Source organism: Macaca nemestrina, chromosome 4 (genome assembly GCF_043159975.1).
Source record: "Macaca nemestrina isolate mMacNem1 chromosome 4, mMacNem.hap1, whole genome shotgun sequence".
Lineage (NCBI taxonomy): Eukaryota > Metazoa > Chordata > Mammalia > Primates > Cercopithecidae > Macaca > Macaca nemestrina.
The window spans coordinates 113,138,202-113,210,290 of NC_092128.1; positions in this window are offsets into that span (position 1 = coordinate 113,138,202).

Here is a 72,089-nt window from a genome sequence, read left to right on the forward strand (position 1 = left end):
GTCAGAAGTCTCCAAGAAAATGAAAACGATACAACACCTAATGTGCTTGAAGTGTTTACAGGTGGCTTTGTTAAATAGCAGAGAGTTTGGATACGTCATATTGTATGAAACTAAACAAATGAAAAAAAAGACAATTGTTGACTATATAGAAAATAGGCATTTATACAATATGAAGATATCATGTGTATTACATGACTAAATGCAAAAGGATAGAGATAATGTACTAAAGAAATTACCAAAGAAAGTAGGTATAGTTCTGTGAATTTCAGACATAATAGATTTCTCACATAAGTTTATATATTGGAGGGTAAAATAGTTGCTACACAATGAAAAAATTTCATATTACTAGGAATCATGTAACTTAATATCTCAAGTATACAAATAAAATTATTTTTAAAATTAAAAAGAGAGGCCAGGCACGGTAGCTCACACCTGTAATCCCAGCACTTTGGGAGGCTGAGGAGGATGAATCACCTGAGGTCAGAAGTTTGAGACCAGCCTGACCAAAATGGAGAAACCCCGTCTCTACTAAAAATACAAAATTAGCCAGATGTGGTGGTGCATGCCTGTAATCCAAGCTACTCTGGAGGCTGAGGCAAGAGAATTGCTTGAACCTGGGAGGCAGAGGTTGCAATGAGCCGAGGTCATGCCATTGCACTCCAGGCTGTGCAACAAGAGCGAAACTCCATCTCAAAAAATAAATAAATAAATAGATAGATAGATAGATAAATAGATAAATAAAATTACAAAGAGAAACTGACAAAGTCACTATCATAGTGGAAAACACTTAACGTCTGTTATTGATAAGTCAAATTAACACCCCCAATAGTAAAGATACAGAAAATTTGAACAATACAATTTGCAAACTTAAGAGAGATAAATACATAGATAAGTAGGTAGAAAACTAAGTATTCAATAATTAAAAAATATACATTTTCTATCTGCTTTATATACACTGTAATATTTATTAAAATATTACATACTAAGCTCTTAAAAAATCTCAACAAATTTGGTATCATCCAGATTGTGTTTTCTGATGGCAATGGAACTAATTTACAAATCTAAAAACGAAAAGATGGCTAAGAAAAAGGCACAGGACTGTATTCCCAGCTACTACTTGGGAGGTTGAGACAGAAGAAATCGCTTGAACCCAGTAGGTGGGGGCTGCAGTGAGCTGAGATCACTCACTGCACTCCAGCCTGGGTTATAGAGCTAGACTCTGTCTCAAAGAAAAAAAAAAAGACTGTATTTATATGGAAATTTTAAAATGTGATTCTAAATAATGCACAATTAAAAGTCAAAATCATATTTTAAAGTATGAACTACTGGAATGGAATGGTACATAAAAACTACATTTTAAAACTTAAAATTGGTTAAATCTAAAGTGTTTATTAGAGGAAAAGGTTTAGTCTTAAATGTTTAATTAGAAAGAAAGGAGAAAGAAAATTAATGAGCTAAGTATTCAGCTAAAGAAGCTGCAGAAAGAATCACAAAATAAAATAAAAGAGCAGATAGAAGAGGGCCAGATGTGGTGGCTCACATGTGTAATCCTAGCACAAGATTTGGGAGGCTGACGCGGGCATGGTGGTGCATGCCTATAATCCCAGCTACTTGGGAGGCTGAGGCAGGAGAATCACTCGAGCAAGGAGGCAGAGGTTGGCATGAGCTGAGATCATGCCACTGCACTCCAGCCTGGGCAAGAGAGTGAGACTCCATCTCAAAAAAAAAAAAAAAAAAGTAGATAGAGTAGACAGAAGCTGTAAGTATGATATCAGATATTAATGAAATAGAAAATAAAGATAAATTTAAAATGATGAACAAAGCCTAAAGTTGCTTATCAGAAAAGAATTATGAGACAAAGCTCTAAGGACATTGCTCAAGACAAAAGGAAGAAAAGGCATACATGAACAATATAAAGAAAATGCTTTTAAAAGTCAACCTTAATCAACATATTTAAATACTTAGAAAATGGCATGTTTTTACAAAATATAACTTAGCAAATAAAATGCCAGAATAATCTTGCAACATTAAGAAACTGAATCAATTGGTTAAAATCTTCCCAGAAAGAAAACACCAAGTCCAAAATATTTCATTGGAAAATTTTACCAAACTTCCAAATCACAAAATATTCCAATGTTATTTACAGTCTTCCAGAGAGCATAAACGATGGTGCACTCCTCACTCATTATATGATGAGCCTAAGATTACTATGACAAAATAAACAGAGAAGAACATTATGTACAAGAAAATTAGACCAATACCACTCATAAATATGTATGCAAAAATCCTAAACATAATTTGACAATACAAATTCACCAGCGTTAAAATAAATACGCAATGGCTACATTGAGTTTATCCCAGAAATGTAAGAATGATCTAAAGTTAAATAATCTGCAGATGTTGAAAACGGCAGGCCAGCTCTTTAGACAAAACTTCCTGCTGAAAAGAATTTAAAATGTTGCACCAAAATCTTTTTTTAAAAAAAATCACCAAACTTCTGAAATAGTGTAAGAAATTCTTAAGCAAATATCTAAGAAAAGCAGGACAGTAGGAAGAGATCCAGAACTTCAGATATGATAAATATTATATACAGAAGAAGCATGGCAGAGCAACGGGAAAAGGACTTAGTTCCTAGTGCTTGACCAATGTATTAATCTCATAGAAAAATAAATAAGAGCCTTATACCCCGACGCCAATGGAAAAATTAATTCCAGATGAATTAAAGACTTAAAAAATAAAACTTGATAACTTTGGAAGGGAATGTGGATCTTTATTATCTCCAGGTAAAAAAGGATTCAGTAAACAAGATACAAAAAGCAAAACTAAAAAGAAAATAAATTCTGCTATGTACATATTATGAATGTTTATGAAAGAATCTATTATTATTATGAAGGAACCTGTTATCAGTAAACCTAAAAAGGTCACAAATTGGGCCCAGCCTTGAGTGCGATGGCGCCATCTTGGCTCACTGCAAGCTCCACCTCCCGGGTTCATGCGATTCTGCTGCCTCAGCCTCCGGGTAGGTGGGACTACAGGATCCCGCCACCACACCCAGTTAATTTTTTGTATTTTTAGTAGAGACGGGGTTCCCCGCGTTAGCCAGGATGGTCTCGACCTGCTGACCCCGTGATCCGCCAGCCTCAGCCTCCCAAAGTGCTGGGATTACAGGCGTGAGCCACCACGCCTGGGCAAAGATATTTTCAATGCATGATCTCCAAAAGGGATGATTATCTAATATTTTGAAAGGACTTACATAAATTAATTTTTTAAAATAACATGAAAATTGGCGAGAATATAAATAGGCAACACATAAAAAAAACATGAAAACAAATTAGCAAATGACATGATGCTCAATTTTGTTAATAATGAACCAAAGGCAAATTAAAATCATGAGATACACTCTTAAACCCAAAAGACTGGTAAATTTTAAAAAATGAAAAACATTTTGTGAGCATGTAGAACAATGGGGATTCATACTCTGTTGCTGACAATGTAAATTGGTTCAACCATTTTAGAAAACGATTCAGCGTTTTCTCTTATATTTGGAGATACGCATAAGGTATGGCTCAGGAACTTTACTCTTGTTTTTGTGTCCCAGAGAAATGCTTGCAGGCATATCCAATATGACATGTACAAAGAGGTCCGTAACACCAGTATTTGTTGTAATAATAACCAGAAACAGCTGCTGTCTATAGGCATAGCCATGTAATAGAATACTATACATAGTGAAATATAATTACACTGGCACACATCTTCACGGGCGAGTTGGGCAAATGAAAAGTTGAGACATCAATACAGTTGCCGAAGAGGACAGGTAGAACTGTTCCATTTCCATAAAAGTCAAAATTACATGAAGCATCACAATATCTTTGTTTGGGAAGGCATTCTTATGAGGCAAAACTATACCAAAAGCAAGTGATTCATAAATGTAAATTTCACAATCGTGGAAACTTAGCTGCGGAAGGGTGGGAGTAGTAACAATGAGAGGCACAGGAAGGTGTTTGACACTATTAGTCATGCTCTATTGCTTAAGCTTTGTTGTTTACTTGATTAATTGGATTGTTAAAAAGTAAAAACCTCATCTCAATTAGGGAAATACATCTCACCACAACCTGCAGGGATTTGCTCGGCTTGGTCCTTTCTACCTCTGCAGTTTCACGTACCACCACTCTAACATATATTTATCATTTTCCAAACATACTGGCCTTCTTTTAGTTCCTCAAAAACGCCAAATGTTTTCCCATCTCCATGCTTTTTCTGCTATTCCTTCTGCCCAGAAAATTTAGTGATGAAGACTCAGGAAAACCTGTCCATGGGAAGCATAAAAAGGCCACTCAGAACAATGTGAAACTCAAGCAGTGACGACCGTGCCCTCAGTGTTTAACTATCATGCTCCATCCAATTCAAGGAGTGTGAGAACGAGAAGTCATGAGTATCTGGTCCAGTGCAAATTGGAGCAAAGTAGCAGCACATGCCTCATGCCATGTTTCCTAGAAGATTCCCGCAAGACTGAGAACAGCAGAACTTATACAGAAAAGCAAATTCCAATTTGTGAAATCCTACACTTCCTTCCCCTGGATATTTGTTTCCTGCTTGGCTCCAAAGCTCAGGGTGCAGGTTTGGCCCCAGAGTCAGGCGGCTGGCAGACATTCGGCGCTAGCACTAGTCTGTGCTGCACAGCAGCCCGGGTCAGGACTGGGCAGGCTCCTCCAAGAGAAGCACTGCAGGAATTAGGATGGAAAAGTTAAGCAAGCAAACAAAGAAAGAAACAAGTTTGGAGTTGTTTTATCTCAAGCTATAACTAACTGTGACCATGAGTAAGTGAAAACAGGAAGTTTAGGAAGAAACTTGAGCATATACTAAATGCCACCCCATCCTAAATGCTTTACATGTTCCTAATTACTCACCACAATCAAAACCTAAAGTAGATTTCGCTGCATTGTTTTTCAGATCGATGACTTCACCATAGACATTATGTCACTTTTCTGAGGTTAGGAAGTAGCCAATCTGGATCTACCTGATTCCAAATCCGATGCTCTGTGCACCACATCCAGCTGTTTTCTATCAGATTTCTGTGGGCTTCAGTCTCCTCATCTATCAAAACAAACAAACAAATATGGGATTGCAACAAATGATACCTTCTGCCTCTTTCATATTTTCAATCCTAGCAATGGCAGTGCTGGTATCAGCTCTGTATTCCTCAGCTCTTTCCCTATGGTAGGGAAGACTCATGAAGACATTCACCATATTGTGACTTTGCAGATTTGCTTTTGGACTTTCAAACTATTGTCCTAAAAGGAATGTGAAGAATAATGACTTCTTCAAAAGTTGGAGTAAATTTATAACATCTTAGGGCCTTCTCTTCAATTTGAAGACCCCATTCTTGGTGCTGACAAATGCTGAATGAAGGTTGGCTGCCCCATGCTGGAACAATCACTAAAATGAACAACAGGAAGATGTTGAAGTCAAATGTATTAGTTTTCTGTTGCTATGTAATATATTACCATAAAACTTAGCAGCTTAAAGTAACACACATTTATTATCTCACAGATTCTGTGGGTCAGGATTCTGGACAGTTTCTGTGGGTCAGGATTCTGGACACAGCTTAGGTAAATTTCCTGCTTAGAATTTCACAAGGCTGTAATCAAGGGACTGCCTGGGCTGTGTTCTCACCTGGAGCTCTACTGGGGAAGAATCTGCTTCCAAGTTCACTCAGGCTCTTGGCAGATTAATTTCCTTGCAGTTTTAAGACTGAGGGTCCCAGCCTCTTGCTTGTATTAGTTGAAGGTTCCCTCAGCTCCTGTAGGTTGCCCACAGATCCTGACCACATGGGCTTTCCCAAAATAACCTATTACTTCATCAAGCCCAGTGGCATTCTCTAGACTTCCACTTACCTTTACATATATAAACAACTGTTTTTGCGTAGCACTAGGTATATGATGTGTAGTCCTTACTCCCAATTCCATTTATTATAGGAGATTGGATGCATAAATACCTAAAATTAAGTACCCAGTCAATCATGAAAAGGTTCTGGAATTAGATAGTGGTGATGAGTGCACAGCTTTGTGAATACACTAAAACCACTGAATGGCACAACTTAAAACGATAAATGTTATGGTGGATGAACTATATTCAACAACAACAACAAAATCCTTCAAACTATTCATAAAGTGTACATGCAAAATAAAAATTTCATACCTGCAAGGATTTAGAGAATATGCTTTTCATGTAGCTATTCTTTAAAAGCTACTAAAGAATGTGGCTTGGGAAAACAAAAAAATCAATCAAAAAGAGGAGAACATAATACTTGAGAAACCATGAAGACAGATGACAGGTCCTAGGACAGGAGCTATACAGTAGGTTATGCTGCAGGAAGGCAGTTGCAAATGCTGCCAAAATTGCCAGAAAGGATGGCCTGAATCCACTGGAGACACTCAGCCATAAATCCCCAGCAGCAGCACACAGGACATTTCTAGAGTCCAGACCTTCCCTAGAAAAGATGACACCACTGAAAAGGACTGACATTATTTAGAAACCCCCAGAAATCTAAGCTGGGAAATAAAACACAGACATTTGGCCTTCTGCCCATAAACTTGGATCCATTGGGGATTCTACTAAAATGATTCAAAACTTTACTCAGCCATTAACATGGTAGTTTGGTAAATTGGTTTTATAGCTCATCTTTCAACTTTTGCAAACCAGGCATATTTATTTCTCACAGTTCTGGAGGTTGTAAAGTCCATAATCAAGGTGCTAGTAGATTTGGTGTCCAGTGAGGACCCGTTTCCTGGTTCAAAGGCAGCTATCTCCTCACTGTGTCCTCACATAGTGGAAGGGGCAAGGGAGCCCTCTGGGCTTCTTTTATAAGGGCACCAATCCCATGACCTAACGACTACCCCAAAGGCCCCCACCTTCTAATATCATGACCTTGGGCATTAATATTTCAACATACAAATCTATGAATTTTAGGGAGATGCAAATATTCAGACCATAGCACAAGTCAATAAGTGAGTAAAACAAGGAGAGAGAGAAGCACACATTTTCTTCTGTGGAATAGCAAAGAAGTAGATTTTTGAAGAAGTAATGATAAATAAAACTCAATTCAGTCGTGGCCAAGTCATGAGAACAAGGAATACCCATTGGATGCTCCTCACTCTGCATTCCCATACACTATATTTCAGCCTGCTTAGTGCAAACTATAAAAAGTAAGTAAGCAATACATCTGTTAAATGATAACATAAATTGTACTCTATTTGTTTTTTAAATTATTTTTATTGCTTATTATCATTCTTTTTAGAGACAGAGTTTTGCTCTGTCACTCAGGCTGGAGTCCAATGGCACAATCATAGCTCACTGTAATCCCAAACTCCTGGACAAGTAATCCTCCCTCCTGAGTAGCTGCAGATATGCATCACCACATTCAGCTAATTTTTAAATTTTATGTTGTGCAGACACAGGGTATCACCATGTTGTCCAGACTGGTCTTGAACTCCTGGCCTCAAGCAATTCTCCTGCCTTGGCCTCTCAAAGCATTGGGATTACCATTGTGAGCCACCATGCCCAGCCTATTCATATGATTTTATGACTACAAAAACATATGGATTCTTCCTCATACAAATTCCTTAAGGAAAGAAGTGTTAATTATTTCTCTCTATATCGTAAGTGCCATGCATCTTGCTAAGATATATTAGATCTGCAAAGTGTTTATTGAATTAATTTCTAAAAATACTAAAACTTTTAGCTTTGTTGCATGCTTATATATATATACAAGTAAAATGCTTATTGCACAGGCTAAACTCGCTGGAGTAAAAACAACAAACAGTTTTATTTTTTCCTCCAGCACCTTACATGTGCTATACAAACCCTCCCTTCCCTTATCAACATCTGAGTCAGATTCCATGGTCCCTCTCAGGTATTGAGAATGGGGTGGAGGAAATGCTTTTAGTTTGTATTATTTAACTGTTTCTGCTGATGTAGTTCTTTTGGTCACCATGGTATGGCCTAAAGTGGCATCTCTCATGGGGTGCATGTGCCACCTCTCTAGAAGCCCTGTGCAGACTAATGTAGCTACTGTGCTCTCCAGCTCTCCTCTGTGACCATTCGCAAACACCTGTCCCTAGGAGGACACCTGACAAAGATTCTCACAGCTGGCATGGAGTCCAAAGCTAGTCCTTTTCGTAAGGGTACCTTTAAGAAGCCTTTAGACTGGGTCTCTTCTTCCATGTCTGTGCACTTTGAAAAACTCAAGCATCCTTGCCATGCACCTGACCTTTGTCCTTACCCTACAATTGCACCTGCTCGATCCAGCTTCCTGCCATCAGGACTCTCCAGGTCAGAAGTGAGCATTATTGTCCACACTCACAAACACCACAAGTTTTCAGAGACACACAAAATTATCCTGAGAACTCTTCTCACTAGTCTTCCTTCTGCTGAATTGGAAGCCCCGGAGAAGTCCTGCAGACACCATAGCTCAGCAGAACATCTCACCGTGGGGGGAAATGCAGGCTTCTTTTCTCTCAGCAACCACAGTTTCCACACACAGTTTTCTTAGAGCCCTTCTCATCTGGTTTGAGGGATGGGAAATGCTGGGCAGTCCCCACTTAGGCAACAATGCAACATAAAACTGCTAAAACTTCCTCCACTATATTTAACTCCCCTTAGCATTTATACTCTTCTCTTTCTATAAATATTTGACAATGGGAACAGAGACTTGTAAGACCACTTTGGCCAACTCTTAATAATTCCTGGAGAAGATACGCGCCGTTGGAAGAATTTGAGGTACTTTTCAATCCTTATCCTCAGCTTGGGGCCTTCGATAGAAGTGTTAGATGACAGGAAAAGTCTAATGGATGTCTTATTACATATGAGGCATGTATGTGTCCTTGCGTGTATACCCCAGCTCATCTCAAAAAGGTTGTATGCAGCTGCAGAGATGCATAAAATACAACAGAACACAGATAAGACTCAGAAAAAAAAAAAACCTATCTGGTACTATAAAGATATGGCAGATACATCTGAAGATTTTTGACCAAAAGAGTGACATGATGAAAAAAGATGTTTTAGAAAGATGGAGAAGATGAAGAAGGCTTTGTGGAACACGTATCGGGACTAAGTAGTGGAAATGCGTACAGGTTGTAGATGGATTTTGCTCTTCTGCTGAAGCAAGGCACAATGTGTTTGAGAAGACACACTTGAAGGCTACTACTCTTTTCCAATGTCAGGTCTCAAATATTAATGCCTGGGCAATTTCCTCCAAAATGTACTCCACAGAGTCAGCAGTGTTGCACAGGTGAGAATCACTAGGCAGGCATTAGATGATAGCAGCCAAAATCTGGGTGCTTGCTCATTGTACTTTAAGATAGAGAAAGAGAAAGAGAGAGAGAGAGAAAGAGAGAGAGAGATATATCACACAAATGAATCAGCACTAACTGCACTCTCACCCAAGTTCTGCCCAAAGGCAGTCCTTGCCAGATAACCAGCACTATATTAGACTTTGGAAAACAGTGCAACAGTGTCAACTTCCATGATAAATCATCCTTTCAGGCTCTCAGAGCAGAACAAACACCTTGACTTTCCTGCCATGGATGATACTTGCTCTCTCTCAAGTCCTGAGTCACCCTGGAGCTTCTCCAAATGTGGATGCAGAGGCAGTTAGAAGATACTCAACAAAGCAGCAGCACCAGGCTGACATATTTCTGGGGAGACGAAGCTGGGCTGTCCAATTACCCTTCACCACACTCTGTGGAGCTCTCTGTGGTTCACAGCCTGACTGCCTTCAAATAGTACCAGGCAAGTCCCCTGGAACTTTTCGCAGCTATTCCTTACAGCTGTGAAGACAGCTCCTTGGGTGATATCCAGCCTGCTGAATCATTCATTTCCTGTTCTTGATCTCAGAAAGTTCTGTTTGATGTTGTTTTCTCAAGACCATCATTTTAAAGGGAGCAATATTTTATATAATGCAGCTTTGTGGGCTTAGGCACTAAAACCAGATTATTTTGAATATGACTTACCCTTATAATCATTTTCCTATGTAGAATTCTGGGTGCTGAGAATAACTCTACCATGATCCTCCCATGACATGAGGATGCTGGATGTCATAGGCAGGATTCCCAGTTCTGTTTATGCTATAAAGTTGAAGACATTGCTCAACTTGTCAGTAACAAGTCAGGAGAAGTTGCCGTTTGTAAAAGTGTCAGATGTATTTGCTAGTGCAACCCAAGAATCTTCTGTGTGGGTGTTTCCAAGACTTCCATCTTATGAGAGCACTCTTCTCTTTAATGTTAAAATAAAAATGAGTTTATTCCCCATCCCTCACTTAGTCAACTCCCTGCATTTCTCAGGAATCTCAGGGACTTTCCATTTCTCATAGTTACTCCCTCTTCTAATATCCTCCTGTTTAACTATCTTTCACTTGGATTCTCAATGCTTGCATCTGCTGTTTCTCTCCACTCTGCATCAAATGAAATGTGGAAACATGGATGCTTTTCCATGATTAAAACTGTTAATCAACTTTAATTTTAAAGGTCCTAACTTAAACAACTTTAATTTTGATAAAACTACTATCTTTGGGTAGTTTTAACAAAATTTATTAAGGAGTCAGAGGTAAAAGAGCACGTGACTCAACACTGCCAATCAGTCCACATGCGACCCTCCTGATCCTAGAAGTCTCCTGGCCGTCCCCCCGGGAAGCATCTCACTGGCTGACCCTTGCCTTCTACAGCTTTCCATGCAGCTGGTCCTGCTTCCTGTTCATCCAGAGCCCTCTCACTCTTTCCTTCTTAAGTTACCATGAAAAATTTAAATGCTCCTTGTTTTATTCGGCAACCAATATAGTGCTCTTTGTCTTACTCTTCCTCCTTCTAAATCAAGGCCTGGGGTCTATTTCCTCACCAAAAATTCAACAATAATCAATCGTACTGTCAGCCAAACTTTGTCTCCCTACTCCTACCTCCTACATTAGTTTTAAAATTACTAAATTTTAAAACATTTAGATACTGTAAAGTATCTACTCTCATTAGAAATCAGATACAGAACACAGAAGGACTCAGTTTCAAAATACTGTAATGTATCTATTCTTGTTAGAAATCAGATACAGAACACAGAAAAATTCAGTTACAAAACTTATCAGCCTCTGTTATGAACAACTATATGCTAATATATTTAAAAACCTACAGGAAATGGCTAAATTCCTGGACACATACAACCTACCAATATTGAACCAAGAAGAAATAGCAAACCTGAACAGACCAAAAACAAGTAATGAGATTGAATCAGTAATAAAAACTTCGCAACAAAGAAAAGTCCAGGACCAGATGACTTAATAGCTGAATTCTACTGAACTCTTAAAGAAGAATTAATATCAATTCTTCTACTCTAGGAGGCCAGCGTAACTCTGATACCAAAACCAGATAAGGACACGAAAACAAAAGAAAACTCTAGATCAATATCCCTAGTGAACATAGAGGCAAAAATTCTCAACAAAATACTAGCAAACTGAATCCAACAGCACATCAGAAAGATCACATGCAATGATCAAGTAGAATTCATCCTATGGATGTAAGGATGGTTCAACATAAGCAAATCAGTAAACATGATACATCACATCAGCAGAATAAAGGACAAAAATTATATGATCATCTCAACAGATGCAGAAAAAGCACTTGACAAAATTCAACATCCCTTCATGGTAAAAACCTTCAACAAATTAGGTATAGAAGGAAAGTAACTCAACATAATAAAGGCCACATATAACAAACTAAAATCATACAGAATGAGAACAAAATCTCACCACTCTTATTCAGTATAGTACTAGAAGTCCTAGCCAGAGCAGTTAGGCAAGAGAAAGAAATAAAGGACATCCAAATTGGAGAAGAGGAAGTCAAAATGTTTCTGTTTGCAGATAAATGATCTTATATATAGAAAAATCTAAAGACTCTACCAAAAAAACTCAGAATTGATAAATGAACTCAATAAAGTTGCAGGATACAAAATCAACAACAAAAGTCAGTGACATTTCTATATACAGACAACAAACTAGCTGAAAAAAAAATCAAGAAAGAAACTCCATTTACAATAACTACAAAAATAATAAAATATCTAGAAAAAGAATTTAACCAAGGAGGAGACAGATATCTACAAGGAAAACTATAAAACACTGTTCATAAAAAATAAAGAAAACACAAAAAAATAGAAAGACATCCATACTCATGAACTGGAAGAATTAATATTGTTAAAATGGCCATATTAACCAAAGTGATCTTCAGATTCAATGCAATCCCTACCAAAATACCACAGAAATAGAGAAACACAGTCCTAAAATTTGTATGGAACCAAAAAAGATCCTGAATAGCCAAAGCAATTCTGAGGAGAAAGAACAAAGCTGAAGGTATCACATTACTATTCTTCAAAATATACTACAAAGTTAGAGTAGCCAAAACAGCATGGCACTAGCATAAAAACAGACACACAGGTGTATCTGTTCCATTGGAACAGGATAGAGAATTCAGAGATTTATCCACACATTTGTATCCAACTTATTTTTGACAAAGGCACCAAGAACACTCATTGGGAAAAGGACAGCCTCTTCAATAAATTGTCCTGGGAAAACTGGATGTCCATATGCAAAGAATGAAACTAGACCCTCACATTTCACCCTATACAAAAGTCAACTCAGAATGAATCCAAGGACTAGATGTAAGACCTGAAACTATAAAGCTACTGGAAGAAAACATGGGGGAAATGCTTCAAGACGTTTGTCTGGGAAAATATTTTATAAATAAGATCTCCAAAGCACAAGCAACTAAGGCAAAAATAAACAAATGAAATTATATCAAATGAAAAGGCTTTTAAACAACAAAGAAAACAATCAACAGACTGAATGGACAACCTACAAAATAAGAGAAAATATTTGCAACTATTCATCTGACAAGGAATTAATATTCAAGAGTATACAAGCAACTCAAACATCTCAACAGAAAAAAAATTTAAAAACACTAAAGAAAAGCCTGATTTAAAAATGGGCAAATGATATGAACAGATATTTCTCAAAATACAGAAATTGCGAACAAATACATGAAAAAATGTTCAACATCATTAATTATCAGGGAAATGCAAATCAAAACTACAATGAGATATCATCTCGTCTCAGATAGAACTGCTATTGTCAAAAATACAAAAATAATGAATGCTGGTGAGGATGCAGAGAAAAGGAAACTCTTATACACCACTGATGCAAATGTAAACTAGTATAACCCTTATGGAGAATAGTGTGGAAGCTCCCCAGAAAACTACAAATAAAACTACCATATGATCCAGCAATCCCACCACTGGCCATTTATCCAAACGAAAGGAAATCAGTATGTCAAAGACATGTCTGCAGCCCCATGTTGATTGCAGCACTGTTCACAATAGCCAAAACATGGGATCAACCTAAGTGTCCAACAACAGATGCATAAAGAAAATATGGTATATATATACAATAGATTACTATTCAGCCACGAAAGAGAATAAAATTCTTTTATTTACCACAACATGAATGAAACTGGAGGACACTGTACTAAGTAAAGCAAGCCAGGAACACAAAATTAAATACTGTATGTTCTCACTAATACGTAGAAGCTTTAAAAAATTAATTTCATAGAAGTAAAAAGTAGAACAGAGCATACTAGAGGCTGAGAAGCGTAGGAGGGAAAAGAGAATAAGGAGAGATTTGTTAAAAGGCACAGAATTACAGCTAGACAGGAGGAATAAATTCTAGTGTTTTATAGAACATCACTATGTGCCCCATAAATATGTGCAATTATTGTGCCAATCAAAAATAATTTTTTAAAAAGAAAATTATTGGTCTTGGATTTATTCTGAAAATTTTTATCCATTTGACTTGGAAAAAATAACTCTTGTTTAAACTATTTTTTTCTGACTCCCCTTTGAGGGTAATGAATCAGCAGCCATGATCACTGGACATGTGTATGGACAATGGTATCCTCTTTAGGCAAGCAAGAGACCAGCTCCCAGTGAAACCAGTCAAACCCTCTTCTTTGTAGACCATAAAAGTGTCCCTGCTCTTCAGTAGGTGTGAGAGAAGAACACACAATGCAATATAGCACCTGCTATGCTAAACATATTCAACATACATCTACTGTGAGAGAAAGGACAGATCAGATCTTTCTGAGGGTTTGCTAACAAAGGAGTGTTACTGAAAATGTAGATAAAAGAGCCATCAGTTTGCAAGTAGCAGTCATCCCTAAGAGAGCAATCCCAATATGGACAACTGCTGCCATTTTGTGGTCAAACTTTAATTGGTTGAAGACAAAATGAGAAAAGTAACTATAATATTGTGTTTTCAAGTACATACATGTAAACTTCCCATCTCTGGTAGTAGAGACAATACTGTGGCATAAGATGTGGCTGTCTTTCCGTTTTACCTTTTTAGTGTCATAATGTTCTGTACTAAATTAAAAAATGGTAATTCTAGGTGGTGGTTTAGTAGGATTTTTAAAAATGATTGTAGTGAAGCAAACTATGTCCTCAAGTTTAAGACATGACTCACAAATATCTGGGAACTAGTTCTCCAGAAACATATTTGAGGGGGTTAGGAAAAGAAACAAAATAAAACATCAACATAAATCTTTCAATCCCCTAGAAATTATAGAAAACTTACAGAGGGCTTCACTGAAGTCAGGACCTGGAAGAACTGCACAGAAAGCTGAGAGACAGGACATACCTCTCTCTCAGGGTGGAGGGTCAGGAGAGAGGACTCTGGGACCCCCAGAGACCTGGAATCAGTATCCTTTCCAGTCTGTACCTCACTCATTATTCCCTTCACCTTACACTGCCAACACTCTCATCCCCCACTGCAGATTTGCATATTCTTCCTAGGAAGTCTAGGGAAATTTTAGATGCGTAGAGAAAAGAAGATACAACCAGTAGGTTTCAACTATGTACTTGGAAAAAAAAAAATGGCCGCGTTAATTGCAGAATGAGAGAGGCCCTTCTAGACTGTGTCTGTTCTCACAGTGGCAAGAGTGGCCTCTGGAACTGAGAATGCTCTCCTGCAGTCCCAAGCCTGCTGCTAGGACAGATGGATGTGATTTTGGACGGTGAGTTGCCTCCTCAGGCAGATAATTTTTCTAACAAATTCTCTCTCTTTCTTTTAATTTATCTGATCTTTGAGGAGACATCAAATTTTTATTACATGTAAATCTAAAATGCATATGAAATTAAGAGTTAGATAGGTGCTTTGTAAGTCTTGGGTCTATGAAGATGAAGAAAAGTAATACAGAATTTCAGTCTTGAAGAGATCCTCAGAGATTTCATTAGAGACAAGAAACTGTGGCACTTAGAAGTTACATAATAAACCAGGATGCCCAGCTCACTAGATGAGAACTTTTTGCCTACAGGGCCCCTTCAAGCAAAGCACACCACTTCTCTTATTTGTCAAGCATATATTTTTCCAGGACATAGATTTATCATATTCTTAAGAACATATGTCTTTTATTTCATCCTGTGTTTAGAGAAAGTATAATAGGAAAAGTTTGTATTCTGAAATTTCCCAGTTTTGATTCTGCCTTATGGATTTAGAAAATCACAGTAATAAATTATAGCCCCCATATCATGTCTTTGTGTCTAAGTGTTGATTTTTAATTATTTCTTCCTTTATTCATACCTTTATTCCTCCCTGCACACCCATTTTTGCTAATAAGCAAATTGCATATTACCTTCACATTTGATGAGTTCAACCCATGATTAATCAAATATACGTGTAGATCATGTATGTAAACTCTATTCTGGAAGTCTGAATAAGAACAAGAGACAGCATTCAAAGGGAAGACAAAATTTCTTATAATGCAAGTGTCTCATCTTCCATTCTTTTTTGGTTTGGGAGGAGGGAAGCTCAAAGGCCTGCACCTAGCTAGGTCAGTTTCAGGATTTCTGCATGTTGACAGATTCTAGTGCTTGAGGGTACTGTGCATGGAACTAAAGCATAGATTCTAGAAATAGTGTCCTGAAGCAATAAAAGACGAGAACAATGGCCAGATATCTGAAAGCATGCCAACTATCTAAGGGTGCTAAATGAAGAATGGAATAGAGAAACCATGAGGCTGAAGATAGAGACAGAAGAAGGTGAGACTGGGGAATTCCAGAGCAGTGCAGGACATGAGTCCCTGTGAGCATTGCCGCCAGCTTACCAGGTGCATTAAAGAGGCTGAGGCAGAGTAAACAGGGAACAGTTTATGGTGGCAAAATGCTAATAGGAAGAGATTTGATCAAAAGCAGAAGTGAAGGAGGCTGTCTTTAATCAACAGAAAGGATACTCCACTCTATGGGATTCAGGCAGCTAGAAGGATTGATGTGGTTGCACACAAATTTGAAGATGAAAGGGAGATGGGTGATGAAGCCATTCACATCCTTTCCCTTTCATTTCTTTGATACAGTTGGAGGGTAGGCCATTTTTGTAGGGTGCTGGTAAGGACCGGGTAGAGAAGAGAGGAGCATGGTGAAACCTTGCTTGCTGCTACAGGTTGCTTCCAAGGGCAGGAGAAAGACATTCCAAACAGAATTGTGGGCTCAGCTGCTGCTGCAGACCACCGATGTGCCACGACACTGATCCACACAGATGTGGGGCTTCTCCAAGAGAGCTCAGATATGGGAGTGGGGATGACCTCCTCTGAATCAGTTTGGGGATTGATCCAGAAATGGAAAATTTTCAGGACAAGCTTTCTGGAGAGATGAGGGTCTAGAGAGAGTACAGGGTGCTGACTACTAGGAGTGAAGAAAAAAGGGGGCTGGAAGTGGTGTGGTTAGAAGGTTGATGCAAGAGGAGTGAGTGTGAGTTGGAGGGAGAGGTGTGTGAGGATGCAGTGGAGTGATGCCCAGAGTAGCTCTGGTTGTGGTGGATGAGGGAAGTTGTAAGAACAGTGCTTGGCATGAATGAGTTTCATGAAGATCAAAATCTCCCAGACAATAGAAGAAATTGAGTTAAAGAGGAAGATTATGAATCGGGCACCTCCAACTTCAAGGAATGTAATGAAGCAGCAAGAAGGGGGAAAGTCACTGAAATTGAATACGAGCTTAAAACCAAGGAGCTTTTGCATTTAAAAAAAAAAAAACAGGAGGAATTCAATTATGATAAAGACGGGGAGGTGAAGTAGAGGATGACTGAAATATTTTGGAGGGAGAAAGGGTTATGTAACCAATATGAGCCTTGAAGAAAATGTAGCTTATGGGATGCAAACTCTAACCCCACCTGCTCACTGCTGATTGAGTTCCAAAAAAAAGTAAAAACCAAGGTAGCCTCTTACGAGCAAGTCAGCTTGATTGTACACTTCTTCCTGTGTGAACTATTGGTTCCCTGGATAATAAGTCCCCGTGTTAAGGCAAGTCAGGTTGATCTTTGGTTTTATGCAACATCCATCCATCCATTCAATCAGTAAGTCTGAATAGAGCACCTTTTCTATGCCAGGCATTGTGATGGGGGCTGAGGAAATTGTGTGAAATAGAGGTGACCCCTCCCTTTATAGCAATTCCAGTCTAGTGGAAAAGACATGCATGAAGCAAAGGGTCACCCTCCAAATGAACAATGACAACTATGATGAGGGCAACCCAGGAGTTACAGGTGCAATGAGAGCGTGCGATGTGGGATGGAACTCATGAGATGAGTTGGGATTGTCCTCCCCAGGACACAGCATTTGAGCAATACACGGGACCTAATCACAGCAGAGTAGCCCAGGAGCAGTTCAGCATAGGCAACGGCCCTGTGTGTGTGGCGGAGGGCGGGCAAGGAGTGTGAGCACATCACTAAAGGAAAGAAGGCCAACACTCTGCAGTCCCAAAACAGCGGGGAGCACAGTGCCAGGAGAGCGGACAGCACCCTGGAGGCCAAATAAAAAAACCTCGCATATGTTCCTCAGAGTAATGGGGAGTGATTGAAAGGTTGAGAACAAGGGAATGACAAAATTAGATTTGCTTTGAAAAGATCATTTCAAATACTCAGTGGAGAATGGACTGGGGGGGAGAGGGGAGGAGAAGGCAAGATTAGATATGGAAGATCAGATAGATTCCAGTAAAGAATGAGTGATAGGAGGTGCAGAGAGCACTGAGAAGAGCACATGGTGTACGCTAAGCACCTGACAAATGTTAGCTATTAGACCTATTTAGATTTCAAAAGAAGGGCCCCAGAATGGCAAGATAGCTTAGGACCATATCAGCTATGTGTTTAGTCCTTATTTGCATATTATATCTATTTTTTCATTAGCTTCTAAAGTCAGTTTATAGAAACCTGTCTAGTCAAAGTATAAGGTTTTTTTTTTAAAGTGATAGAGCCGGAACAAAGGAAGGTAACACAAAAAATGTTTTTAACTCACCCCTTGCTTATTCTCTCATCTTTTAAAAACTTACAATGGTTTCACCAGACCCTGGTCTTGCTCCTAAGTAGATTCGTATCCCCATGGCTGCCTCCTCAGATCCGTAAATTCCTGCTCGTTCCTCAGGATTCCACAGGCTTCTTTACTGCCGCCCCCCCTCGGCTTCTCTCCATGAGGCCTTCTTTAATGCTGATGAGTTTCATTTCAATTACTGTCCCTTTCATCTCAAACACCAGTGAGGCAGAAGCAATGGATAAAGTCAAATTGTTTCTTTGAAAGCCAGAATTTATTGTGTCCTAGTGTCACTTTTATTAATTGTTGAAAGTTAATGGTATCCAGACCTACAGAATTTTGTATAAACATTTAACTTTTTCTTTTCTTCAAAGAGAAACCTCTCTGACATTCTATATATGGCGATGTGCCTTCTGTTGTAGACTAGTTACACACAGTAGATTTATTTACACTGAAGAACCTAGGAATTTGACCCTTGAATAACATCACTAAGAAAAATCATGTTGAGATCAGGACAAAGCGGAACCTACCATACAGGTAACTGGGAGTCTTTTAAACACTGCCCATTTGACTCTCACTTTACCTGCTGGAGGATTTCCCACACTCCTGTCCCCGTTACACAGGCTCAAGTTGTGTTGGCCATAAAGGACTTTCAGGAAAAGAGCGATCCTCTTTCTTGGATTCTGAGCCAGAGTCACTTGGAGAGAAGCATAGAAAATTATCCTCTAGATAGCATGAGAAGAAAAGTATGGTGCCTTTTGCTTTATTTTTGGCCTAAACTATTTGGAGAAAAATTCCTGGGAAGATATCAAAGGAACCCTAACTTCAACGTTAGAAATATTTTAGCAAAACATGACACCCTGGGGAACAAGAAGTTATTCCGGAGGCATAATCTCTCCCCAGGGTAGGCAGAGTCCTTATAATCATTGCCCCCAAGAGGGTCTTGTACCTTGTGATTTGAGAATAAATTGAGAACAAATCTTAGTAGTTAGGATGAATGCCAAAATTCATACCAGTCACTCCTGACTTTTAGGAGAAGCATGTGGATTTCTTGCACACTTAATGCATTGATCAATTGCCTGCCTGCGTGCATCTCAACAGAGAGATGCTTAGTTTTCATTATAGATGTAGCATTGCCCATTCGGCTCTGTCCTCAGAATTGGATTGTGAACATAATTCTTAGCAATGCTGCCTTAATTTATCTACAGAAACTTCATAAAAGCCATTTTATTAGATGAGCCAGAGTCATACTCTATGTCTGATGTACTGCACATGGCAAGCAGCATGATTTATATCCTGGTGTGCAGTCTGCTATAGGCAGGCATTTTAATGCTATGCCGATTATTTAGATGTATTCAGAATTTTGCCCTTTCTTGCCAATGGACACTAAGCTTTCTCCAAGAGCTTTATGTATGTGTCAAGATATTCTTTCCCTCTGAGAGATACCAAAACCAGATTTATCCCCAAGGTTAAAGAAATGAGGGAGATGTCCTTTGTTTTTCTCCACTTCTTACTCCCAGAAAATAATTCATCTACATCCACACAGAGACAGCTCTTGGCATGAACAAAGGTGTCCCAAGGAAAACCAGGAGGCATTCATGCAATTGTTCGTGATTGTATCATTATGTATTTAGCATATTGGCTGACGTTTAGGTTTATACACTAGTCTGATCCAAAATAAGGCAAAACAAAACAAAATTTGTAAATATTCACTCATTTTTTTTATCATACTTTACAGTAGACCTTGCAAAATGTCGATATAGTCCAGCAGGTAAATAAATCTAATAACAGAATTAAAAAAAAAAAAAAGGCCATGTACCAGCTTTTTTCCAGTTAAGTTTCTCTGATTTTCTTCCTTGAATCTGAGATAATTTATATATAAAATCTATTTTCAATCACATAAGCAGAGTCTTTTTATTTTTTATTTTTTATTTTGCTTTTGGTTGTGTTATGATTTTTTTTCTTTCCCCTTTGCCACTTATATAGCAGATGCTTCATGTTAACATTTATTTCAACACACATCCAGGCATGACTGGACTTCAAGTAGGTAGAAGCAGGAAGGATGGGGTTAACAATGTATGGAAGCTATTCCAGTGCAAATGATATTTATGGAATGTTACTTTTTTCTCTCTCTTGCTTTATTTCTTTATTTAAGATTTCCCTTAAGAAAACTGTTTTGAGATCAGTAATGATTTCACTATGTATGAGCATCTCATATGTGTAACTCTCAGGTGAATTGTCCCATTCAGTCGATGATATTTTTAAGTGCAGCTGTCATTGTTAGCATTTTACAGAGAAAGAAGATATATAGTCACAAATGTATTAAACAGATCTATTAGGCAGAAGCAACCTGGAACATAATCTGAACTTACTGCCTAGAATCATCTGCTCTTTCCCTTAGAGGTGGGCCCGTGCTGTAATTCACATTGGTGGGGCATGAGAAATAAGGAGGGCTGGACCAGGTGCCACACCTGCCAGCACCTTGATCTTAGACTTCAAAGACTCCAGAACTGTGAGAAATAAATTTCTGTTGCTTATAAGCTACCCAGCCTATGGTATTTGTTATGGCATCCCAAATAGACTAAGACATAGATCAACGGAATAAAATAGAGTGTCCAGAAGTAGATGCACACACACATGGCCAATGGATTTTCAACAAAGGCACCAAGACAATTCATGGGAGAAATAATAGTTTTTCCTACAAATGATGTGGCAACAACTATTTAATATATATCCATATTTTTAAAAAGGAACCTCAACCCTTATTCTCATACCATGCATAAAATTTAACTCAGAATGGATCATAAACCTAAACATAAGAACTAATATGTAAAACTGCTAAAAGAAAATACAGAAGAAAATCATCATGTAGAGAACATCAAAGATTTCTTAGGACACAAACCATTAAATAATGTCATATTGGATTTCATGAAAAATAAAAACTCTGCTTTTTCAAAATATTGTTAAGAAAATGAAAAGGCAAGCCACAATATAATTTTAAAACTCGACAACTAAATAAGACAAACAACATAACAAAGAATGGGAAAATATTTGAACAGACACTATACGAAAGAAAATAATCAAGGGACCAAGAAGCACATGATGAAATGCTCAGTGTCAGTAGTCACCATGAGATACCTCTTCATACTCCCTAGAATGAGTAAATAAAAAAAATCAACAATACCAAGCGTTGGAGAAGATATGGAGCAACGAGAACTCTCCTACATTGTTGATCAGAACATAAAATGATACGACCAATTAAAAAATAGTTTTAAAGTTTCTTGCAAAGTTAAAGGTACACTTTCCATACAACAGGCAATCCCATGCCTACCTATTTACTCAAGGGAAATCAAAACACTGGTCTATAGGAAGACTTGTACACAAATGCTCATAGCAGCTATAATCATATTAGTCAAGACTGGGAGCAGTCTAATGCCCATCAACATGTAAATAGATGAATTAGGAGACATCCATACATGGGAATACTAGCTAGCAATGAAAAGGAATGAACAACAACATGGATGAACCTCAAAAACATGTGGAGTGATACAAGCTAGATACAAAAGGAGCACATACTATCTGATACCATTTATATGAAACTCTAGGAAAATCCAAAACAATCTATACTGATAGAAAGCCAGCCAGAGGTTGTGTGGAGATGGGAGTTAGGGGGGACTGACTGGGAAGGGGCACGAGAAAGTTTTGGGGTGATTGAAATATTCTGTGTCTTGATTGTGCTGATGGTTATATGTGTATATAATTTTGTCAAAACTCATTGAAAAGTGCACATGAAAAAGCTCTGGTTTGTCTCTGGGTTTTACATGTTTTTAGGGACAGGCTGTGGAATATGTACACATTGTGCTGGCCTCCACGTCCCCCTGGGGAATGCTGTGGACTTTCTACAGCCTGCCTGGGCTGAAGGAGAGCTTGTGGGTTCACACCTTAGAAGAATGAAGCTGGCTTCACCTGCCAGCTGCAGGCTTTTAAGGAGGCAGGGGCTGGAGGGGAAGTTGTGTCCTGTGGAGACTGGATGGGGTCACTCCATTTTCAACCCTGGTCCTCACAACACTAGGAAGCTGCACCAAAGCTCTGCTGAGAGTCAGTTATATTAGGGTGATTTTGCCTTATTTTATTGTTTCCAATTCCTAGTTTTCAGTCTCAAAGTCACCCTGAGGTGGCCCCACTTTCCCTCCTGCAGGCATGGTCTGCCTAGCTGCAGTCACAATGTCTGCAGAAAAGTCCGTTTTCATCAGAGATTGCTGGTCTCACCTGCAGAAGTAGTGGTAATCCCAGTCCTCTCCCCAGCCTCACTCCCAAACCTCTTGTGAGTGACCAGAAGGGCTGGGACTCACCAGCTCCTTGCTTTTTGCATCAGGAAGGCACCAAACTCCAAGTCCAGAGAAGACTCTGCCTTACACTCCAGGAGATATGACGAGAGAGACGCTGCCATAACCACGTGGGTAGTATGCACACCATTACACATCAGCAGGAATGGACACAAGGAACTTAGGGCGGTTTTCTCCTCTGTTTTTGCCTTCCCAGGGTCCTCTCCTTTACCATATGGTGTGATCACCCTCTAGGGGTCAAACGCCTCTTCGCATCCACACAAATATTCAGACCGTCTTCAGGCCAAGGAAAATCTCTAATGCTGTAGATGTTTACCTCTTCAGCCCTCTCACAGAGGGCAAAGAGGAAGCCTGTGGGAGGGACACAGAGCAACACAGTGGCTGCTGGAAATATTTTCCTCACTCAAAAGAAGACAACTTAATGAGTGCAGGAGTAACCCAAGCGCTCGCCTGCTTTCCCCAACCCACTCCCTCTGTCCGGGGTTACTTTCAAATACACCTGGGGAAATGGGCTTTGTCATAGTCTCACCCTGCTCTCTGCTTCTACATCTGATAACCTCCTTCCTATTGCTCTTGCTCCTTCTTCCTTCATTCCTCACAAAGTTCAATACAAGAGAATTGGATGTAAGGTTTTGGGGTAGATGAGAGGTAGATAGCACCAGACAGGAAATAATTCCAAGTTCACTTCTGGGCATTACTAAAGAAAGAACCCAGGGACCATTTGACACCATAGTGGAGTTCCTTCCTGGCCTGCCCTTCCCATCTCCCACGATTTTCTCCTCTTCAAGAGATTCTCCTTCATGCTGCAAATTGCCAAATTCTTGTTATTCTCTTTTCCTATGGAAGCTACACCCAAGTGGCCTTATTATTTTAAATTATCTTAAGGTATTTTCCTCACTAAAAGATGATTTTGCCTTCTTCCTAAGAAGATAGGTTCAAAGTACCACCAGGCTTTTGAAATTCTTTCTCCCCATTCTGCCTTTCATATATGTCTGTGTGTGTATATGTGATTATATATGTGTGCATATGTGTACATATGAGTGTAAGTACATATACATATGTGTTATATTTTTATGTGTGTGTTTGCGTATGTACATGTATGAGCATGTGACTGTATGTGTGTATTTGTGTATACATGTATGTATATGTGTGTATGTGTATGTGTGTGTTGTGTGTATACTTGCATGTGTGGGCATATGTATGTTATAGTCATCCAAACATTCTTTACTTTATCCTTGCTTTTGGAGAGGAAATAAAATAATTCTAGTCAAATAAGTCCAAATTACTACTTTCAAATTTTATTTAACCATTTTAGTAACAAAAAATGTCTTGTTACTGTGTACATAATTTGCACCTTGGCCTGCAACTTTGTCATTTGCTGATTATTGGACTTTTTCCCAAACACTTGTTTTGACTTACACAACTCCCTGAAGAAAATAGTTCCCAGTAACTGCTTCCCCGAGGACCTAAAAATGGGCTCTGAATCTTTGAAGGCAACTCACAATATGGTTCTCAGAGATACAGAAGATCAGATAACTTCTTTAAGCTTTTCTCCCAAAGTGTGCTCCATGGAGAGGTGGATGCAGTCCCCACTGACCGAGGCCACCCCACATGGAGCCCTCCTTGATGCTGAGTTAGAATGGTCTTCGCTTCACTCTCTTGTACGCAGGAAGCAGCCACAGTAGCGCCATGTCCTTGTTCCCTCCAGAAGCCAATTAACCCTTTGGGTAAAAAACAAATTTTCTGACCTAGCTGCAGTTTCTTATTTCCTAGTCTCCCCTTCAGCACCAGACATAGGAAGCATGAAAGCTTAGCATCAGCGTGGAAAATATGATTCAAACACAACACTGGCTCATTCCAGACGGCAACATGTTCCCTAAATGTAAAGCAAACTGTAACAGGAAACCTGATTTTCATTACGAGAGAGGAGTCTGTGTGTAGCTAAAAAGAATCTGACCAGAAAGGAATCAGTCAGTAATTCTACAAGCTCAGGAACCAAATGATCCTGTAGCAAAGAAAAAATATGAATCAGAGGGAGAACTAAGCCCTGGCAGTCATGTGTCAGAGCTCCTGGTGGTGCTGAAATCTCAGAACATTTGTTGTCTTCCTTATGTCAGCGCTTCCTCTCAGTGCCGGCTCCTTGCCTCGTTTGCTCACTGCATACACCTGGAAGGTAGGTGAGCTTTGTCCGTGGTCCTCTCAGCTCAGTTTTTAGTCTCTTCTTTCCCCAGCCTTCTCTGCTCAAGAGACCACAACCATGGTGCCCCAGTGGTCTCCAGCAAGGTGTGCATTTTCCCAGTGCCTGGCATCAAGTGCAACAGGCATCAAGTAGTTGGGGGATGCTGGAATGAATGGATCTCCTTCCTTGTCTGACTCACAAGAGAGCTACACTCTTGCCTTCACCTATGTAGCCCAGCTCTCAAGCCAATAAACAAATCTACAGAGAGATGTTCATGAATAAATAACAGCTTAATGAGTTACCAACTCAACCATAATCACAGAAGCAATGCCTTCACTCAATAAAGGAAACTGTAATTGTGACAGCGAGAGTCACAAACTCCCTAGAAATAAAAAGTAGAGGACCATTCCTATTTACTTCTAATGGATAGTCCTGATCTATCCCATAGCACACTTCCCTTCCAAATTTTAAATAATTAGTGAATAATAAACTCTGACATAATTTTGAGATAAAAAAACACACAATCACAATCCACTGGAAGATTTGGCTCCTTTCTCTAAATTTTGAGCTGGGTGGCTTTATTACATTTTTGTGTAAGAGTCCACCCTGAGTTCTATTCAGCCAGGACTCCTGTGCTGATCCATGGTGGTTTGGAGTCAGTCTGCCCCTTCCCTCCCAGCACAACTCCCTGGAGTGACTGAAACTGAGAATTAGGCTTCCAAACTTCCTCACAACTCCACAGATGTGGACTAAGTAAGAGGCTGTCCTGGGACCGCACTCAAAGTTTTGGAGCGGATCTGGCCTTAGGCCCCAGCCTGGGTTCTCACACTCCTCAACTGTCCCTGCATGCGTAGCCTAGAAGTCGCAGCCAGGAGCTTCAGCCTCCAGGTGTGATTCCCGGGGAACCACAGAATCTTGGCTAACTGCCTCTAATTGGCCTCCAAGCTTCGAGCATGCGTCGCTTCAACCTAGAACACTCTTCTCTAGCCTCCTCGGAACTGACTCCTATTTATTTATCCTCCCATTTCCAGTGTGTCCTCTGGACTCATCATGACCCGTGATGCCTGATAAATTCCTTTATACGGCACTCATCACATTTGTAACAATTTGCCTAGAGCCTATGTCCCCTATAAAACTATATGACCAAGAGGAGCTAACTCAGCACCAGACTTTGGTAAGATACTTGCAAATCCCTGTTGAATTAATGATAGAACTCACCCAACCACCATACCTTCAGTGAAAGGCGACTAGGTCCTTTCAGGCTTTATCTGAATCATGGTAATTGCATTAAACTTGAATAGAAAAATTATAACTTGGGGAAGTGACCAAAGAAGAAGGGAAAAATCAAGTTATAATATACCCAAGAAACATTATAAAACACTGGGACAAACACAGGCTCTGAAGGCATGTCATTATGGGTCAAGGTCCAACCCTGCTTCATATGAGCTATGTGACCCTAGAAAACTCATGTAACCTTGTTGTGCTGCATTTTTCACTTGTAAAATGAGGATAAGACTACTATGGAACTAATGGAACCACCATGAAAATTATGTAAAGTAACACATGCACATACAACAGAATTAAGAAATAGCGTAATTGTCCTCATCATTCAAAGCAGGGTCACCACCTTCATCAAAGACACTGTTCTGATAGTGTGGCCAGATCCCCACCATCACCGTAGTGGGCCATCTCCTCTCCTAACCTCTCCTCTCATATTTCACAGGCTGGGAGCAAGATCAATTTTGGGGGAAATGCTGTGTTATGAAGTGATATAAGGTGCTAAAATGTTTAGAAAAGTTTTTGGTCACACATTATACAAGTTCCCCACCCAATTCAAGTCTGGTAAACTTTGCCATAACACTCTTGGCCATGCAAAAGAATTTAAAAAAAAAAAGTCAGTAATGATTAAACTCAAACTAGAACTGGACTCACTGGTTTGCCTTGCCAGGCCCCTTCATTGAGGAAGACGCCTGTAACGAACTGTAGAGCCAGGACAGCAAAGTCCTTGGACTCAGCACTTGGGCTTGGTACCAGGACCCAATCTGAATTCTACAAAGAGCATCATGGTATTCCCTGGGATGAATAAGGACCCCAGAGCTCTGCCTCTGTCAGCTGAACTGAAAAGAAAGTTCTAGGGAAGAATGAGCTGTCATGAATCTAAGCAGCCACTGGCTCTTGGCACTGGAGCTGGAAACAGAAGTTGGCTCTAAGTCAAAGCTATAAAAGGGTTTGTGTGTGGAATACGTGTAGCTAAGCAGCTGCTGACATTGCAGAGTTCTACATAAAATCCCCAGGTCAGTTTCAGACATTACAACTAGGAGATCTCTTTATAACCTTCACCAGCAATTTCAGTCAGGTTTCCTTAGGGGAATAGAAGATGCCAGGTTGAAACAGCTACATGTTCCAAGCCTGCAAGTCCTCATGTCCTTCATTCCATATTTCTCCCAAATAAAGTGATGTGAGTGTGGTGGGGTACAGAGAGAGAAGCAGGACAAACCCCAAGCCTGCTTAGATGAAGGAGAAAGGATTGAAAGTTGGAGCAGAGACACTGGAATTGAATACAATGGTGAGTGTGATGGCCTGGAGTTAGTGAATTATTTGGACAAAGTATTTGTTATTTTAACAAATCAGAGAAAGGCTGGGCACAGTGGCTCACGCCTTTAATCCCAGCACTTTGGGAGGCCCAGGCAGGTGGATCTCTGAAGGCCAGGAGTTTGAGCCCAGCCTGGCCAATATAGCGAAACCCTGTCTCTACTAAAAATACAAAAATTAGCCTGGTGTGGTGGTGCACACTGCAATCCCAACTACTTGGGAGGTTGAGGCAGGAGAGTCACTTGAGCCTGGGAGGCGGAGGTTGCAGTGAGTGGAGATTGTGCCATTGCATTCAAGTCTGGGCAACAGAATCAGCCTCCATCTCAAAAAAAAAAAAAAAAAAAATCAGAGACAGCTAGTAATTTTCCAGCTAACCTACTTTTGATCAGTTTAAAGAGGTGGAGGTATCATGACTCTGAGCAATCTTCTTCAGCCAACCTTTTGCACCTCTCCCTTCATGCCTTTCACTAAGGCTGCTGCACTAGCATTGCGTCTCCTTTCTGCTTCCCTGCCAGGGGAGTTCGTGAGTAGTAAAAATGACTTAACGGCATGTAGCAGAAGGGAGGTGAAGGGAGGAGGAGGAGGAACCAAGGCCTTAGATAATCTTTAAATTGTATGATCGAGTTCCAGAAATTTGACTTCATCCATGTTAAGGAGTTTTTAATAAAATAAATCTTATAATCAAAGAATGTCAGAGCTGGAAGAGACCTTTATAGAGATCCTTAGAACCCTATCTATTTAAGGGTATAGATAAGGCCACGTTTATCCCAGAATAAAGGACTGATAAGAATGTTTCAGAAAATAAATTTTGGAGGTTGGATATTAATTTATGCAACTGACAAGATGCTCAGTATGTTTGCAACAAGGAATGAAGAGGCATTAGGTTCAAGAAAGAGAGAGTAATGTTTTGAAGAAATACTGAAAGGCAACACAGGAACAAGACTAGATAATGTTCAGAGTTGGTCTTCGTCACTAGAAGAGAGTAACATTTATTGGAAGCCTACTATGTGGCATGTGTTTTCCCATCCTCTATCTCCTTTAATACCCATCAAAGGTTCTTCTGATCCTATGCCAGTGGCACCTGCCAAGAGTGCAGAGAGTGAGAAGGCACCAGGGAAGACTTTATGGGATAAGCAGGATCCGTACTGGCTCTTGAATGAGGAGCAGTGGGGTCAGCCACATGGCAGGGAGGAAGAGATGTGCTCTTGAGGCCAAGAGAGCAGGGTGACTTGTCTCGGAAACCAGAGGGAGCATGGAGTAGGGAAGGGCTGGCAGGAGCTTTGGGAGGGAGAAAATGAATGCACTGAGGAGCAGGCAGGAGCCAGACTGCAAAGGGTCAAGTAAGTCATGCAAGGATGTGTCACCTTCAACCTGAAGGACACGGGAACAGCTGAAATCATTCAAGGAGGAAGGATGAGAAAAGAAATGATGATTTTTATCTCTAGAAAAATTATTCCCGCTCTAGTTGGAAAGACCACAAAGTTGAAGTCAGAGAGATCAGAGAATAGGTTTCCAGGAGGGAAATGATAAAATAAGTGAAGAATTTGGTTTCCCCTGTTCACTCTAGGACATTTCCAAAGTGTGGGTGACAGGCCCTGTGGTAGTAAGAAAGAGATTAAATATTTTGAACAGTATGTAGAAGAAATAGGAGAAAGATTGCAGAGTTTGTAGAAGAAAAAGAATAATTTCTGAAAGAGAGGGAGAGACTATAGATTAAGGTGGGTCTAAGAGGAGCCATCACTGCTTCAGGCCTCAGCTGCTGCTCCCAGGAGGGGCTGCTGCAGGATGACGCGTCACAAGCAAAGAGCCATAAGACAGCTTGGACATGTCCATTGTTTTTTTCATTTTTACTCTGGCCAATCATTATCTAAAGGACCATTATACAGGCAGTTATCTGAACAAACAGGGGCCTTTTGTTAGCAGTTTGGAAGCTTACTGAAAAAGTAGAGGCAGATTTAATTCCCAAGGACTTGAGTTGGGCAATCAGAAATTCAACTGTGATGAGATATTTAGTCAATTCTCTCTCTGGTTCAGAATAGGAAACTGGGTCTTAGAGTGAGCAAGTGACTGGCTCGAGGGCATCTATATAGTGAGTGGTGGGGTTGGAATTCAAATCCACACTGGTTTTATTTCAAAGCCACTAAACTGTAGCACCTCCATGATATAAAAACTCTTGTGATAATTTATATACTTTGGCAACATATTATAAAAGTATTTCTAAGAGGACTCTATATACAATTCTTTTAAATGTCAGAGGGCTAGGTCTGTTGAGTTGTTTTATTACATAGGTGATTCTGATGTGTGTTTCCTGGATAGTTCCAAACTGGAAGAGAAATCCTAACCCACAATAACAATGAAAACAGCATTTCTCTAATTTTAGCTGCCCCACACTCTGCTATTGAGGACTCCCAGCCACTTAGTGAAGCAGCACTTTCAGTTCTAATTGTAAGTCTTCTCTTCTCAGTTGGCAGAAACCTGTAGAAGTGACAGATACAATACAAGCCTCAGAAGTGTATCTCCTCCTAATGCTGACACCTTGTCCTTGGACTGCCTTAGTATATAGAGTCTTGACTCTTACTTTCTTGGTGGCTGTCTGTGTCAATGCAAATAGAACCATGGCAGGCCTTCCTCACATTCCCTCCAGAGGTGCCTGGACATTTCAAATTGTGGAACTCAAGCATCTGCCCTCATACCATAGGTTAACATGCATCCACAGGCAATGATCAAGGTAGTCAATTGCTACCCGTGTTTGGTTGTTTTTAATAGACCTATTTATATCCATAAGGAGATTCAGGTTTGATAATACAATCAATTATAAATAGGTCCTTGGACGTATATTTGATTATCAGAAAATAGCAAGCATAATGTTTCTATATGGCTCAAACTGACACAAAAGAGGGATCCTAGAGAAGTTGGGGAATTGGTATGGCCACAGGAACGTGTGTACAGATGTTCAGACTTATTTCTTTGGCAGATAGCATTTATCTAGAGGTTTAGTTTTGTTCTAAAGTTAATCTCTCTACTGTTAGTCACACCTCCAGCATCATTCTACTTTAAATGTATGATAGGACAGGGGAACAAAGTTTGCTGACTTTAATCAAGCCAGAACGGCTTTTCATATTCACACCAGCTGTTGGCATATGCTGACTTTTACTTTATTTCCTTCTCCTGGGAGTCATTCATTAATAGGGATAAAGAATTATCCTAAACATTTTTTTGGCCACTTCACATTTCAATCGACAACTGCTAGACACACTAAAGTATTATATGCAGTCAGCCTATGCAGCGTGCAGATTTTTGCTAGTAGAGTTCTACTTTAACTCTGCCTCTGTTCTTATCCATAGAAGGGGAAAACTTAAGCCAAAAAGGAAAAAAAAAATTGGATGATTGCCACATATCTCTGCAAATATGGGTTGGACGTGAAATAATTTAAAATGCAGTAAAACTCAGTAATTTAGCATATGAGTTAGTGAACATGCACATGTTTTGCCAAGAGCCTACACACAGATGAAAAGCCCATTTTCTAGACAGCAATTCATGGGGTTCTACAAGCCCCCTGTTTACTTTATTCATTGCAGAGCTTATTTTTATTTGTAGTTTCTGTGGCAAAATTGTTGGTAGCAACTATAAAGCCCAGGCAAACGTCTTAGGAATGATCCTTTGCTACCCACATTTATATCAGCAATCAGTGGTGTGGGGGGCGGGGAGAAAGTGGATAAAGCAGTGAAATATAGACCTGCCAAGTGATTGCAAAAATTAGGAAACTCCTCTTGAAAGAAAGTAGTGGGTGATATATGGATGTTCTAACCTTTCATGTGTTGGATGTACCCCAGAAGTTATATATCTCTGTTGTCAGCAGCCACATGGAGGTAGATAAGGAGAGAGATTCCAGTCTCTTTCAGCATTCTGTGTATCATTTCCATGTACAAATATCTGCTTCGGTGTCAGAAGTTCTGTACAGCAGAAAAGCATGTGGAAGGGATGAAAGAACAGAGCAGCCAGGTTCCAAGAAGATAAGGTTGTCACTTTTTCAAGATTGACCTCAGTCTTTCAGGAAGCCGAGGTAACAACATGGAACTAACGAATTCCAGTGGAGAAACACTGAGTTGAATATTTTCAGCATCCTGGGTTTTCCAGGATTTTCACATGTGAGAAATGCAGAGACGATGGTGATAGGGAAGCTCTAGCCTTGGCCACACAGCAGCATCAGTGCCTGCAGGACAGCTGCTGGCACTGGTGGTGGTGAAGGCAGCGAGGCTGGTCCAAAGAAATGGAAGGAGCAGCAGATACTTTTGAACCTCATGTTAATACTCTAACAAAATCTCGTTCACTTCATTTATTACAAAGTGGCAAAGGAAAAAGAAACCATATTAACCAAACAAACAAAAACAATAAAAAGTTAAAAATAACAGAGCAGAAAGCATGACTGCGGAATGCCAGTGGTCATTGTTTTCTTTAGCTTGTGCTACTTCAGAAAGCTTCATCTGCTTTTTACTTTTTTGTTTTCCAGATTTTCTGTGATCACTTTCTTTCTCTTCATCCTCATATGTTTAATTTTTGTATTGTATTCATTTATTAACCTGTGTTTTAAAAAATCATGTCATGTTTCAATGTCGTGAGGTTCTATTAAGCTTAGATTGTAAATAGTATATTCTAGAGAATTTACTGAGTCAGAAGAGAGATAAATAAAATCAAGTTCATCAGCCGAAGCTTCAGGGACATTTAGATAAATAAACATAATCATTGCATTGAAGACAGTTAAACACCATCTGGCAAGGATCAGTTCCTGAAATGGAAAAGCTGGGAGCCAAGTCAGTAAAGCAGGAGAGAGACCTTTTTTTGGTCAGGGAAAACATAGAACTTGGGTTCAGTGTGGGAGTACTGCATTTTAAAATTTCTGTCTTAGCATCTATGGCTAGCAAAACCTTCCCCTGCTCCCTAATAGAGGAGTCACTTTGAAAGTAGGTGGTGGCTATGTGGAGTTCCGACAGATAAGAGACCTCTAGAAATCAAATCCTTCATCACTGCTTCCCAAGGAAACTGAAGTCAGTGGAAATAGCATAAAAATTTTGTAAGTGCTGTGACGTCTTACTCAGAGTTAATGGGGTTTCTCATATACCTGCTATGTGCCAGGCATGGTGCTGGAGGCCATAAAGTCATGTGACCTTGAAGGACTTTTGGCTCCTACCATCAAGTTTTGGAAGCAGTTAAAAGGAATCTTTGATAAAACTTGGTGAAACTCCAAAGTTAAATTAAGCAACAATTGATAAGAATTGGGGACCCATTTTTGCCTTGACTCACACGATTACTTGCTCTTTACTATTTCTCCTCGTTCTTTCTGGCCCTGATAATCCTGACTGTCCGCATTCCTGGCTCGGGCAGTGCTACTATGCACAGAGTAAGAACTGGGCAGTCCAAACCATGGACCCAAAGGGAGTCACAGCCAGACCTCAGAGGACTCTCAGCTTTCAAACCTATAGACCTGGATGCCAGGCCTCATTCTTTCACCTTCCATCTCTGTGACTGTATTCATCAAAGCTTTCCCAAGAAATGGAACCAATAGGATTATCTGTCTATCTATCTATCTATCTATCTATCTATCTATCTATCTATCTATCTATTCATCTATCTATCTATCCCTCCATCTATCTTTCATCTATTATTATCTAAAGAGATTTATTATAAGGAATTTACTTATGAGATTATGGAGGTTGAGAAGTCCAAGATCTGCAGTTGACAAGCTAGAAACCCAGGAGAGCTGATAATGCGATTCCAGTCCGAGTCTGAAGCCCTGAGAAGCAGGAGAGTTGAGGGCTTAAGTTCCAGTCCAAGTTTGAAAGCAGGAGAAGAGCCCTGTTCTAGCTCAAAGACACTCACAGAGAGAGAGAGTTCTCCCTTCCTCAGCTTTTGTTCCATTCAGGCCCTTAACAGATTCAATGAGCCCCACACACATTGAGGAGGGCACTCTGCTTTACTCAGTTCACCCATTCCCATGTCAACTGCATCCAGAACCACCCTCACAGACTCACCCAGAATAATGTTTGACCAAGTATCTGGGTACCCTGTGGTCTAGAAAAGTTGACACGTTTTGATGTGACCTTGGGCAAGTTGCTTAATCTCAGAGCACCTCAAGCACACATTTGTAAAACTGGGCTAATAGGTTTAAATTATAGGCAACATCTTTGGCACAGTGTCCATTCAGTGGGAAGGACTTAACGATCAACAGGTATCAATCATATCTACAACAGTTATCATACCCCAGGAACTTTGTAGGTGTCAAACTCTACAACACCAACACTTTAGACATATTATCTCACTTAATACTCGCATCAACCCTATGAGGTGTTTTTATCCCCATTTTATAGTTGAGTAAACTGAGGCTCATTGAGTTATACCTTGTCCCATGGTCACACCGATAAATAGGCCATAAAGCTAGTATTTGAACCAGATGTTCTAACCCCAGAGCAAGCTCATAGCTGTTACACTGGGTTTCCTCAAGCTAGAGGCCACACGAATTACATAAAAGTTAATTAGCCCACCATCATTACTTGTTTTAATTTGTAGCATTACAATAGTATTATTCTCTACCATTTTTTATTATAAATACAAAGTATTCCAGCTATGTTATGTGGTAAGTAGGTTTTTATAAGGTAGCCTGGAAGCCTAACTGCCATTTATAATACCATTTCTGAAAATGTGATCTAAATTTTAACAACCAACCTAAAACTGAGCTTTGAATGGTGACATGTTTTCGAGTTGGGGACCATTTGCTGAAATCAGCAAAACGGGGTAATGTTGGTTCATAGTTGTTTCACTACAGCTTTCTTTAAATATTGTTGAAGGTTGTTCTATGAAAAGCTATGCCAGTGTCTCTCACAGCACTCCATATTATTGGACTAGGTAGCCCCAGAACACAAAATCAAAAGTATTCCCCCAAGTACTCATCCAAGTCAGCAGGCAATTGAATTGTAGGCAAACTCTGAAGTAGGGAGAAATAAGCACAGATTTGCAAGTTCTGGCTTAGAAATGCAGGAGACTTTCGGGCACCCCACCACGCAGGCATCCGGGGTGCTCTGTCCCTGCAGAGGTAGGGGTTCCCACTTGCTCTGCCCACTTAGAGCAGCTTCACAAGCACTCAAACACTGGAAACAGAGGGGCCTCAGTTTGGCTCACAATTAGCAACTTACTAGCTTTGCAACTTTGGCTTTCTAATTAAAATAACATCTCTAACCCTCATTTTTTTTCCATCTGTAAAATAAGTCTAATCATAACTATTTGTGGGATTGCTGTGGGATTACATAAAAGCTTTTATATATAGTTCCTGGCAACTGAGTACACCTTCAGTACAGAGCAATTCTTCACTGCTTCTCTTATCTTTTCTGCTATAATTTCTGGGCAGGCTGAAGGTAGAAATAACAGTGATTGTTACCCATGGCCTGAGTATAGATGGCCAAGAAAGTGGTGGAGGAAGGAAGGAGGCTGGGAAGGGATGCCCGTACGTTTGGCCATGAAAAACCCAACAAAGCTCGGCCAAATGTGGGGTTCCCATTAGTGAGGCTTTCTAGGTTCAGGTTCATTTTTTAATTTCTGCTCTGAGGACATGCTGATGGGAAACAGAAATACCTTTATTCCACCTGGATTTCAGGCAGCTTGTTCTTAGGCTGCTGCAGGCACCGGGTCCTTCCTGGATGAGCCAAGGAGGCCAGAAACAGGTGAGGAAGGCCAGGCAGTTGAGTAGGGTCACTGCCCCTCTCTCCTTCCTTGTCTTTGTCAACTTTGAAGAAAGCCTGTTTGAGCTAGCATTTATCCTAAACACACTTTCTGAAAAATTAATTCAAATCTAATAGGTAAGATCTTTACTCCAAGGAGCAAATGCTTCCAAATTATACCCCTATTTAAAAATACAATTTAAAAACCACATGGCAATAACAAAAAACTGAAGGGTTCATAAATTAGGAAAGAGTCATACCCTTGTGCAAAATAAAACTCTGGTCTATAAGACACTTCAATCCAACCAGAAATTCTGTTCGCCCCTGGGTTTTACATATCCTCAGTTCACCCATCAGTACAATTTGAGAACTTAGAAATAAAAATAATAGAGATATTTTAGTACTCAATTAGTCATTCTGCCTACTGAAAGCAAGGATTAAAGCCTCTATTAATTAAGTCACAGTCAACAATGAAACTTTCTGTTGTGTTTTGTTCATTTGACACATATTTAGGTCATATTTCTAGACTTTCTTTCTTCCTCATGGAATACATCGTGTTCTCAGAAATAATTTCAAAATATTGATGACAGGAAGTAATAAGAAATTCCCAGTCTACAATTTTATTTTCATTTCTTTTAACCTACTATATCTTCTGCCTTTGGCTTGGAAGTCCCTTATTTTTTTTCCTAACATGTTACATCATGTTTTTATAGCATGGCTGTGCTAATAAATAGTATTGAAAAATTCTGAAATGAAGGTAATTAGTCTCAGGGAGGTTAAGTTACCCACCCATCTATTGAGTGACAGTGTCAGGATTCAACTTCTTGTCCTTTGACCCCAAATCCCATATAATTTCCAATATAAATAAACTGTCAGGATATTTCCAATGTATCTGGATATTGAAAAACAGGTGTTAGATCTATTTTGTTGGGCTCTTGTTTATGAGAAAATAATATTGGTAACTCTAAAATTTACTGAAGATTATTTTGGTCTTACTAATACATTAACTCATGATTATTCCCATGTTGATTGAGGCATGAGTTCTATATGTATAAAAAAGACTCCAGGGCCAGAAAAGGATGTCTGGGAAGCCAGATCCTCTTGGTACAATCATGAAACAACCTAGAGTTCCTTCCTTAGTACAGACTGTCTTAGCCCTAGAGTCTTTCTGCACAGATGGAAATTGTGCCTCAATGACCTTGAGAATAATCATAAAGCTACTTTAGTATATGGGTATGATGACTCCAAATTGGCACCACTGACTTCATGTTGAAGAGTTGTTAAGACTCCAGTAAGCACATTTTTGAGGTAAATAATTTGGACAAGGGAAAGTAAGTTTGTACCAAACAGGTCATTTGCAGTGCCTGCCATAATCATCTGAGAAACTGCCAAGGCCATAGTCAATACTGAGGAAGGACTCCTGCATCATCCCTTGAGCTGGGAGCTGTCCACTGTGCCACAAGGCTGTGGCTTCACAGGCATCCTAACTGAATGGGCTATCTCAAATGGCCATAGTCAAGGTGACCACTAAATTATGAGTTGGCCTGAAAAAAAAAAAACTACAATGAAATAGCCTCTTAGAGAGGTTTGAAAATGAGACTCCACTTACAGTCTGAGCAGAGGATAAAATAAGGAGAAGGAAATAGTTGGGAGCACAAACTAAGTTCAAGTAATGAGTAAACTTTAAGGCAACAATAATAATAATAAACAATAATATGTAGTGCTTACAAAATGCCATGCTCTCTTGACTCATTTAATCTTAGCAACAAGTGCATGTGGATGGATAATCGCCAGGAGTTCCTCAATAGTGACAGAGGTTACTTCTGATGCCATTACAGCAACAACATGGAAAGCAATAAGAGGGCAAAAGGATTACCCGGCCCTCCAGACACCTGGCTTCCACCATGACCATCCAGCTGTCTTCTCTGCATGGCCTGGCTCCAAACACTTCTCCCTCTGAGATTCCACTTCCTCCTCTGTATCTCTAAGATAATCTCCTTACTAAAGGTAGCATAAATCGGTTTCTCTTCTTTGCAGCCTAACAATGTGAATTGACATAAAGCTCATTCACAGCCATATTGAGTATAGTTACAGAAAAAAATACAGAAATATAGGTCCATAGGTCAGCATAGGCTCTGAGGTCAGCAAAGTAAGCAGAACTCCCCAGAAGGAACATGAAAGAGTTTTCAATCTGCATAACTAGTGGAATTAAACAAATAATGTGCAATGTATTCACACGAGTACTTTTGCCTTTTGTACAAAATCAACTAACTCTATGTCTGCAATCATGTCTGGTACTTAGCACTTCAGCAAATGTTTGAATAATGTTTTCCAATGAGAAAGTGGATGTATGTGTGTGGGGACACAAACGTGTTATGTCCTACGGCCACCTGCACATGACACCAAGAACACTGCCAACATATATGTTATCTATAGATAGGGAAGAAATAACAAAGAAAAACAAAAAGCTCATGAGGTTACTGTGTGATAGTAAACACCGGGACACCATGAACTATCTATATAGGATACATTTGCCTTTGTACCTCCAGAACTTAGCACAGTGCCTCGCATATAAAGAACTCTCAATTCTTCTGTAATTGAATGGAACTGAATTGATCTAGTTACATGTATCCTTGCTTAATCTCCAGGTAGCCATGTGATTGTAGTGAATACCATTAATGCTGATAAATTTTATTATCTGATGGAAGCATTAAACTTCTGTTCCTGTTAAGATCAAACTTCTGAAATTGTTATTGTTGCATGACTTTTCCTCAGTACAGCTAACGACTGAGTCCTTGTCCATCCCACAGTCATCAAAATTTAGGCTCACAGATGGTCTGAAGAGTAAAGAAGGATTTGAGTGAAAAGGAAGAAAAGGGGGACACAGGGACTCTCCGAAAGGCCACAGGCCCCTGCTAGAGTGCTTCCTGCCTCACTGCTTGTATCCCAGGCGACGCACACGAAGAGGAGGGGCCAGACTCCTCCTCACTGCAAAATGGCGGGAACTTCTGTAGCTCCACGCCAGTGCTCATTCGTCCCAGGGAGCAGGTCTTTGTGGGGCCCCCCCTCCCTCACCTGGCTGTCTCGTTATTTCTGTAACATGGCTCTGTTTATGTCACACACACACAAAATAAAAACATAAAGGGACCTTTGGAAAAGATTGTATGATGTGTTTGAATTTTTATTTTTTTAAATCATAAGATGTTTTCTTACAGACAACTATAAAGAAACTTCAGCACCCACCAGCCTGCTTTATCAAAATAACATTGGTCTCTATTAACTGTTTTTTAAATTTATTTTTATTGAACCCAGATGCACAAAATCATATTAATCAGAGTTCTTGGTTCTTGACACAATATGATCCTCGGCTCTTTCATGGCTTTCAATTAGTTATAGATTAACTAATTTATTCATGTTGTCATTTTTTATTTTGAGTGAGTACTTCTGAATCCACCACGCAATCCAAAAACTTAACACATTAACAATAACTAGGCTTCACCCTATCTTGTGTTCCTGCCTACCCCATTGGGACAAACACTAGCCTGATTTTTGTGTTTGTCATTTTCTTGGTTTTTTAAAAAAATATTTTATTATATATATACCACATACAAAAAATATCATATATATGAGATGTATGTATGTGTGTGTGTGTGTATATATATATATAGTCATGTTGTTTTCAACCAATACATTATTTTACTTGTTTTGACCTTTATTAAAAGGGTATTATGTTACACGAAGTCTTCTAATGTGTTCCAGGGACTCAGGGACTCAATATTACATTACTAAAATTCAACTGCGTGTTATGTGTCTCTGGTGCACTCAATGCTGGCTTGTTCTGTTGTGAAGACTTGCCTCAATTTTGCATGATTTGGGGTTGTTTGCCATTCTTACTATTAGAAAAACTACTGGTGAACATGCTCATAGGTATCTTTTGGTGTGCTGTGCAAGAGATTGTTCTGGGTGTACTTCTCATAGTGGAGTTTCTGGGCCATAGGATATATGAATAACTACCTCTATAATAGACTGCCAAGACGTTTTCCAAAGCAGTCGTCCCAGTTTTCACTCCCACCAGTTGGTCCACACACTCTTTAACACATGGTTAGTCAGATCCCTTAATTTTTCCCAATAAAATAGGTGAAAAATGACATTTCATTCTGGCCTTGATTCTAATTTCCATGGTTACTAATGAGGTGGAATATTTCATCTTTTTTTGGCCTTCTATGTTTTCTCTTCTATAAAGCACTCACTCATATATTTTGCTATCTTTTTTATTGAATTGCTTGTTGCTTCAGGATCTTTTTACATAAAATAAAAATTGCACATAAAATTGAGGTCCTCATGTAGCTATTCTTGTCACATTTCCCTTTTCCTTCCTTGGCATAAATCACTATCAGTAATTTAATGTTTCTCTTTCTTAGGCACCTTTTGATCAATTTACCATACATTTGTGTATATATAATATATACATACTGATATTTTGCTATTTTTTAAACTAACGATCAATAGCATCCTATTGGTCAATGTTTGTAAAACTTACTTTTCTCTCAACATTATGTTTATGAGATTTATTCTGATTGTTGTGGCTCTCCTTTTGTCTTTTAAACTGGTATATAGTATTTCACTGTATAAATATACAAAAGTGTATGTATGCATATTCCTATTGATGGACTTTTAAGTTTTATCTATTTATTTTACTATCGTAAACATTCTGCAAGAACCTTATGTTTCCCCATATGCACATGTGCAAAAGTTTCTCCAGGAAACGTACCTACAAGTTAAATGGCTCAGTCATGGACGTTGCACATCCTCACATTTAATAAGCATTGCCAAAGTAATTGTACAAAATTCCACCACCAGGATATGACAGCTCCTATTTCTCCATATTTTTTCTAACATTTAAAGTTATTTAGTAGACTTGTTTTCCCCAATCTGATGTGACATAGTATATTACTATACTTTTAATGTGCATTTCTATCACTGTTAGTGAGTTTGAACATTTTTCAGATGTTTGGACTACTTTTCTATAAATCTCTTGTTCATTCCCTCCTTGTTTCAATGTTTTGAGGTTTATTTTTCCTATTGACATATATTATAAATAAATTGTCTACTTACAGTTTATGATTTATTGTATATTATTGTCATTTTTCTGTTTTGGGGGTAGATTTTGAAACATTTTCTCCTGCTCAGTACCATGCCTATTTCTCCTCCCCTCCTCCTTTCTTCCCTCTTTCCTTCCTCCCTCATTTGCTTGTTTCCTTCCTTCCTTCCTTCTTTCTTTCTTTCTTTTTTCTCTCTTTCTTTCTCTCTTCCTTTCTTTCTACAAAACTTGTGATCTTAGTGTAATTACATTTGTATTTTTTTCCTTTTCACATTTTTGTTTGTCTTTGTCTGAGATGCCCTCTCCTGAGCTGATACCATAAAGATATTCTCCCATCAATTTTTTTTCCCAAGCATCATACAGTTCCTCAGTCATCTTTAGGTCAACATTCCAGCCAGAATTGATCTGAGGGCATTAAAACAGAGAGCTGATCCTGTTGTATTTACTAAGCAGTGCATCTTTCCCCATCATTTTGTAAGGCTAGCTCGGCCATGGATCAGGTTTCCATGCATACATATGTCCATTTGTGACCCACTTCTCCGGCCCTGCACTGACATTATGCTACACAAAGTTCTCCAGCTTCCTAAGATGTCATGGCCAATAGGGCAAACACTTCCCTCATGATGTTCTTCAAAAAAAGTTGTTTTGGCAATTTGTGGCCCTTCACTGTTCAATGAGGTTTTTAGATTCAGGTTGTCAATTTCCACGAACTCTCTAGATTTCAACTCTAACTGTGGTGAATTGCATGGAAATTGCTTTTCCTAACATAATTTCTAGCCTGGTCTTGTTTTTTTCTACCCTATTTTCTCTCAATCTTAAATTTGTTTTAAATACTTTTCATATTTTACTATAAACTACTATTAATTCTTTTTGGTACTAGGCAGGATATAATTGAGCAAAATGGGTAAATAAGTGCTTCTGTATATTTCCTGTGGGTAAGCTAAGTACTCTGGAGATATAATGTTTTGGGTCGATTTAGAATCTTGCACATTCCTGAATATCAATCTCATTGTGCAGTAATATAAGCACTATATCAGTTTTAAAAAGTGTACAAGAAGGCAGAGTAAATCCATCCTAATCTCAACAGAAGAAAAAACTTGTTTAGGTTGAGATGGCAGGATAATTAACCCTCCCATCTCAAGGGGAATAAATTATTATTCCTGTACCTTTCTATAAAACATGAGCATAGGCCCAGGGTCTTTCAGCCTGCTAGTAGAATTATTTTATTTTCTCCATCTTTACCACTCAAACTTCGAGCTAAATTCATATGTGAAGCATCCTTGTGTGAACGTTGTTCAAAATAGCATCAATTTTCTTTGTATTAAATGAGCTTTACCTGCTTTGCAATACCAATGGCGGTCATTACCTCTAAGAGTTGTACTCAGCGCTAAGATAATGCCTCACTATCTGAAGATTTCACAGTGCCTTTCACCTCATCTTCACTCTACCTCTGAAAACCATGAGCGTAGGTCCCATTTTATAGATGAAGTTTGGGTACCAAAAATTGGAAGATGTTCTATTCCCCCTATTAAAACTCTATGCAGTTAAAAGGAAGCATAGTTTGGTAGTCACCTGTGTATAGAGTCCAACTGCATAATGCATACTGTGAGGGCTCAGGCTGATGCATGAAGGATGAGTTTGTGGATCAAACACTGGCGTGGTTGCCAAAGTCTGCTTTCTTTATGTGTCTTGGACCCAGCCAAGACCAGCATGCAGTGACTTTGGGATCACTAGGCTTCTCGACTCAGGCTCCATCCTATGAGTTGCTCATTTCCCAGCCTTTCCCAAAGACTGTGTTGGAAAAAAGAGGGATGTGATAGATAGTTATACATAAAAATGAATTCCTTGGCCATATAGGCTTGAAAATCTTAAAGTGTAAAAAAGCTTCTCAAGTGTAGAATTTGTGAACTCTGACTATGTCATTGTTAATTTCCAAAAGGACACAGAAAATACCACATCCTCAAATATTTTGATAATACATTCTTTTATTACACAGCAGAAGTCACAGAACTAGTGCAATACACAACTATCTGGGGACCATTGCTCAGTGGATTTCAAGCAAATATATACTTCGATACATTCAAATCCTGAATGATATGAAAGAGTCACTACTAAATGCTTGTTGAATGGTATAATGTTTAAGGAAACACTTGTACATTTTTTTAAACATTAAAATACCCAGATTAGAAACAGCATGTCTGTCCCACCTGACTGGGCACATTTGAGAAGGCTGGACCTTCTCCACGTTCTTGAATCCCACCTACCTCACAGAAAGGCAGGTGAGAGGCAGTCAGATTGTCACTCATCAAATGGCAAGAAACTTGAATCAGTGTGCGAAAAGAATGTTAGAGAATCTTCTCCCCATCATGATGCCTTAAGGCCATCTCCCACATCCTTGTCTCCATCATCTTAAATGTACTGGCAAAGTATAGATTCCCTTGGACTATTATAGCCAAACTCCTAGACCTTACTTCATGAACAGGTGCTCTGCCTGGGGGAAGACATGGGAGCGCGATGGCAGACATGCACTATACGACCACAGCTGCCTTCTCTGGTACTCTGAACTGATGTATACACATAAGGGTCCATCCTGTCACAGGACCATCACATTCTGCAGCCTACAATTTCTGCTGGAGTGGAGGATAGGATAGACAATAATGTTATAACCCAAAACCCCACACTCCTCTAGGGTGCCATTAACTATGTTTTTCCATGTCAGAATTATTCCTGAGAATCCTTGGCAAGTTCCAAGCCAAAATGGCCATCACAGGAACTTCAGAATTGCACAAGGCCCAAAGGTCATTCTGCCTAGGAGACTATCTGAGTTTAAATAGAGCCTCCTGGGAGACTGCAGGTAATTAGGCAATTTCTTAGCCACAGGGGTAATGAGGAATGAGCAGAGGCTTTGCAAACAACCAAATGCACTCTCTGGATCTACCTCTTACTAGCTGTGTGCAGGTTTTGGCAAGTCACTTTGAGTCCCTGAGATTCAGTTTATTCCATCTTAAAATACTCTGTATTAGTTGGGGTCCTCCAGAGACAGAATCAATAGGATGGATGGATGGATAGATAGATAGATAGATAGATAGATAGATAGATAGATAGATAGATAGATATGTAGATACATAGATACATAGATAGATACAGAGATACAGAGATAGAGGATTTATTAGGCAAATTGGCTCACTTGATTATGGAGGCTGAGAAGTCTCCATAATCCAGGATAGGCCACTCATAAGCTGGGGACCCTGGGATACTGCTAACAAGGCTCAGTCCAAGTCTGAAGGTTTCAGAACCCGGGAAGCCAATAGTGCATCTCTCAGTCCCCAGCCACAGGCCTGAGAACCATGGGACCAGTGGTATAAGTCTTAGAGTCCAAACGCCGAAGACCCTGAAGTTGTTGTCCAAGGACAGGAGCAAAAGAGTGTGTTCCAGCCTCAGCATATGGCTTCATTTTTTGTCTTTTCTCTGTTTTTGCTCTTTTTGGGCCTCCTGCAGATTGCATAGTACCAACCCACATTGGGGGTGGGCCTTCCCCAACTAGTCCACCCACACTTATGCGCTAATCCTCTCTGGAAACACCCTCACAGACACATCCAAAAATAATGCTTTACCAGGTTCCTAGGTACTCCTTAATCCAGTCAAGATGACACCTAAAATTAACCACATACTCATTCATAGGGTCCTTGAGACTACTAAATGAGGTGATGTAGTCAAAGCATCCCGCACAAAGCCTAACAGAGTTGGGGCTCAATTTGTTACACCTACATAAAAAGTTCAGAACCTTTTTATCATGATTAAATCTTAATCAGATCTATTCTCTTATTAACTAAAAAGAAAATTTACCTTTTTCAGTAGGACTTCAACTAAGTTAAAAAGAAATAAGGATCGTATAAAGCATAACAAATATCACAATTGTCAGTGTGAACCAGAAGAACCTATTGAATCTTAGTTTCTGTCTTTGCCTCACATGAGAGATGCTAGTAAACAGCAAAAGACTTCAAAATCATGAGGAGAGGGAAGGAAGTGGCCACAAGACACTAAAAGCTTGGATTGTTTTGGCCAGATAATTCTTCATTGTCAAGCCACTGGTAGGTACATACATCCCTGTGATAGATGTCATCAAGTTCCACGCAGGCTGGAGGCTGGCAGGTCTGTCAGAAACCTGACTGGTGTCTGGAGAATTACTGAATGGTGGAGTTCACAGGAGATGGACTTCTGGCTGTGCCCTTTTAGCTTCTACTTTGCAATGAATGATGTTTCTGCTGGACAGGCCAAAAGTTGTTTATACTTCTTTTGAGCAGGTTGTAGTCCTTCTAGGAGCCAGATGGTTAATTACATGACTATGGTGCTCAGAGGTGCTATGATGAACCTGTTGTCACCTGGAAAGGAACTGTTTACATCAAGGCTACGTTCATTTCCCATTGCCATTATAACAAATTGCCATAAACTTAGTGGTTTAAAACAACATAAATGTATTATCTTACAGTTCCAGAGATAAGAAATCCAAAAGGAGTCTTATGGGGCAAAAACCAAGGTGCAGGAAGGGCTGGTTCCTTCTGGAAGCCCTAAGGGAAAATCTGTTCCTTGCCTCTTCCAAATTTTTTAGCTGCTAACATTCTTTGGTTTGCAGCTGCATCCCACCTATCTCTGCTTCTGTCTTCACATTGCTTTCTCCTCTACTTAGCCTGATCTTCCTCTGTTTTCATCTTGTAAAAACAGTTGTGTTTATATTGGGTTTACTGAGATAATCCAGAATAATCTCCTTATCTCCAAAGATTTAACCTAAACATATCTGCAAAGCCCCTTTGGCCACGTAAGGAAATATTCATTGTCTTCAGGGATTAGGGCCTAAATAACTTTGGGAACCTTTATTCTGCCTTGCCCAGACATAAGGAATGAATTTCTGTGGACTATATCTTCAGTGCCCGAGGACTGATCCGGTGCTGTGTGTCTCTGTTGGGGGTAATCAATAGACCTGTTGATGGACTCCATGTGGCACCAGGAAGTGGAACATTGGGGTCAAAAATAGACAGCTCTGGATAATGTTTTCCAAAACCAGGAATAGAATTGTGGAAGTAGGTGGTCCTGGTTATAGATAAAGGGATTGAGTTGTCTATGGACTCTGATCTGTGTAATGAACAGAGAAGTTAAATTTGGTGCAGGTGCAAGACCAGTGTTGAGGACAGATTGAGATTGTCTTAGTTATGGGAGAGGTCAGCTCCCCAAGAGTGCACATTGGAAATAGATGCATAAAATCTTCAGGAGTCCAGGGTTCATCATTGACTTATGGCTGAGTATTCATTCATTCATTCATTCATTTATTCAACAAATGCTTATCGAGTACCTGCTGTGTACCAGGCCTTGGAACAGGTCAATGTACAAACAGATGAATATCTCTACCCTCCCGTGGGTCACGGAGAAATCAGAACTGGAAGGTGCCATGTCTGATGTAGGGCTGGGAGCACTTCCATGACCCAGGTTAAGGAACTTGGAATGTGGGTAGTATTGAGGCACTGCCACAGTCCTTGGGTACCAGTATCTCCTCCTGGGAGATGGAGTCCTCTGTTCTGGACAGCCAGCTCTCCATGCTGTCTGCCACTGGATGGATCTGAGCCAGGATCTGTTGTGAGTTACCATGTGTCAGCTGCTCCCCACGGATCATTGCCATTAGCTGTTATACAGTCTGAAAGGCTGAAAGCATCTCAGTCCAGAGGGTTTCTTAGAGCTCTGAGGTCCTCTTTGGTATTCTGACTCATGTTATGAATCTTCTGCCTAGGGGCCTGGGATGTCAGGCAATTGATGGTGTCAGAGTAAAACCATTTGAAGGACATGGCCCACCTCACCTGGCAGTAGCTGAATTCAAGGATTAGTAATTAAATCATGTTGTCACAACATACTGGATCATTTAAGGTAGTGCCTCTAAGCCATCAAGAACGTCCAGCTCCTACATATCCCATTATGTCTTCCTAATAAAACTGGGTTCTTTTTCCAACAGCCTAGGGAGCAATCTGTTCCAGGAGTAAGAATGGGCAGTCTGCCATGTATGGCCATGCAAGGTTATGCCCCACGGGGATTCCAGGGACACTTTTTGCATCATAGATCTTGGAAAGTGTCCCACACAGGTGGGCAATGCATAACCATACATGGAAGTCTTGAGAGAAAGAGATTCAAAGCACACCTCCTGGCTGAAATATGCTTCTGAGCACTAAGATGTCAGAGGACTTGGATCCTGGATCTAGGTCATCATATAGTTCCCAACTGAGGCCCAAGTGAACCCAGTCAGGCACTGGGACTTGGCCCAGAGATGCTCTGGAATATGTCACGGTGTGGCACTGGAGGGGGACATCTTCTAGGGGCAAGGTGATGCCTGGGGTAGGGCCCAGTTCCCAGCTGGGTACCTCTCCATGGACTCAGGGGTTGTTTGTAAAACAAAGAGAGATCCAGTTTCTGAAGGCTGGTAGGGATCCTCATGTTGAGAGAATGAGCACAGGCAAGAACTGAGTGGTGAGACAAGGTCCAAAAAACCAAGGTGGAGATTCCAATGAGTCCCCAAAGACAGACATCAAAGCTGGTGCCATGAAGTCAAGAATCTGAAAGCCAAGTACATGAGAACAAGAGCCATGAGATGTGCTGAGACACCCCTCAGCTTTCCAACTGGAACACAGTTTGAAAACATCAATTTTGACTATCAGCACCATTTTCCATATGGGGAAGTTAGGGCCAGAATGTCAAGATAGTTGCTAAGTAATGGCAGGGCCAGACCACATCTCAGGTTCCTGAAACCTCCCAGTAGACCACTTCCTTCTCTTGATTTCATGAAACAGTCAGAGTAATGGTACACTCCCTGGAGAAATGGGCCTGCAGTCCTGAAACCAGCTCCTTCAGAGAAAGCAGATTGTGTCCATCAAGTCCCTCAATTCTCCTCCAAAGTTACTTTGGGATCTTTCATATCTCCCAGTCATTGTCTGACAGGCTGTCCAAGCCTATGGTGCATATCTGATTAATCTAAAGATATTTCAGCCTATAACCCAAATAGTTTTTTTCCTTAAGATTTTTATCGCTCTCCGGTAAACCTTATCATTTGCTAAGCTTGCAAAGTTCTCTTACTTTCCCAACAGTGAGCAGATAATTGAAGGACAGGCACCAATTTTACTGCAGACTTCTATGCACTTGCCTGGATCACATGAGGCTTGTGGTCTGGGGTTATGGATGGGAAATTGAAAGACAGTTAGTGGGACTAAGGACAAAATATGGCTCAGAAATGTTCGTGGGGAAAATAAGGGACAAGGAGAAATTCAGACTCATAATGTTTTCTAAGTCGCATGGGTGCATTTTATGGTCCTGAACTTCATGAGCTTATTAACAGAAAATCCAAGATAAGTGATGGCTCCCTAGAGCTGTAATGAGAACAAACTGATTTTTATTTGCACAAACATTCCTCAGATGGAGAAATGATGTGGGCATTTTTACTATAAAGTTTTTAGCACATTGGTTTTTGGCAGCAACTTCAAAAAGGTAGTTCTGACTATTTTTTTCCATGTTTCCATTCAACATCTTAGTTCCTGAGCTCTGAGAATCTCTAGTCCCTAATCAAACTCAGAGGCTTTTTGGGCTTATAAGTCCCAATAGAGCTTCCTGTTGGTTGAGGCAAGGGAGAGACAGAGGAATGGTTTTGAGTGGCTACGAAGGCATGGCTGAAAGGAACACAGCAGATCTCCATCTGAGAACCACCATTCAGGGAAGGTGCTTCAGAGGGCTCCTGAAAGAGTCTTCATGACTTTCCAGACATTAGCCCCAAAGCCAGGATCTGCAGTCCCCAGTTTGTCAAAGCACCTGCCACTCTACCTGCACTTCATCCTCAGGAGTCCCTCTCCTTATTGAGATAGATCCTTCCCTCTGTGTCCAGCAATTCTTGTTTATGTTGAATATCAACTGCCCCTTCCCCACTGCCATGGTAATCAAGACATGAAACCAGGTCTTCTTCTCTGGTGCATGGTCTAAGGCTTGCCAGGGGCACCAATGGCTGGGATGATAACCATTCTAAACCCCATCCTCACTTCCATGGGCTCAGCCACCTACTGTGTGGACCCAGCCTTCACCTGGAACAATCCTACCTCTGAAAAGGTAAACTCTGATCTCCAGCTCTCAAACCCATAGCCTCCTCTTCCATGATGCTTCCTGTGACCAGCAGCCTCCTGGCCGCACTTTCTTACCTGCTCAGTCCTCACACCAGGGATAGCCCCTAAATACTCTCAGCAGCTCCTGAGTCAGCATCTTCACTCCCTTAACTTTCCCATTTGATATGGTTTGGCTTTGTGTCCCCACTCAAATGTCACCTTGAAATGTAATCCCCACGTGTCAAGGGTGGGACCAGGTGGAGGTAATTGAACCATGGGGGCAGTTCCCCCATGCTGTTCTCATGATAAGTGAGTCCCATGAGATCTGGTGGTTTTATAAGCATAGGGCATTTTTCCTGCTTGCACTCACTTTTATCCTGCTGCTCTGTGAAGAAGGTGCCTGTTTCTCCTTTGCTTTTCACCATGATTGTAAGTTTCCTGAGGCCTCTCCAGCCATATAGAACTATGAGTTGATTAAAACTCTTTCCTTTATCAATTATCTAGTCTCTGGTACCTCTTCATCACAGCATGAGAACTGACTAATACACCCTTCCCTTGACCCTCTGAACCTTGCCCAGAATATTTCCATAACCCACTTTCCCTTCTAACAGAGCTGCTGAGGGGCTGGAAACCACCCCATTCATGCTTTCCAGTTTTTGCTGAACCCTGAGGCTCGTCGCTGGTTTTCTTTTACTTGTCTTTATGTTTTCTTTCCTTTTCTGCCTTCCCTTCAGTGACTGCTATCCCAAGCCTTGCGACTCCCCTTGGCCTCCTCTCAGAACATCAGCTTCCATCTCACCTTACCAGGATGGTTAGGGTTATCAGGAAATGATGATCCTAAATTTCTGTCTACAAACCCACTTACTAATATTGTAATGTTCTGCAAAATATATAATAGGTATCTCTTTTCCTCCTCCTCCTCCATTATTAGCCTTTTATATTTGTTCTTAGACCCATTTAATCCCATTTTGTGAAGGATCTTTTTATGATTATACTCTCTTTCCTATACCTTCAACCTCTTCCTAGCTGCTAGTAATATCCCCACATCCTACAGTTATCTCCTGTCTACCACAAAATCAAAGCTGAAATGCATTTTTGCATCTCCTCACCTAAGAAATATTTACTGGGAGCCTACTAGGTGCCAGCTGCTAGAACAGGCATGAGAAAACATATTGGCATGATCCCTGTCTTCATGAAACTTTGGGTCTAGTGAAGGAGAAAGACAATGCATAGTGAATACAAAAGAAGAATATCACTGGAAATACTTGAAAACTGCAAAAGAGAAGCACATACTGTCATGTAAGCTTATGTCAGGGGTTATCTCCTTGGTCTGGGGTTAGGTAGGATTTTCTGTGAGAGCATATACCTGAGCGGACAAGGATCAGTATGGGTACCAGCCCACCTACTCAATAGCTGGTCTCTTCTTAATCTTGAGCTCCGATATGGTTTGGTTATGTCCCCAAATCTCATCTTGAATTCCCACGTGTTGTGGGAGGGACCAAGTGGGAACTAATTGAACCATGGGGGTGGGTCTTTCCCATGCTGTTCTCATGATGGTGAATAAGTCTCATGAGATCTGATAGTTTTGAAAAACAGGAGCTTCTCTACACAAGTTCCCTCTTTGCTTGCTGCCATCCATGTAATACGTGACTTGTTCCTCCTTGCCTTCATCATGATTGTGAGGCTTCCCCAGCCACATGGAACTGTAAATCCAATTAAACCTCTTTCTTTTGTAAATTGTCCAGTCTTGGGTATGTCTTTATCAGCAGCATGAAAACGGTCTAACACACTGCCTCTTGCCTGTACCTACCCATACATTTCTTCTCTTTGGGGCCTCTTTTCAGAGTAGTCTATAGTTCCACATCCTTGGTTTCCTTGCTTTCTTCAACCCACTGTCCTGTGGCTTCTGTTTCTGCTCTGCCTCCGGATCTGCTGTCACCAGTGTCTTCAATGACCTTCCCATTACCCATGGAGAATATCCGTATGCCTACAGGTCTGTGGGGCAACTTCAATTCTTGCCTCCTCAGAAGAAAGAATTCGTCTGAGGAGCATAAGGTAGAAGGAGAGACCATGGCACATTTTAGAGAAGGAGTGAAAGTTTATTAAAAAAAAAAAAAAAAAACTTAGAGGCCAGGCGCACTGGCACACACCTGTAATCCTAGCACTTTGGGAGGCTGAGGCAGGCAGATTGCCTGAGCTCGGGAGTTTGAGACCAGCCTGGGCAACATGGTGAAACCTCATCTCTACTAAAAATACAAAAATTAGCCAGGCATGGGGGTGCACACCTGTAGTACCAGCTTCTCAGGAGGCTGAGGCAGGAGAATTGCTTGAACCCAGGAGGCGAAGGTTGCAGTGAGCCAAGATCATGCCACCACACTTCAACCTGGGAGACAGAGAGAGATTCCATCTCAAAAAAAGAAAGAAAGAAAGAAAGAAAAGCTTTAGAGCAATGAAAGAAAGAAAAATAGACTTGGAAGAGGGCCAATCCAGTGACTTGAAAGACAAGTGTGCATTTTGACTTCTTGACTTGGGGTTTTATGTGTTGGCATACTTCCGGAGTCTTGCGTTACTTCTTCCAACTCCTGAGATCTTATCAGGAAGCTGCTGATCACCAGTTTCAGGTGTTTTCTATCTATTAGGAGACTGCCTTTCCCTGGAGCCAGCTGTGACCAATTATTACTTTAGAGAGACAGTTAACAACCACCTGACCATCACCTGATGGTCACCCAACACTCCTGGTGGGGGTGGTGAGGCAGTGGGGAACCCTCTCCTGCCCTGTTCATGCCTGACTAGCTACCTACTATAGCATTGTGGTTCCAAACACAAAGGACACTTTCCAGGCTGTGTTAAAATAGAAATTCATAATTAGTGCCCCCAAAAGAGACTTGTGTATATTACCTTCAGTAACATATAGTTAAGGTGTATAGCCATTACATCTTTTAGTCTCATGAAATTAGGAATGGAAAATAGGACATAACCACAAGCATAAGAGTTTTTAGATCAAAAAAGAATAATTTGTCAAATATTAAATACGTAATTTGAAAATCTCAGTGGAATAGACTAATATCTAGGAAAAGACTGACTCAGAAAGAAACAAAAACTGTAATAAAAAATGAAATCATGAAAGCATTGTCTTTAGTGGTTTTGCAAGAGATTTTCCTTTTTTATAATTGTCAAGGGAGATATATTTCCTGTGCTATTGGCTCCAAAGCCCAGGTCAGTGCTGTCCAATAGCAGAACCACTAGCTTCCTGTGGGTACTAAGGAGTCAAAATACAGCTCATCTGAATCAGGATGCTTTGTGTGTGGAAGTACATGCTGATTACAAAGGCCTAGGAAGAAAATAAAAAGAAAGTAAAGCATCTCATTAATAATTTTTATATGGATTACATACTGAAATGATAATATTTTTCTTTGGGAACTTTAAGTATATTATTCAAATTAATTTTACCTGTTCCTTCTTACTTTTTAACGTGGCTATTAGAGAACTTACAATTACATATGTGGCTTGCTTTTCGGACAGTGCTGGTCTAGGAAAAGAAGGGACATGAGACAAATTATTGTCAACAACTAGCAGAAAAGTAAGAGCAATCTTGGAAACAGTATCAGGGGCACCTAACATGGACTGTGGTTTTACTATGTACCAGCACTGTGCTAAACATGTTAATAAGCTGTCTCATCTGTGGCCTCAGTATAACCCCTCAGGGCAGGTGCCCCCTGCAGTTTTCAACAGCGTGACTGTGACCTTGCCCAAGTCACACAGCCAGGGCAGGAAGGAGCTGACCCTGCAGCCAGGCTTGCCAGACCTCGGAGCACTTGCTGCCAACCACCTTGACACCTTCCTTCCCTCCATCCACCAGAAAGGGCTTAGGAAGGAACATATGTATAGTATGGCTCTCTTTACAACATGAGACTTAATTTTTTACGGTGTCTCTGCTGCCGAACTTCAAGCCGGTTTTTATTGTGTTCTGGAGTCCACCCTGGCATGACAAGCAAGGGGCTGGGTTCGGTCTTGCTAAATGGACCTAGGAGCCCATGATGTATGTTTGGAAGGCAGAAGAGAGGTGCAGAAATCCCCCAGGGCCAGGCTGACCACAATCAGCTGCTGGTGGTTTGGCCATTTGGATTCTATTTGCATTCCTTCTGTACTCCTCGACAGGAACAGGCCTTTTCAAATGGGCTTAGCTCTCCAAATCCACTCAAAATGTCACAAAATTAAATGAATGGTTTCTTAGACACCATGGGGAGTAGAAACCCAATAGCAAAACACTAATGGTTTCCTTTGCAGGAAGCCCCTTTGAGGATAAAAGAATTCATCTGAGAGTCAGATCCCTTCCTGGCTGGTGCATCCGTCCGCCACATGACAAGCAGTGGGGAAGTCAATAGCACCCTCGCCCGGCTCCACCTGTGATCCTGGAGAACAAGAGAGAAGCCGGCCGGAGGGAAGAAAATCCTGATCTTGTGATTTCAATTACAGGGAGGTGAAAAATTATTTGATATCTGAGCTTGCTAAAGGCGCCCATTCCTTCTGCTCCAAAGATCTTTCCTGCTAAACTGAACAAAAGAGGAGAAAGAAGTGAAGATGCATATTGAGGGGAAGGGGTAGTGGAAAAGAAAGCCGGCACAGCAGGGGGAGAGTGGATGACAATGCAGACACAAGAAAGAACTTCTTTGGATTCTTCCTAAGTGGAATCGACGCAGCGCTGGCTCTTTCATTAGACTTCTCTCATCCTTTCCCCTGCTCTCGATCTCTCATGCCAAGAATCGCATTTAGATTTTTGAATCTACATTGATAGCACATTTGGCTGTTACTCTCCAATGATAATGTCACTTCGGTCCCCGTGTCTGGGTAGAGAGAGCAAGTATGATGGCAGTCCCCGCCAGGGCCCCAACCCAGCCCCAGCCAGGCATCCTCTGTGATTCTCCTGGGAGCAAAATCCTGATGAGGCTTTTGACATAGTTCTCCTTCTCAAGTAAATAAGAGAGAGGACTATATGAATGGCAGCCCTGGCTGACTGGAGACATCTCACTAGGTGAAGGCAGTAGATCATGTGACCGTGGAGTCCCAGCGACCAGCATTCAAACCTGCCTTGACTTCTGGATGTGCGATGTTGGGCAACTTCCTAAGCTCTTGGAGCCACAGTCTCCTCATCTGGAAAGGGGAGGAGAGTAAAGTTTACCCAATAGAGTCATGTGAGGCTCAAAGAAAATATATACACATTACTTAGCTCACATGAGTACTCTGTGTCTCTAGAAGTCAGCTCCCCTCTGTATACAGAAAGAATCCTCATAAATTAGGCTTTTGGAAGAATAAAATCCTCTGTTGTATACAAGATCAATATATAGTATCCAATAATGGTGAAATAAATTTGCCTCCGTGCTCTGTTTCTAGTTTAGCACCATGAGCATTTTGCCTAACCTTGTCTTTAGACTCTAAGTACGTGCAATTAAAATGTTGCCTCTGTGTAGCGATCAAGGAGGATACCCTCTGGTTGTGTGGTGGCTGGGAAAAAAAATCATCTCATTTTTACATTTCTGCTGTCCACTGTACTTACCACAAACATGTCACAGTGCAAAGCTGCGTAACTATAATATAAACATTACATAACTGGAAATGATAATATTTAATGTAGGAACATATGAGGGAGACTTAGCCGTGTAAAAATTCTGGCATGTTGGTTTTAAAAATTAAGTCACACTACCTTCGAGTCACACATTATAAATTTTGTCTCTTCATCTAGACTGCAAATTTGCCAAAGGCAAGAACCCTTTCCAACATCTGTGCATTTCCTTCGGCATCTGCCACTTTGCTTGGCAAAGGGGCTGCCTAATTAACATTCGTTACTTGGCTGATTGATTGATTAATTAAAAAACAACGACGCTTTGTCTGGAGGCTACAGAGGCTGAAATAAAAGAAGCATGGTTCTCCTTATTTCCTGGAGACCACACCCTCAGCCTAAGACTTTGAGCGCCATCTTTGTGTCACAGTCCTACAAGCACAACAGCACTGGGAGCTGGAAACTGGAAACCAGCCACCACTCTGAACCTCTTTTAAGTGCAGCCTCAACTACATGCACTACTACTCCATCAGTGGGCATGACCTCCTTGTGTTGGGAATCTGCTGAACGAAGCTCAAACCCACATGCAGCACATGTGAGCTGACCAATAGATCAGTCCTGGCCACAGCCTAATGGGCAGGTCCAGTGTAGTCAGTGGGGCCTGTTGTCGGAGACTTACAGAAACATCAACAATGTTCCCCAATCTAGAAAGCTATGCTAAGGAAGGAGCTGAGGCTGACTTCAGCTTCAGGAACATGGGTTTGGTTGTAGGGCACTCCTGACAATGTGTTGAAAAAGCTATTGTGCTGAGCAGCCTGGGCCACATGCAATGAACACAGCCCACACCACACAGGGCTGTAAGGGGCCAGCAGCAGCCCATTCCTCAGTGCCTAACCCTCCCAGGTTCCCAGCTCTGAGTGGGCCCAAAATGAGCTCAGTCCTGTTCTGTTACGGAAGCAAGGCTCTCTGAAGACTACAGTGTGTGGAGGTCAGGGGAAGGAGAGCTCAGAGGACTTACAGAGGCTGCCAGTGCCCCCTTACCTGACTTCCCATTGCTAGTATCTGCCTGTTAGTACCTAAGTACTTCCTCCACCTGCCAGAGCTCACTTTGCCTGCCCAAAAACCAGGCTGCAAGTGCTAGAGGGGTGACCTCCCCCTATCCAGCAGCTCTCCAGCAATGAGGGAGAGGAGGTGAGGTGGTGTTGCTCTCCCCACCAGGTGGGCTAATTCTGAATCACATGATCTACTCTGGCTCCTAGACTTTTCCAGTGGGATCATGCAACAATGTTTCCTGGGGTCACCTCCCAAACAAGCAACTTACACTCAGATCCTTGCTGCAGACTTGCTTAATGCAGGTCTGTTTCTTGTAGCTCAGTGCAGATTCTTGAAATTTTGACAGTTGATAAATGCTGCAAGGAATGACCACATGGAAATGGTGAAGGTCCTGGTTGTTTCGCAGCCTCTACGATGCCCATGTAGGATGTTCGAATGGCCCCGGCCAGGCAGGGCTGGGTCATGCAAGCAAGAAGCTCCCAGCCTTCCTTCCCTCTCCACGGCAGCAGGCACAAGGACACATCACATTACCTTGTGAAAGACACCTGGCTGTGGAAGTTCTCCAGAAGCCAGAACAGCTCGTTCCTGCTCATTATTATACTGTTTCTTACCAAGTCAAGGAGAACCTCATGGAATGCTTATCCCTGGCAGGGATGTACAGACAAGAATCACAACCAGTAGGGCAGCCACGAGAAAAATCCTGGCCACGGCTGCCTCCAAATTGGCACAGAGAGCAGCACAGAGATCTGTCCACGGATCAAGACAGCCATGCAGCTGGAAAAGCCATGCCAGCCCGGCCAGGCTGCAGCGAGGGGAGGTTCTCAGAGCACAGGAACGACACAGAGCAGCAGGTCCGTGGATCTTAGGTGCGTAAGCTTGGGTGACAGAGTGTCTAAGTGTCTTTGTTTTCAAGCAGCTGTCACCAGGCTGGCACTGAGAGAGCTGCCCGGTGGTGCAGAGAGACCGGAGGCCTCAGTGCTGGCAGTAAGGCCAGGGACCAACAAATCCCATCAGAGGTAACTCCAGGCTTCAGAGGTGACCCAGAATGGGATGAGCCTTTCAGGGAATATTTTTCATGTTCAAGCGTTACTTTTTGGTGCTCATTTTACATGACTTTTCAATAGGCCTAGTTGTTCATCCCCTCCTTTTAAAAATTGACTACTTTTTTCTTTTTCAGACAGTGTCTTGCTCTTTTATCCAGGCTGAAGGGTATTGCTCACTGAAGCCTCGACCTCCTGGGCTCAAGCAATCCTCCTACCTTGCCCTCCCAAGCAGGTGGGACTCCAGACATGCGCCATCATGTCCAACTGATTTTTTAAATAATTTCTTTGGAGAGACAGGGTCTCACTATGCTGTCCAGGCTGGTCTCAAACTCTTGGCCTCACACAATCCTCTTGCCACAGCCTCCCAAAGTGCTGGGATTACAGCTGTGAGCCACTGCACCCAGCCTAAAAAGCTGACTACTTTTAAAATTTCCTCTCTTTTCACCTTCCTGGCCAGACTTTATCAGTCAACATTTTGTGTGTTTTGTGAGAGGTGTGGGAGTTATATCTACCTGAACTTCTTAAATGTATCAGGACTTTTCTTCATGAAGAGAATCTGTGATTGTCATATGAGACAGCTGTTTATATATTTATGGGCCTCCATCATGAAACATACCAGTTTGAATTCCATAGTGTGTTCTAATCAAATAACTTATATATTCTTTTTCATAAAGTCATGATTTAAATAATTCTTCGAGACATTTTTATATATCAATACCTCCATTGAGTGGTGTCTACCTGACTGTTGGGTTCAAGATTCTGTTGAATGGGAATCTTAATTCAATGAGGCTAGCCAGACCAGGTCCTCAACACCCTAGAGAAGGGTGTCCCTATGGCATGTGGTATTTCTGATGCAAAACTTCTTTTCCCCAGTGAAGATTTCATTTTGTCATTTTGCTTATGCAGAATTAGAACTCTTCATACCCATTGGGGGTAAAATACAAAATGATATAGACGTTAGTACGGGTGTCTAAAAAACAGCAACTAGGATGGAGAGTTTTCTAGAACAGTTGGCAAAGGCTGTCACGATGGAAGAGAGGAGAAAGGGCAGGAACTGCGCCAGGAGACCCGCCTGTGGATGAGTCTCCAGGTCACACTGAGGGAAAGAGTTTGAAAGGGGAGGCCAATCAGTGGATGTCCCCAGGAGCTCCTTTATCACTTTTTCTATCTCATTGGCTCTTACAACGAATGACTACTCCTTTCTGAACCTATGACACTGGATATCCATCTATCTTCCAGTGCAAAGGTTTAAACTGGAGTTGTGTCTGTTTAAAACTCACACTGACAAGCCTTAATTCATTTATTAAAGTACAGCTGAAAGAGAAGTTCTCTGTTACCTCAAAGATATTAAGTCCCTGGGTTTATTTCAGTGTAGCTTCAACAGATGTATGACAGGTCAGTGCCTATGACTGAGAGATGTGTCGGAGGCTCCTTTATCGTCATTCATTTCATTGTTTTAGAACCCAAATCAGGAGTGTGAGAGGCTGTGCCTGATTTCTCTTTCCATTACCCAAAAAGAACTCAGGACACATTTTTAGGAGGATGTTGGGAGATGTGATTCAAGCTCGTCTCCTGAGACGGTGATTTTGTTCTTTGACTGCTTCTGCGGGGAAGGCGGAATGTATGACATTCCAGCCGACTGCATTAAAATCGTCCGTGAGCAGACAAGTTGGGTAAGCCTGAGAACCCACATGGGCTTGCAGTCTTATTTTTCTTTTGCTTAAACTCTGAAAAATAAATAAATTACACATTAATTTAAAAATCAGTTGATTCCTAAAAAGGTAATAAACTGCATAATTTTGAAAGAGGTAGCATGATATTCCCACTGCTTAATTAGCTAAAGAAGGATGCAAGTTCCCCTCTCAAATTACTTTAGTCCAAAAAGTTCCTGAGATCTGCAACTTCTGGCAAAGCTCAGAGTAACATTCTGAATTTTTTATCCATAAACATTTGGAATGGACTCATCCAATTCCCAATAGCTTATGGCAGACCAATTAGAACTGCCAATTCTGTGTACACGTGTAATTTAAAATCTGACTTTATAACTAATATTGACAGCTTTTACCTGGGTCTAGGTGACATATAATTTTTCTTTCTATACGAAGTGCATAAATTAAATTAGACATATATTTTCCAGTGTCCACATCTGTACACAGTCTTGCAAACACTTTGGGGAAGACATAATCATTAACTGTGTGCCTCAAAACCTCCATTGTAAAATACCTTGAGAATTTCTGGTGAATCCCCCTTCTGTCTGTGAAAGATATGTGGGTAATTACTCAAACTGAGGTTAGTATTAATTTATTACCCTATCCAACGAGTGACTCCATAGTTTTAATTTAGATCACAATGATAAAAAAAAAAAAACTCCAAAGAAATTGTAGCGACTTAAAAATATATTTTATTGAAAAACTAAAGTGAAAATCTGTCTCCTGTAAACGGAAATTACTCAAGGAACAAATGTTATAGACCAAATTTTAATCTGCATTTAGAAATGAGGTGATGAAAAGAAGGCAGAAAGTGACCTTATTACCTGTTGAAAATCAAGAAAAGGTCATTGATATCATCAACATTAGGAAAATGGGATTGAAATATTCAAGTCATGATTCCAAGGTATGAGATTCTCCAAGCAGAAAAAGAGTACTACACATCTCTAAAAAAAAAAAAAAAAGTTACTCCAAAGAGCAGTTGTATATAATATAGATAAGAAAAAAAATGCGCTGTAAAAAAATTGTATTAACTACATCAAGAAATCACTCATAATCTAAGGTTTGTAGACAATATGATATAAAGATGAGTTGATGTCAGAGAAAATATTCAAATATCCATTGACTGTTTTTTGACTGAGATGCTATAATGTTGCAGTTATATTCTTTCATAGTTGTAGTTTCAAGTTGAAACAATGCCCAGTATTTCAAAGATTTTCTTGTTTTCTATGATAATCCTGACTAAATTTCCACGTCTTGGAGCATTCTCCCAAACTGTTCACTGACTCTCACTCAATCCACAATGGATTAAAAACTCAGCTCACATAAAACAAACAACTTGGAAAACTGGCGGGCTTGTCAGCAAACCAACATGTTAAATGTTTGAGTTTTAAAAAATAGAAAAACGGAAAATTCTTCTATGATACTTCCACAATGGGAGCAGACGGCAGGGCAGTCATCTGGCCCTAGCTCTGTGGCAGGGAACTACCCTTGCGGATAGGTCCTTGAGTTTTATTTACCAAGATGGGCATCACCAGGATTTGCAGGCACATTCCATCATGCCAAATTTCCAAAGAGTACCTTTTACACACGCACATACACACACACACACACACACACTATTTTAAATATCAAATTGATCCTTAGCCTGAAATCCCTCTCTATTCTCCTACCTTTGTGACCAGACAGACCCAGGTAAGACTAAGGGATTCTTTTGCCTGAACTAAAAATAATTGGAGCATTCTGCTTAGGCTTTCCCCCTTGGCTTGTCATCTGATTACGGCCTTCAAGGTTGGTCAATAAAAGGCATGAAGAGATAAACCCAAGGAAAAATATTTCTTCCTATAGTCTGGAACAGAGCTGGCGTGTGTCTTCTGCTCCTGTTTTCCTTGAGCCCATTTCCAAATGACCTTCTAAAGTTGAAGGAGAAAGGACCAGATACAGACATACCTCTTTTAGAAGAGAGAAAAATCAGCCTTCTCGTCATAACAGTCCCATGAGAAGGGAAATGCAGAATCAATCCGAAGGGAAAATGTGATCCAAAGACTCACCAGAACATGATTTTCAAGCTGGGCTTCTGGAGGTCTGTAGATAAGTTATCAGATGTCTGGAAGTTTTCTACAAGAATTGTGCCCTTAGTTTTATTTTTATGTCAACTATAATCTAAAATAAACTAATATAAACATAATCTAGATTTCCTTGCGGATAATTTTATAACTAAGTATGCCACACTATTTTATCCCTGCATTTCTGCTTATAGGTACAAAGCTATTAGCTCAAAGTTATTGCTTAAGTGATGTCATTTCAAAAACAATGCAATTGTTCTCAAACGATGTTTTACTGAATCTCACAAGACCAAGGTGTCCTAGCCTCTTCAGTGTAAGAAACACCACTATAGTGTATGAACCCTAGTCTGGTTCTATTTACAGTCTCACTGTTCCTACTCTAGAAAGACTATTCCTCTGGCATCGTGACCTGATTGTGACCTTGGGGCCCAGGTTGTCCTTGATTAATACTACAGGCCCTCTTTCTTGATAGCGTTGAACAAAAATGAGAGTGAGGTGGGGAGGGGAATGAAGAAAGTGAGGGGTTCCTACTAGAGTTTAGAATGTCTAACCATATTGTTTAATGACTTAACTCAAGGTCTGAAATAAACAAATGTTATTTGAGAGTACATTCGGACTGCTCCATTTGAATCTAATGGCACCTTGAAACTGATTCACAGCACTAGGTTTTCTACCATATATAAACAAAACATTATTTTCGTCCTGACCATCTTATTAAAAGCAAAGAAACAAAAATAATGCATCATCTTATTAACTGGCCAGTAGTGCTCAGCAAAGCAGAGGCAATATAAACTTTGCTTCTCACACCCCTTACTACTCAGCAAATTAAGTGTACAAGTGCAGACATCTCCATAATAAATGTAATGACATGTGAATTTACTTTTTTACTTCATCAAAATATCCACATCAAAATATGCACCTAATAATAAAGAAGTGAAAACAAAACTAATCTATCAGTTTATCAACTATAGAAAAATGACTTCAATGTACTACAGAAGTCTTCCATTTAAAAAAAAAATCCAATAGTATGCAAACATATGCATAAATGAGCTTCTACATAATTGACACTCAAGGTATAGTCCAAGGACCAACATCTGCAACATCTGGAACTTGTTAACAATGCAAATTCTCAGACCCCACCCAAAAACTACTGAATCACTAGCAAGTTCCCCAAGCTAAAGTATGAGAAGCAGTCAGTGTTCTGCATGGATGACAGTTGATGCATATTAGCATGTTGAAAGAATATACACATAGATATATAGAGAGATATACAATGCAAGTAGAGAAGTAATTCACATAGTCATAACTCAGAATTTTAACTCAGTGCATCAAGTGATGTGTAAAAGTTCTTAATCCCTCTTTGCTATGTCCCCTCTACTCCCTGTTTGGCTATGGTAGAGCATATTACAATGGCTTTATTTCCCCCATTTTGGTTATTTTAGAAGTTAGATTGAATGCTGAGATAAAAGAGTTCCTACATTTCTAAAGAATGCCCAGCAGGGTGCATGACACATGATTAGATTTTTAATGACTGAATTGTGTGAATTAAAATCTATCTCTATAAATAGAAATGGCAAACCTACTAAGTAATAAGCCATTTTGGAAAAGTTAAATCCATGCAATGGTGGTTCTAAGTGAAATCTTGTAAACTGTCATCTTCTCAGAATCTACTAGTATCTGAACTTAAAAATATAAATAGGTAGAAATTTTCAAGACTGGGCATACTGGCTCACGCCAGTAATCCCAGCATATTGGGAGGCCAAAGCAAGTGGATATCTTGAGCCCAGGAGTTTGAGACCAGCATAGGCAACCTGGTGAAACCCCACCTCTACAAAAAGTATGAAAAATTAGCCAGGCATGGTGATACACACCTGTAGTTCCAGCTGCCCAGGAGACTGAGGTGGGAGGACCACCTGAGCCTGAAGAGTTCGAGGCTGCAGTGAGCTGCGATTGCACCACTGCACTCCAGCCTGGGTCACAGAGTGAGATCTTGTCTCAAAAAAAAAGAAAAATAAATATAAAAAAGAAAGAAAGAAAGAAGAAAGAGAGAGAAAGAAAGGAAGAAAAGAAAGAAAGAAAGAAAGAAAGAAAGAAAGAAAGAAAGAAAGAAAGAAAGAAAGAAAGAAAGAAAGAAAGAAAAGAAAAGAAAAGAAAAGAAAAGAAAAGAAAAGAAAAGAAAAGAAAAGAAAAAAGAAAAGAAAAGAAAAAAGAAAATTTTCAAAATGAATGTATCAAACTCTCCAAGCTTTTTTCCCTCTGCTGCCTGTGTATTACCAAAAACATCTCTAGTTTTTCTTTTTTCCCCCAATACCATTAATTGGTCCAAATTAGCTTGCAATTCAAATTTGAATTTTGACAATCTTGCCCAGGTGAATGGCTTGTTTGCCAAGTCTCATCAAATCCAATCTGCTGGAGAAAGAAAAGACAGAAAATAATTCATATTGTACATCATGCACCAACATCAGATAATCCTTTGTCATTAAGTCTTTTCACTCTGTAGTTACCTTTCTAAATACACAAAATTGTTAATGTTCTATGATATTGCTGCTGGTATTTCACTTTAGCTATAGTTCTTCCATGAAATGGCAATGCTCCCAGAATCCACTAACCTGTTTATTTTGGACAATCAACTAGAAATTTGAAATATCTTTCTGCACTACATCATGAAGGTTAAAAACTGTAACAGATATCTTTTACTACATGAATGTAATTGGAAACTTTTAAAAAGTTTATGACTAATTCTAATGAATATGTGTAAAGATTGGTAACTAAGCAAACATTACACTAAATCTTCATGTTTCTTGATAGAGTGCTTTCTTCAAATTAATCAAAATCATAAATATATCAGACCTAAATAAATCCAACTGTAATTAATTTTAACACTGGAACAGCTAATAGCAAAAAAAAAATGCTAATGAAAACTAAATAAAATTATATTTCCTTTTCAAATAGTCAATAAAACAGTGCATAGTTGATATGGTTTGGCTGTGTCACCACCCAAATCTCATCTTGAATTGTAGTTCCTGTAATCCCCACATGTCATACAAGGGACCCAGTGGGAGGTAATTGAATCATGAAGGCAGTTACCTCCATTCTGCTGTTCTCGGGATAGTGAGTGAGTTCTCCTGAGATCTGATGGTTTTAAAAGGGGCTTGCACCTCTTTTGCTTATTCTTCTACTTGCTGCCTTCATGTGAAGAAGGATGTGTTTGTTTCCCCTTCCACCATGATTGTAAGTTTCCTGAGGCCTCCCCAGCCATGCTGAACTGTGAGTCAATTAAACCTCTTTCCTTTATAAATTACCCAGTCTCAGCTATGTCATTATTAGCAGCATGAGAATGGGCTAATACAATAATCTTGACATACTATGAATAACCAGGCAATATTTTGAAATAGAAGAAATGAGCATTTTCTGTATATCTCTGTCATTGTTAGAGTCAGCAATATTTTTCTTCTTTATCAAAGACTGCAGTTTTTTGTTTTTGCTTTTGTTTTTTGAGACAGAGTCTCGCCCTGTCACCCAGGTTAGAGTGCAGTGGGACGATCTCGGCTCACTGCCAGCTCCACCTCCCGGGTTCACACCATTCTCCTGCCTCAGCCTCCCGAGTAGCTGAGACTACAGGCGCCTGCCACCACACCCGGTTAGTTTTTTGTATTTTTAGTAGAGACGGGGTTTCACCATGTTAGCTAGGATGGTCTCGATCTCTTGACCTCATGATCTGCCTGCCTTGGCCTCCCAAAGTTCTGGGATTACAGGCGTGAGCCACCACGCCCAGCCCAAAGACTGCAGTTTTGAGGCTCATGCAATCATTGCAGCACCCTATGGGCAGTCTTCAAGCAATCAAGAAACACGTGCTATAGAAATTTATCCAACGTCTTCCTGTCTAGGGCAATCGTTCATTCCTAATGGGACTGAAAAAGAGAAACTAGCATTTATGGAGTGCCTACTATATATTAAAAGTATATAGTACCTACTATATAGTTTTACATACCCTATTTCATAAATAGAATCCTCACACTTTGAGGGAGAGCTCTTACCAGTCCCATTTTTACTGCTATCTGAGAAGAGATCCAATATGACATTGCCAAGATGTGGTCAAAATGTGCCACCAGTAGAATCTGAATCCCGACATATTTTACACTAAAGGCCACTCTCTTAAATTCATGAAAATCCTATAAGCTAGGTACAATTTTATCTTTATTTTAGACATGAGGAAATGAGGCACGTAAGGTCCAAGGTTGCAGAGCCAGGAAGTGGCAGAGCCAGAATTAGAACTCAGCCTGCCTGTAGAGTTCATGGCATTAACCATGATGTCATCCTGCCCAGCCAGACTTTTGGTTCACAGCAGTATCCTGAGCAGGATGTGTGTAAGCTTTTGACCCATCCTATGGACCCATTGAGATAATATTACTCATTATAAGTTGTTACTGCTATTTTAGCTATGGTAACTAATATTTGATAAAAACTTAAAAATAAACAAAAATATAATGCCTAAAATTACAATAGAAACTACCAAAAGTACAAAAATCAGAAACTGTCAAAAGTTGTGGTTTCTAAGGAGTGGGATTTTTACCCCAGGAAACAGAATGGTAACATTTACTTTTTACTTTACAGAATTTGAACTTTTTGTTACTGTGTATATTTTTATATCTATATTGTTTCATTTAGAGGAAAAAATTAAAGGAAGAAAACACAAAACAAGAACATAGAAGAATGAGAAAAGAAATAAGCATGCATGAAATTCCACACAATAGAATACTGTGCAGCTGTCCAAAAGATGGGGGCAGATTCATTGTCATGTCATGGAAAAGTTCTCTAAAACATATTGCTAAATAAAAAATAATCCTGGTACAAAACAATGTAATATATGTAATACAGAAATACTTGTGTAATACGAAATTGTATACATTTGCATATCCTTAGAAAAACATGGAGAAGGACATATTCCAAATCTAAGACTCCTGTGAGGAGTAGAATTGGGGCTGGATAGAATCAGGGAGAAGAATTTGACTTACTACTTATTTGATGTGAATGGCTCTGTACTGTTAGATTCTATACTGTGTACTTCTCTACTAATTTTTACAATAAACTTATTTTTTGTATAGTTAAAAACTTTAAAAATTAATAAGGACACCGTGTCAATTAGGTCTCTTGGAAAGCCAACACCGAGAGAGTTAGGAGTGCAGATGGTTTAGTGGAGGATAAGCTGGGGAAAGATAAATGTGGAGGGAGCAGAACTGGGCAGGGGAAGGCTTCCCACCTGCAGGTAGGTCTCCTACCAGTGCCAGGAAAGGAAGGGGAAGTGGGCTTAAGCAAGGCGGCCTCAGACGATGATGCATATCCGACAGAGGCACAGCCACCCCAATGGGAGCTCCAGAGCACACACTCCCTGGGGGCTGCCTGAGAAAAGTGTGAACATGGCTGGGAAGCAAGGTAGATCCGAAGGTGCTAGCAGCTGGAGGTTGTCATCTGTCTTGCAGCTGAACAGCCAATACTTTCTCCAAGGTACACAGCAATACACCTTCCTAGCAGCCATAGCATGGTATGCCCGTTAGAAGCTCACTGTCCAGAGTCTTGTCCCACTCAGCGCTCCACAAGCAGGCAGCCAGAACAAGCATCTAACAGATGTGCTATCTCAGGTGTGTGTTAGTGCAGGTTGTACCACCCAGGGGCTGCTTCCAAGGGTGCCTCCTTCAGCTTAGAAAGGCTTCCTTTCTCTACAAGGAGGAAATTGAAACCATTTGTGAAAGAGCATTTCCTTTTCAGAGTCTTATCCTAGTACCTCCGAGAACTCTGTGAGTCTGTTCATAGATGGGGAGAGAACGGGAGAAAAGACTGAGGGCTTTTTAATATCTGGGACAAAAGAACCTTTCCCTTAAAATAAAAAACACCTAAAAATTCTAAATTAAAACTGCAGTACCTGTGCAGCGTAACGTACTCAGTTTTCAAAACTCTCTGACAGATAAAGATGATGAAAACTCATTAGGTAGATTCTCATGACCTATCTCTCTCTGAAAGATTATACCTAGATTTTTTGTTCTTTGCATCTTAGTGAAGAATAACAAATTTGGAAACATTTTCTCATTCCCATTACTCAACACACAGATCAGAGATTTTTATCTAGCTACAAATTTTTATGAATCAATTTTTCCATTTATCTCTGCATGATGTAATCAAAGTTTACTGAATCCTTTTCACCCAGAGGGGGAAAAAAAAAAAGCCCATTCTCTTGCTTTTAGTAAACGGGGTCTCAATTCCTGGTGTGAGATCTTCTCTTGACTCTACTTAGCAATTCAAAGTATCCCTTGACAGGGATACTTCTTCAAGAGAAATCAAAAGCGTGCCCATTCTGGCCCACGAATAAGAATGGCTTTCTTTTTCATAAAAACATATCTATCTTTTGGTTTTATATACTCAGTATATTACATGTCTTGTCATAATTTCTAATCTTATGATTTCATTTTGATTCTAATTTGAGAGAGAGAGAGAGAAAGAGAGAGAGAAAACTCATATTAACCAAAGGTGCTCAGACAATAGAGTGACCCAAAACTTTATCTTCCTGAAATAATGTGCATACTCTAAGCTGCTACCATTCTCGTAACACAGGTAGATGGTGTTCCACCTCTGCAGTATAGATCCATTATGTAAATAATGGGCTTTGGACAGGGGTTGCCTCTCAAGAGTGATGCAACAAATGAATACTTCTCTTAGGAAAAAAAAGAAAAAGAAGAACGAAACCATATAATTCCCCAAGATAACAGTGCTCAGTCATTCAGCAAGTATTTACTGGTTCCTTACTATCTGCCAGGAAACGTTCTAAGAGCTAAGGATAAAGCAATGAATAAAACAGATGAAAAATTCCACTCTTACACCAAAGGCACCATCCATGAAAGAAAAAAGTGAATGAAGTTGGACTTTATTAAAATTAAAAACTTCTACTCTGTGAAAGACATTGTTCAGAGAATAAAAAGACAAGCCGCAGACTGGCAGAAAATCTTTGCAAAACACATATCCATTAAAAGACTGTTACTCAAAATAACATGAAGAACTCTTGAAACTGCAGGATAAAAAACAAATAACTCAATTTAAAAAATGGGTCAAAGACATCAACAGATACCTCACCAGAGAAGATCCAGAGATGGCAGATAAGCATGAAAAGATGCCCAACATTACATCCCATTAGGGAACTGTAAATTGCAACAACAATGAGATACCACTGCATATTGGAATGGACAGAATCCAGAATGCTGACAGCACCAAATGCTGGTGAGGATGTGGAGCAACAGGAACTTTCGTTCATTGTTGGCGGGAATGCAACATGACACAGCCACTTTGGAAGACAGTTTGTCAGTTTCTTACAAAAATAAGCATACTTTTACCCCACAATCCAGCAATTGTGCCTCTTGGTATTTACCCAAATGAATTGAAAACATATGTCCATACAAAAACCTGTATATAAAATGTGATCGCAACATTATTCATAATTTCCAAAACTTGGAAGCAAACATGATGTCCTTCAGTAGGTGAATGGGTAAATAAATTGTGGTACATCCAGACAAAGAAATATTATTTAGCACTAAAAAAAAAAAAGAAGAAAGAAATGAACTATCAAGCCACAAAAAGACATGGAGGAACCTTAACTGCATATTGCTAAGTGAAAACAATAAAGCCAATTTGAAAAGACTACATGCTGTATGATTCCAATTCTATAACATTCTGAAAAAGACAAAACTATGGAGACAGTCAGAAAGATCAGCAGTTGCCAGGGGTTCAATTCAGTAAAGGAAAAGAGGGAGGAATGAAGAAGGCAAGCACAAGGGATTTTAAGGGCAGTGAAACTACTCTGTATGATACTTTAATGGTGGATACATTTCACTCTACATTTGCCAAAACCCATAGATTGTACAACACAAAGAATGAATCCTAATGTAAACTATGAACTTTAGTTAATAATAATGTATCGATATCGGATTATCCATGGTAACAAATGGACCACACTTACCTCAGGATGTGAATACAGGAGAAACTGTGTTGAGGGAGGGAGGAGAGAGAGTACATACTTGTCACTCAAATTTTTTGTAAGCCTAAAATTACTTTGAGAAATAAATCTATTAATTAAAACAATGCTACTCTTATAAAACTTATAGTCCAGTGAGGGAGGTGGAAGGAAGGGTTCAGGAAATCAATAAAGAAAATATGGGAATGAATGATATACTATGGTAAAAGGTGATAAGTGCTATGGAAAAAAATAAAACACGTAAGAGCTATAGGAGTGCCCGACTGGAAAGCAGCATTGCAACATCAAAAAGGGAATTGAAGGAAGAGTTCACAGGCAAGTCAACATTCAGACACATTGAAGTGAGGGAATGAACCATAGGATCAATGAAAAACTAATATTCCAGGCGTGTGCTGAGAGCTGGAAGAAAAGCAAGTCAATCACAGTGGCTGGACTAGAGTGACCTAGAAAGTGTTATGGTCAGAGAAGAGCCAGGGAAGTGGGAGCCAGGATCTGTAAGGTTTTGTAGATCATTGCAACAGCTTTTACCCCGAGTGGGATAGGTAGTCATAAAAAGGCTTTGAGTGAAGGAATGATATGTTCTGATAGGATCACTGTGTTACCATATTGAAAATAAACAGTATGGAGCCAGGCGTGGTGGCTCATGCCTGTAATCCCAGCACTTTGGAAGGCCGAGGAGGGTGGATCACAAGGTCAAGAGTTCAAGACCAGCCTAGCCAATATGGTGAAACCCTGTCTCTACTAAAAATACAAAAATCAATTGGGTGTGGTGGCAGGTGCCACTACTCAGGAGGCTGAGGCAAGAGAATCTCTTGAACCCGGGAAGCAGAGGTTGCAGTGAGCTGAGACTGCACCACTGCATTCCAGCCTAGGTGACAGAGTGAGACTCCATCTCAAAAAAAAAAAAAGAAAAAAAGAAAAGAAAAGAAGAAAATAAAATAAACAGTATGGGGGAAAGGGTAGAAGCAAGGATCCCAGCAGGAGGTGTCACAGTAGCCCAGGCTAGAGGCAATGAATGTTTGGACCAGGTTACAGCAGTGCAGGTGCAGAGAAATGCTCGTAGTTCAGATATACGTCAATGAAGAGCTCACAGGTTTGCAGTACAGATGAGCTCCAAAGGGGGAGTCCCAAGTAAGGCAGAAGACACTCCAAGTGGACCCAACTCTCTCCCAACAGTCACTTATCCCATGCAGCTGAGAGATCCTGGGCACCATGAAAGGAGCTGGGGCTGTGGAGTCAGACAGATCTGTGTTGAATGCCAGGTCCTCTGCTAAACAGCTCCATGGTCTTGATTAATTTCCCTCATAGGTTTCTGGTTTCCTTATCTAAAAATTGTGATGAGACCTGCCTTAGAGAAATGATGCAAAGGTGAAATAAATAATATCTAGTACATAGGAGGTACTCAAACAATGGTAGTTTCCTCCACAGGAAGATTTCTGCTGCCAGCACCAACTCCTGCCCTAAGCTGCAGGCCACACACAGAGGTTATGAAGGGGCTGACAACAAGGCCTTTTCCAATCACGGTTCACCCAGCCATCACCACCAAGGAGTGCTCCCATGACAACAGCAGGGGACTGTGGAACCCTTCAAATTTTGTCCATGTGATTCCTGACAGCCTCCCCTTCAGAGAGTGCCTTCTGTTGAGCATTCACATGGAACACAAATATCTTCATGCTTGATGCCCATTCCAAGATTCCCACCCACATGCCTCTATAAAAGCCTTCCTCATCACCATCCTCTCAGCTTGTTCTTTTCAAATCCCTTACTGCTCAGTCACACCAGCATGGATTACACAGTTAGCCATAAACAGTGTAGATATGTACCCCTCTGGCCATCTCATCGCTCAGGTAAAGTGAACAATAGGATAAAGTGTTCAACAGCATGGATCATTTCCCCTCCCCAAGGTCTTTGGGACACTCCTACTTGGATAATATTGTAGCCATCCCACTGCCAGCCAATACCAACATATTGTGCAGAGCCATGATTTTTCTTCCTCAGTCAACTCTGTCCATGGGGTTGAGGGGTAAGAATAGGGAAGAGAGAGGCCCTTTCTCTTTTGTTCTCCTGGCTGTTTCCTACTTTCATGTGAAAACTCCACCCTCAGGTCTCAGGCTAGCATACAGAGCTGTAGCAGTTCATACAACCTCACACTACATTTTCTGTTAGAGTATAGACTCTCTCTTCTCCTCACCAACAGTCAAACTTGCTGGCCTTCATTCTAATTGGTTGCACTCTGTTTACTTCTTTCTTGAATTAATCGCTTTGATCATGAGAAAGTAAATCACTGATTGGCTTATTCTGAATTATGTAACAATTTCTGAACTGGAAACTGGAGTCATTGCAATGAAATTACATTGTTTGGCTAAGGCTGGTCCAGGTTCATCCTGAATTGATTGGTGGAGTAAATCCTACTGAAAGTTCTGACTGCTAAACAACCAAAGAAAAACCTCGGTGCCATCAGGAAAGAGGGGGAAGAGAGTAAACAATAGACAAATAACCTACAAACATCCAACACTGCCATCACTACCATTTCCATGTGTTCTAATGGATGGGATGAGGAAGAAGGAGATAGAATAAACCAAAAGGCCAAGAGAGAAGAAAAGAAAAAGGGAGTAAAGAATTATAAGGAACATCAGAGACGTATCTAATCTGCATCCAAGCACTCAGATATAGGGGGAAATGACATAGACACACAAAAGAAAAATGAGGGAGGAACCACTGTCCTGAATTTCCAGTTTGCCTCCAAAAATGAAGATGATATGAACGTATGCTTATGCAAACTTAAGAGTGGGTTCCAAAAACTATTTTGGCCGTAGTACCTGTACAAACCCTTATTAAAACACTGGAAGTGCTGTTTGTTCTTCATCCCTCTGTGAAGCATCCCAGTTATGTTTCCCATCTCTTTATAACAATTATTAATAGCTGTAGAGGACTCTAGACATTACTGTGCAAATTGGGTTGCCCAAAAAATGGACCCTGACACAAGGCTTTGAATATAAATGGTTTATTTCACAGGTGATTCCAAAATGAGGAGATGAGTGAATTAAATTTCTATTGTTGCCAAAACAAAATATCACACATTTGCTGGCTTAAAACAAGACACATTTATGATTTTACAGTTCTTAGGTCAGAAGTCCAATGTTGATCTCACTGAGACAGGATGAAGGAGTAGGCAGCCCTTGCCTTTTCCAGCCTCTCAAGGCCACCTGCATCCCCTGGCTCATGGCCCCTTCCTCCATCATCAAAGCCAACAACATTGCATCTCTCTCACCCTTTTTCTGTCATCTCTCTCACCAGCCAGAAAAGGTTCTCAGCTGCAAAAGACCCATGACAGTAGATTGGGCCCACCTAGATAAGCCAATACCCCATCTCAAGTTCCATAACCTTAATCACATCTTCGAAGTACCTTTTGCCATGTAAGCTAACAGACTCACAAGTCCTGGAGAGTAGGGTAGGGTCATCTTTCGGGGTCTTTATTCTGCCTCCCTTGGGGAGTATGGAAGTGAGACAGCAAAGAGAATGAAGCCCGAAGAGCATGCATTGATGGGCAGGTCGCTGCTGTAAGCACCTGGGGCTCAGTCCCCCTGGGGCATCCGGGAGATGGTGTCAAACTGGTCTCAGAGTTGTCCCACTCTAAAGCACAACATCTCCATCCATCATTGGCTGAGGTCCACTCCTAGAGGCTTCTTCTGAAAGCCCTCAGGCCAAGAGTTGTAGACACTTCCCGGAGGAAGCCAGCAGCACAGAGCGTGGGAACTGAAGAAATCTGGGTGAAGTGCCAACAGCATCTGCTACACAGAGAAACAATTTAGTGTTGGACTGTCAGAGTCGATGTAAAGCAACAGATGAATCCTTTATAATCTCTCCGTCTCTTCTTCAATTAGGAGTAGTTTAGTGGAATCACAAGATCAAGGACTGGAAACCTGGGTTCATGTCCTTTATCTGCCACACTGCGTTGAATTATTGGCCCAAACACTTGTCTGAGCTTCCACTTCCAATCTGAGAATTTGGACCAGAAAAGCTCTAAAAGTCCTTCCAGTTCAGACATGCTGCATTTTGTGCGTTTTCAGGACAATGACCCTGGCGATGGCTATAGATAACATAAAGAAGACATGATAATTTTCTGAAAAGGCAAGGAAGTCTTTTTCACCTCTGGTAGAAGTATTCTTTGGGGTTGATGGAACATGCTTTAGGGTTTTAGCTCCACACTTTCTGAAAAAATCTGC